Below are 72089 nucleotides of genomic sequence, written 5' to 3'. Positions count from 1 at the left end.
AAAATTTTGGTGTCCTCTTTTAATAATACTTTTAAAACTTTTAAATAATAGCATAACTTTTGGCTTACTATGTAGTCATATAACATATAATATAAAACTATTCTTCTTTTAAATTCTCACTGAGGAACCCCTAAAGATGAAATCCTAGAACCGCCCCTGCTCTTATGCCTATCGAAAATTACTGAAATTTTACTTTTTACTTTTACTTCAAATACTTAAGTACATTAAATATCAGAAAATGACTTTTGATACTTAAGTACAGTAAATATCAGATACTTTTACTTGAGTAATATTCTAAAAGGTAACTTTCAACAAAGCTGTTGAGTCAGAGTCAGGGATCTGTGTAGGACACTCGAGATCTTTCGCTATGACCTTCTCACAAACCATGTCTTCATGAAGCTGTGTGGTTTGTGCACAGGGGCATTGTCATGCTGGAACAGGATTGAGACTCTTACAGTAACTCCAATGAAGAGAAATTGTTATTGTATAGCGTAGAGAGACAATACGTGTAAATAATGTATGGCTGTGATGGTCAGTAATGCAGTTTGTTGCTGCTTTTATGTTCTTGGCTATTTATATCGCTTATTTAAGGCATTCCAACTTGTCCATCCTTTCCAAAACATCTATTTTGCACACACAACTCAGATTTCAACTCCCAACTGCTCTCTCGCTCTGAGGGTGTGTGTGCACAAATTAGCTCATGCTCCAGGATGCAAAGCTCTCTCACTCTCACTCATTTTCTACCGCTTATTCGAACTTCTCGGGTCACGGGGAGCCTGTGCCTATCTCAGGCGTCATCGGGCATCCAGGCAGGATACACCCTGGACGGAGTGCCAACCCATCACAGGGCACACACACACACACTCTCATTCACTCACACACTCACACACTACGGACAATTTTCCAGAGATGCCAATCAACCTACCATGCATGTCTTTGGACCGGGGGAGGAAACCGGAGTACCCGGAGGAAACCCCTGAGGCATGGCGAGAATATGCAAACTCCACACACACAAGGCGGAGGCGGGAATCGAAGCTATCATTAGCAAAGACATAAAAAGTGGTGATAAAACAGGTTTAAAACATTTTGGGGCATGTTGTTATAGGAACATTATCAACCTTTAAGGTATGGTGTGATGCGGCTAGCAGTGAAGCAGATTTATTGTTACTACCAGTACGCTGATTGATTTCCTGTTATGGTTTTTTTATCCATTTACAATTACTTATATTTTAGCACCTGCTGTTTAATGGTTTCGTCTGCTTCTCTTTTTATTCCTTTCTAAAATACAGAGCTTGTCATGATACCAAGACGTCCCTCGGTCTTAAGACTTAAAGAACAGCTTTACCCCTGAATCCCCCACAGTTAAAAAGCACGGATAGCAGAGACTCCAAATAAAGACTCTGAGGTCTTCTTATAGCAAACCTCGGCATATCAACAATTTTTTTCATTTTATAATCCGTTTCTTTGGAGCTTCCACAATACAATACAAACCCATGTGTTAGTCGTTGCTATAGAAACAATCATGCTTTAGTCAAATCTGCAGTCAGAGCTTCTGCTATAGCAAAACAATCAACATTTTTGACCAATAAGAGTAAAGAATTCAGCAACATTATGATTCTAAACAGTTTTGACCAGACGCCGATATCGGAGTTAGTATAATTTCATGTCATTAGCAATTTAGCCTTTATGATTGTTTTTGCTGATAGACAACATGGAGGAACTGTTTTCTATCTTGTCTCGTCTTTTCCTCATCTTCTTTGCTCCTTCTGTCCTTGCCTGCTTTTCCTCTCCCTGGCTCTGCAGCGCTGATCGTCTAGTCTGCATTTGAAGGCACTTCCGTTATCGGATTAAATGCGAAATTCGTCTTTCTACAAACAATGCTGATTCTGATCTTTTTTTCCAGTTTCATTTCAAACAGATTAATTATACTGTGTCGGTGAGAGTGGGAGGAGAGCGTGCTGCGGGCTGGAAGATGGATAGGATTGAGTGGAATATTCCAGAAGCTTCCGTCTCTGTTTCTGGACTACAGTGAGCGGGAGAACAAAAGCATTAATCAGACATGTCACTGATCCACCAATGAGGGCTTGTTGAGAAAATGACACAAGCACACACACACACACACACACACACACACACACACACACACACAATATTGCTCGAATACAGATTCCAAAACAACATAACTTGTGGTACGAAGGTGTCGAACCACCACAAGTCATCAGAACAGTTTATCACAGAGTCTACAGAGCTTCTGCAAGTGTACTGGAAAGATCATGAACAATATATTTCCTCAAATAGTATTTTGATGATGAGGATGGTGTCTGTGAAGGCCAGAGCCTTCCATAAGATGTCCGTCATTTTCATCATTCATTGAGGCACTGTATCCTGCAAATGGGGTGGGGCCATCCTAAAAAAAAGACCACTCCCATTAGCATTATAATATGTAGAAGAACTTTGCTTTGATTTGAAAAAAACTTTTCTATGCATGAAGATAAGTTGCAAAATGCTAGCAAAACATAACAAAGCCACTGTTTTTTTCCCCCTTTAATTAGTCGTATACTGTATGTTGCTGTAATGACTTAATCAGTCATCTTATTCTGATCCTTCATCCTACGATCCTGGGATAGCTTCACCGTGTGCTTTAACTTATGCTATTTAAAACACAGAATAAGGCTAATTAAGGCTGATATAAACCTACAGATCAACAACCCTGATCTACCTTCGACTCATCAACAGATTGTACAATGTAAGATAGACTGCTGCTACTCTGTGTCATGATGGATGATGTTTGCTCACTCCAAGCTCTTTGATCACCTTGGCGTGTCACAGCATGTGTCGGCACTGCATGCTAATTGCTAACAGCTCATGCAGACTTAAATCTAACACAGAGGTTCAAATGTTAACCCAAAAGGCTGATTTATATCTCAGCGTAGAATAATTTTGTGCTCTTTCGGAGAATTTTTTTTATCTGTTACCCAACACTAGAAGCGAATAAAAGCTACGGAGTTACACACCCTGTCCTGTTTCTATTTAATATTAGTACAAGTAGCTTTTCTGGTTAAAATAGTCCCTCGAGGCTAAATCAAATGTAACTCATGGATTTTGCGGTTGAAAAATTTTGTTAATCATTTAACACTCTTTCAAATCCAGAAAGCTGTATTCAGGGGCAGAAACTCTACGAGCCATGTCCCAATGATTGTTGCTGCCTTCGTCGAGGTTGCCTGAATACCGATTTTCTTAAATAGCTGCAGACAAAAGTAAATGACTTTAACTGCACTAAACGTGTAAATGAATGCATTGTGTGTTGTATGAAAGTATTTAAGGATGTACCATTTGTTGAAAGCTGTTGGAGAATTGGACCTGTGAGTTGGAGCTCACATGGACAAGCTCTGAAAACTCAAAACCAAGAGTGTACAGCTTTGTAGAAGAAACTCCTTAGATGGATAGATGAATGGATGGATGGATGGAAGCATGGAGGGATGGAAGGAGTGATGGAATAAGGGATGGATGGATGGAAGGCGGGATGGAAAGGATGGATAGATGGAAGGAAGGTGTGACGGTTGGATGGATGGAAGGATGGATGTATGGAATGTGGGACGGACAAATGGAAGGTAGGACAGGGGGATGGATGGATTATACAGCTGATTAAAAACGTTAAGAAGGAAAAGTGTTTTTTAATAACTCTAAATCTGACAGAAGTGTATTCATTCATTCATTTTCTACCGCTTTATCCGAACTACTCGGGTCACGGGGAGCTTGTGCCTATCTCAGGTGTCATCGGGCATCAAGGCAGGATACACCCTGGACGGAGTGCCAACCCATCACAGGGCACACACACACACACACTCTCATTCACTCACACACTGCGGACAATTTACAAGAGATGCCAATCAACCTACCATGCATGTCTTTGGACCGGGGGAGGAAGTACCCAGAGGAAACCCCCGAGGCACAGGGAGAACATGCAAACTCCACACACACAAGACGGAGGTGGGAATCGAACCCCCAACCCTGGAGGTGTGAGGCGAACGTGCTAACCACTAACCCACCATGCCCCCCCTGACAGAAGTGTATATTTTTGTTAATGTTTTTTTGCTTAGCTTGACTTCACATACATCTATACAATTAACCAACAACAAAGTTAAAAACTGACCGAGGTTGATTTTTAGGTCAAAAATAAGGCAACAGAAAAATATGTGAAATTGTATGTAGCTTTACAGCTCTGTCCTTTGGCTCCTTTTAAATCTACCAACAAAGCAGCCATAAATATACAGAATGTTTAGTTCATTACCTGTAGTTGGATCAGTTCCTAATTCATTTGCTTTCTCTCTGTAATCAAACTGCTCAGAAGTTCGCTCTTGGATGGGGTGTTTTGCTCCACACCTGAATGTGATCACTGTGTTTTCACCTACACAAATGAACCACACCAACGAGAGGGCAAAAAAAACATGTGTGACCTCACCCTTAAACTCTAAAAAAGAATTTCTGAATTGGTAAAAATCATAGCAATTGAGTTCGTATAAATTCACCAGTGGCCTGAGTTTCATGTTTTCTTATAAAGATGTAATATAAAGAGGCCACCAGCTAGAGAAACCTGAGTTCTCCAAAAGCCATTAGTGATTGTCTCGGGCTAGCGGAGGGTGGTGAATACTGATGAACAGATCAAATTGAGAGGAGGGAGTGAATGTATCACTGCCACATGGGACTGTAAGATGGAGATTCAGAGGGGAGGGAACTGATTCAAACTCGTTTACTAGAGATTTCGCTTCTCTATGTCCTATTCCCAATAGGAACCTCTGTGTGTCTGCCTACCTTGAGCCCAACACACACACACACACACACACACACACACACACACACACACACACACACACACACACACACACACACACACACCTTCCCGAATCTACACTTTCTGGATTGAGTCACCCTTCCCCCTCTCAAGGGAAATGTAAACACACACACACCCCATTTGTCGGTCTCTGTCTCTCTCTGTCTCTCTGTCTCTCTCTCTCTCTCTCTCTCTCTCTCTCTCTCTCTCTCTCTCTCTCTCACCCATACCACGTTTGAACATTTGAATTAGCAGAGCTAGCAGAGGGCCAGAGGCCAGGAGTTGATTGGCATGCAAGCTGCTTTCACCCCCAGTGGATCCTGAGATTAGATAATGTGCTCTCGCATATATTTCCATTCCATTTAATACGTGAAATAGCTTCATAGCATTAACCATTAGAGTTTAGACTACAGATCTGAACATGTATAAATATGCCTTTCCTAGGAAAACACACACAAACACACAGTAAAGGGCTTGTATTTCCGACAGTACAAAGAACGAGAGCGTCTGTGTGATTTGGAAAACGGGGAGAAGCAAACTCGTGTACACAAAAGTATACACTACAAAACAATGAGAGCTCTTTCAGGAGAAAGAGCTCATGTAACCAGATTACGTACTAACACTCAGCCCCGTTGTATTAGCTTGACGTTTCTGCATAACCAAATCCACTGGAAAACCTACAGTGAGGCAGGATTTCACCTCATTCGTTGCAGAGCTTCATTTACATACACATTCACACCTAGGGCCGAAGTACTACATCAAACAGACCAATGAGCATGTTTTTGTGAGGGAATCTGAAGAACTTGAGAAAAATCACAACATACAGGACAAAGAACATGCATAGAATCTCCACACACAGTAACCTGAGATCAGGATGGAACCAGAGACCTTGGAGCTGAAATAAATCCCACGAGTTTGATTATAGAGATAGTCGAAAAACGATGAAGTGTCTGTGGAGTCGACTTTATTACCACGCAGCTTTGATTATTAAGGGCCAAAGGGCTTATTGGTTAATCACCTAGAAAAAAAGGAGAGAGGTGGAGTCAGGAGTTTTTACAAGCTTCACCGCGTCACACACACTTGTTCTAGCTCACGTCGTCTGGCTAATAATAAACACTTACGCAACCGTCACAGTTCACAGAATGTTTGGCTAAAAGATAACATGAACTTTGTAAAGGGATGTTTACTTCCATGCAATATTCACGCATGTATTTTGGAAGCTGGTATGCCTTTGTCAGCAAAATGACCTTAGGTTAATTATATGGCACAAAGGGAGCTTGTGTGAATGCTGTAAACTGGCCAGGGCTTAAAAAAACAAACAACAAAAAAAAAGGCCTCCTACATAAACCACAAAATGAATACGATGGAACACAGATTTTGGAGCTCAAACTAAACTTCTAGGTATTTTTGCAACCAGTATTCATTTTATATCTTGGAAGAAAACACAACGCATCCGATTGTTCGGTTATTAGGTTAGTTCATCTGAAAGAAAATGGACTGGCCAAATACTGATATGAAACTGATAAACGATTTGAAGCAAGATTTTGGAGTAGAGAATAAGAAAGTTTTCCCATAAAATCTGCATCCTTTATTTATTATTAACGTCTATTCTCGGACACAAGGAACGAATACGTATGAATAAAGATTTAGTCGATATTAACAGTGAACTAGTTATTCATTGGCTCTCCATTCAGGTAAAGATGTTCTTTCGATACATGAAAGAAAGTGCAGATTAAAAGCTGATCATCGCATGTGAGGCCCTTGAGTCATATGCCATATCATCATGTTACCAGAATGAGTCATTTCCCAGAGGCTCCGAGGTGCCTTCGAAACGGCTCCGAGACTGGCCGAGTTTAGAGGATCGATCTTCATGAAAGTTTAATGTGCAGAGGTTCCCTCGACGTCTGTTTCTCGATCATAACAACCCCCCCCCCCCCGCCCAACCCCTCACAAAACACCCATCGCTATCAAATTAAGACGAGAAACCGCTTCTCCCCAATTATCAGCCTCTCATCAAAAAGTAATCCCCCCAAACATTAACAGATGTTTTGCTACAGTTCACGGCTACGGAAAGTCATTTCTTTGCCACTTAGAGTGACTTTGTTAATTAAGAAATTAGCTCGGCAGAGTGCCTGTAGGCAAATAATTAGTGCCTGACTAAGTTATTTATTTATTTGAGTGCTGGTGTGCAACGTGAACGTGGCCTTGTGTGACTGTGCAGGCACTTTAAATGACTTTGCACAGTCAGCTCTCTCTCTCTCTCTCTCTCTCTCTCTCTCTCTTTTACACTGCAACCCATTAGATGGACTTATGTGGAGACTGAAACATACCTTTGTTCTTTTGACAGAGTAGATATCTGTCAAGCAAGACCACAAAATTGAATCTAATGAGATGACTGCTAATGATCTCTCTCTCTCTCTCTCTCTCTCTCTCTCTCGGAGTCAGTCAGCTGATGCCAAATCCGTCGCTCCTAGAAACTGGAACCAGAACTTTTACAAGAACCTCCAGATTCGTGGGTATTTGTGAGAGAAGACAGACCGCAAGAAAAACATCATCTGTAAACTGACCTGATAGACACCCCTCTATGATCTGGACTTCCATCTGGAGTCCTAATCAAATGTGAAAGCTACAATTAGAAAACCATCTTCTATGCTTTTTCCATTGGAGTTGCATGAAATGGAATGATTTCATCATACTTATACTATTAGCACTAACGCTATTAGCACGAATGCAGTGTTAATATGTATGTCAGAAGGATGTCACTAGTGAGACTACTGAGGCTTTGCTTCTCTCATCACTTCTTTAACTCAGAAAAAATTGAAGTTGGGACCAAGATGTGGTTGGGATTATAAATAGTGAACAGGAATATATCAATGTCTGCTTGTAACAAGTCACTACTGTATCACAAAAGATGGAATCTATTCATCCTACAAAAAAAATTATCACAAGGATGAACACAAGCCCAGTGTAAGAATATGAAGTCAAACTCTTTTAGTTTTCTTGAACTTGGCATACATTAAAATTACATTGAGAATATCTCCCCAACTCCCAGGTAGAGGAAAGTTTCCCACTTGTAATTTAGAAGCAGGGTTAGGAGTTAGCACCGATTCTCTGAAACAGGGTTATGGCAAGATGCTAAGTACCAGAGACTGAATGTGTCCCTCATATTACGTGAAAACCAGCACATAGCAACACTTCCACATCGAAAGGCAAAACACTGAACATCGAGGAAGTGCGCTGGAAATACAGGACACGGAAATATTTACTAGATCATTAAGGTAAAGAAGGTTAACTCTGGGTTTAGGAATATATGAGCAATGTGAAATGTTTGTAATGTCCCAGGGTGAACTACTCCAAGTGTGGAAAGCCTTTTTAAGTACAAATGAGACTAATAATAACTGATGTGCTAAAACAACAACAACAACAACAACAACAACAACAACAGTCCCCAATAATATGCATGTACTGCTAAGGTTTCAGTTCCCAACATGTCTTCACAGCTGGTAATGCTAACACCCAACACTTAACTCCCAAGCTGAGCCATGTTGGGAAGCTGCAATGTAACAAGAATGTAGACTGGCTGGTGGCTTTCAAGGACAATGAACCCTTTTCAGAGCAGGATATAAAGTGAATATGTGGTGCTGCAAACAGCCTGGGAACCTGTGAAGGCAACTAGTGCAACATAGCTTAAAAAATATACACAATAGGGTCATATCCAGCCTTTAATAGTAGACCTGAGCAAAGATAGCTGGCTTTTTTTAAATTACTGTTTCCACCAACTGGTACGTGACGATCATTACATGTGTCCCAGGATGTAATTATGTGTTACATTGACAAAATAATGGCTGCAAGCATTAAACAGTCTTTAAGCACCATGTTAGGTTGCCCCTGTTCACCATCCCCCATCAATCTATTGACCTCAGCTTCTCCCCCCACCCCCCACCATCCCATCACAATAGCAGCCATGAGCTGGTAAATGCTTCACAAATTTTAAGCTAATTTGCTAAAAAGTAAGCAAAAGGAAACGTGAAAAGTGTTGCAGGATTTTCCCGAAAGAGAGACGAGAGTTCCTTCAAGAAAAATCTTTGCGGTATTTTCTTCAGACATAATTTAAATTTAAAGACGCACAATAAAACATGTGGATGAAATCCAACAAATATACTCCAGACAGCAAAGACATCAGATACATAGAATTTTCTCAATATATTTTAATTGAAAAATACTTCAGAATTCATCTTTTTACTGTGTAATACAATAATTTTTAGTTTTGCAATACAGTGTTGAAACTCACTACGGGTTTTGGTAAGGAAAAGTGCTAAGTGGTGGACTGAGGTTGCAAGCACGGAAATGGTAAACACCGTCCACCACACGTCATGTTCTTAACTGTCTTCATAAACCTGGATGTGTCCATGACCTCATAAAGTCCCAGACTCCTAAAAAGCAGGTTTAAACTGTTAACCTTCAGTCTCACACAGGTCAGAACCAATCCCAAATGGAGTTACTCGTAAAGGATTTAGGCAACATTATTATTGTGATACACACAGTAATGCTTCGAGCCGGTCGTCAGAGAGAGAGAGAGAGAGAGAGAGAGAGAGAGAGAGAGAGAGAGAGAGAGAGAGAGAGAGAGAGAGAGAGAGAAAAATCAAGCATCCCACGAACAAAAACGGTAACGTTCGTAATTCTTCACAGTGCTAAAGTAGAGAGCTCCTTCAGTATGACGACGAGGCTACTTGCACAGTAAGTCAACAGCAGCAGAAAAGGGAACCAGCCCTTTTTTCATTGTAACAAGTTTTTTTTTCCTGTAAGTTCTCTGTGGCTTGAAACCACCCAGCAAGCCATACAGAGTCTGCAACATAAGTCCAACTGAAAACTGCCCGAATCGATCAATAATCCAATAATCGGCGCATCGCTGCGTTGGCACGTGACGATAAGCCCCAGGCTTGCAGAAAGGCATGAATGAGGGGGAATAGTTCCTTAAAGCCAAAGTTTATCGCTTCTTTTTCTGCTTTAGGGCTTTTCTTCGCTTCACAATCATCTCGTACAGTTTATCCATACCTTCGTGAAGCCCTTCGCCGATGATGGCACAAGCAGGCTGAACGTGGTACGCGGTGGACGGGGTCAACTCGTTGAGCGCCAGCTGCTTCTCTATATCGGCCACGGGCAGAGACCTGGGCAGATCCTGCTTGTTGGCGATAACCAGCAGCGGTGTTCCTTGGTTCTCTGCAAATTTGGTAACCTTGTGCAGCTCAGTCTTGGCCTCCTCGAGTCGGTCTACATCCACCGAGTCCACCACGTAGATGATGCCATCCGTGCATCGGCTGTACGATTTCCAGAGCGGACGAAGCTTCTCTTGGCCGCCGACGTCCCAGAAATGACAGCTGATGCCCTTCGCTGCACCATTGCTCAGCTTGATCTTCTCTGTGTTGAAACCGATCGTAGGTACAGTGTTCACAAACTCGTTGAACTTCAGCCTGTAGAGGACGGTCGTCTTTCCGGCCGAATCCAGCCCCAGCATCACGATGTGGAGGGACTGGAAGGCAGAGATGTTGGAAAAGCTGTTCCCCATTTCTTTCCGCTGTCCTCTGACAGAACCTGACGGGAACGGTTCAGTAGTAGGGGTTCAATACCAGTAGTCTTAACCTGACGCTTTCGGCTGCGGATGACGACGGTCATAAGAAGATGCTCAAGGCAGACTTGGTAGAAATGTTCTTAAAAAAAAAAGTCCTTAATCCTTGTTCGCACAGCTTTCCCGTAACAGTATATGGATTATATCATGAACATTTGCATTCACCTCCATGAACAGGTTAAAACGCCATCTTTTCTGCTCCAGATTTCTCCATATTATATACAAACTGCTGCTTTTTCTTAAACATGACGTCTCTTAAAAGAAAAAAAAAACAATATACTGTACTCCTGTGGACTAAATACAATAATAATAATAATGATAATAATAAAAATAAGCCGTGGTTTCCCTGTAAACGAATAGACGAAGCATGTAAATCAGTAGTCGGAGCACAAACACCGCCTCAGCACCAAACAGCTCAACAGACGAATGCTGAGAACTGCATAGCGGCGAAAGGGCTTCCAGAGGCTCCGCCCACATGCGCCTCCAAACACAAACGCGCTTTGATTGACACACTGACTTCGTCTCGTGATTGGTCGAGAACAAAAAGAAACAAGGCTTGTTTTTCTTCCATCCCGCCTCTACGCCCCGCCCACTGCCGTCTCCTGGCTGCACCATTTCCCGTCAAGTGACCTAGCACCTAGCATATAAACAGACATTCACGGTTTATGAGTCAGGAGCTTTTCCGTTCCGTCTTAAAATCTCTAATGCTTTGTGAATGTTTATCTAACGATAGTGTGGATTATATTTAAACACCGAACTCACATTTTGTGTACTAATGACCTTGTGGCGAGTCACTCGGCTGTCAAACTAAAGTATTATTTTGAGTTAAACTGTGATAAACCACCTGATAAACCCCTATACATCAAATATAAGTATTATAAAAACAACAGGCATATAATAATAAAGTTATTGGAATAGTAGAATGTGTAAGGTAAACTCCTACAGCGCCACCTGCAGTCAGAGTTGTTGTCATACAGCAGGATTAAGACAGGAAAAGTCTGTAGAGACCAAAAATATGTTCCTTCCTCAAATTCAATTCAATTTTATTTGAAAATTCATGATTAATATTAGATAGATTTAAATGTGTTTGTATTTATCCCCAATGAGCAAGTCTGAGGTAACTGAGGTGACTGTGGGGAGGAAAAACTCCCTTAGATGGTAAAAGAAGGAACCTTGAGAGGAACCAGACTCAAAGGAAAACCTCATCCTCAAATGGGTGACAACGGAGGGTGTGATTATAAATATACAGTCTGATAAATGCTGTATTGAAGAGGAGATCTTTGTCCTCCTGAGATGCCAACTCCACATGGAGTTGGCATGGAGTTGGCATCTCCTCTTTAGTATTGCAGAGTCTAACTGGAACTGGAACATCTCTAGATGTCTCAGTATCCTTACAGAGTCAGCCTCGTCTCAGTAAAGGTCCAAAATCTTATGGCACGGAAGACGATCGGAGCTAGTACAATTTCTGTATGCCTGGGGATGGGTAGAAAGATAGAAGCAATGGAGAGGAATTAACGTAGCTGCTGTTCATGATATTAGCAAGCACTAAATGATAATGTGTATTTGGTCAGACGTATTAGAGCACAGGATTATGGGAAGTATTATGTATATGTGTACGCCTGACTAAAGAGATAAGTTTTTAATCTACATTTAAACTGGGAAAGTGTGTCTGAGCCCCGAACACTATCAGGAAGACTATTCCAAAGTTTGGGAGCTAAATATGAAAACGTTCTCCCACCTTTAGTAGACAGATATTCTGGGAACTACCAGAAGTCCTGAGTTTTGTGATCTCAGAGAGCACAAAGGATTGTAACATGTTAGAAGACTAGTTAGATACATGGGTGCTAAACCATTAAGAGCCTTGTACGTCAGTAGCAGCAGTAGCAGTAAAACAGTTTCCACAACAGACAAACACATTTGTATGTAATGTCTTTATATGCTGTAGCATTAAAATGTTCCTACACAAACTACAACCATGTTCCAACCAAGCATGACACAATGCTTGTGTCTACAAAGACGACATAATGACCTGGTGTTGTGATAGCTAATATCCAGAAGATATAAGTGCGTTGTTATAGATATGATGCGGACATGTGCTTCATTTCTTTTATACTGCAGATTTTTCAATTATTAAATGTTTTAATTAACAAACATGCTTTTTATTATTTATAGTTACATAAATATATAGTCTATCTATCTATCTATCTATCTATCTATCTATCTATCTATCTATCTATCTATCTATCTATCTATCTATCTATCTATCTATCTAAACAATAGGCGCTATTTTTTCTCTCTCTCAACTATAAACTATAAGGTATTATAATGCCTTTCCTTGCATGCGAACCTGCCATCAGCGCCACTGTTAGAGAGAATTAATCAAGTACTTCTGACCTGAGATTCTTGTCTTGAACAGTGCTGTGAAATAAATCATTTTAATCTTATGCAAGTTAGTCAGATATACATATAATGTGATAGAAATCAACACAGTAAAGGTATCTATGTTTGCACTGTGGTTCTGTTATGGAAGGGCTGAGAGTTTCGGGGAAGGGGTTTCAATTGGCCACTGGGTTTCTTTAGTTAAGCAGCTATCTCTAACCAAAACCTACACCTACAGTCATTGTTACTGATTACCTTGATACTTCAGCACCACCCACCACATTAGGAAGGATGAGGGTCCATTAGGAGACAGACTCAACTAACAGCAGGAGAAAAAATTAGGCTTTTAACAACACTTTAAAAACTAAACAGGTCATGATCCAAAACCAGTTTTCATCGAGCAAGCATGTTTCTGCTATTCATGCCTATAAACCTATGTAGTATGGACACTTAATACGAGTGCAACATAGTCTACCACTTCTCATAACCATCATCATTATCAGATGATGAAAGTAATTGCATATATTTTTATATATTAAAAACATCATTAAATTAGTTTAAATAAATGTAAAGTGTAAGCTTCATGTCACAGTACATCTTAGCATATTCGTGTAATGTCATGTAATGTCAAGACAAAAAAGTGGGTTGAGTTCTCTTCTTTTATTATTATTATTATTATTATTATTATTATTATTATTATTATTATTATTATTATTATTATTATTATTATTATTATTATTATTATTATTATTATCCAATATGTTATTCTTCTTTTTGTCCACTAGGGGTCAGACGTTCGCTAGACCTAAGGGAACGTCTCGGCAGAAAAACGTGTTTTCTTAAAATAAGTAATTAAATAAAGTAAAAGAAGTAGTAGCTAAATCTAATAAATAAAAAATATGTAAATAAATAAATGGGATATTATTTTAATTCTGTTAAGCTCTTAAATTCTCCCTGTGCCTCAGTGCAACAGTTTGTGCTACATATTTATAGAATTATTGTAAAACTAAAGAATATGGTTTACATATTATTAATTACATATTAAAATCTTTAAATAATCCTCTCAACCGTATTGTGTGCGAGATCATGAACAAGTTCAATTCAAAACTTTATCCCGGTGTTTTTGGGTGTGTTTAGATCAAAATAATGCACTTTTTTTCTCCATAAAATATTTACAGTCATTCTTTGTGCAACTTTAAATCACAGCATGATGTGGAGTAACTAATGATCTGTAAAGGAGCGTTCATGCTGTCACTCTGTACAGGAATGTGCATTACATTACAGCCAGGCTGTACCAGTCTCACACACACACACACACACACACACACACACACACACACACACACACACACACACACACACACACACACACACACACACACACACCAGAATATTTGCACCAGAGTACCTGTCATCCTCACTTAAAATGCCTCACCTTCAATGCAGACTGCATTCAGACTGATTTCACTAGATAATACGAGTTAAACTGCAGACACAGCATCTACAATGAGTTCACAGTCTTTTCAAAAAGTATAAAACAGCTGATGCTTAAGTAGTTCACTGATACATACGGGCAGGAATATAACGCCAATCCTGTATTATAGTCAGCAGACCTACATCGGCTTCCTCTCGTTATTTCCCCTGGTTGCCTCCTGGTGCTTTATTAGCTCGAGTGTTTTACATGATGGCTTGTCAGAGTGTGACATATAAATCATGAACATTGCTTGCACTTGAAACAAAACGTACCCAGAAAGCACTGAGCAATAAATAAATAAAGAAATATATATATTTTTAATTTTAATCATGATAACATGACAGATGTTGCACAACATCTGCATGACAGACAGTTTACTGCTAGCTGCTTAGGTACAGTAAGTGTGCACCGTAAGTGTTACTTAGACAAATGAATGACTCGAAACACTGATATTATTTTTCATTTATATTGTGCTATTAGACCCAAACCTTGTGGTCAACATCCTGAGTGAACTAAAACATTTGCTTTCTCTTATTAAACTATAACACGCTCACGGGTTTTCACTTCCCTAATCTAACATACGTTTGAATTAGAGGGCAGAGTGGGTCAAATTCTTACACTGTGTGTGTGTGTGTGTGTGGGTGTGTGTGTGTTTAGACTGGCAACCATCAGAAACCATGAAGCACAGATAAAGTAGGAATGTACCATTAGCAACTGGATTAAAAGGGGAACCTGCCCCAGGATAAAACCTCTCCTGTAGATTAAATGCTTAAATGAAAAAAATTCAATTGCTTACGCAGTAACAATTATTGTTTTTTTTTGTTTGTTTGTTTTTTTTGCAAAAATAATTTTATAACCTTATACAGTACTGTGCAAAAGTTTTAGGCAGGTGTGAAAAAATGCTGTAAACAAAGAATGTTTTCAAAAATGGAAGTGTCAAACATTTATTTTCATAAATGAATATGTACAATAAATAAAAGTGCCCCTGAAGGTTGGGGTTCATAGTGAAATACTGTATTTATATGACACCCAAGCAAAAGCTTTACCTTCCTGCAAAGTATGATGGGTGACTGTTTTAGGCAAATTGAATGAATGAATGAATGAATGAATAAATAAATAAATATATTAATATTAAACTTGCCATCTAAAGGCAACTCGATCAATGAATAATCATTTTAAAAGAAAAAAGGAGCGCATCCACCCACTTAAAAACTTCTCAGAACCTCGACTACTACTGATGTAGCAACATACGGTATAACAGCAACACAGACTAACTCGATGGAGCTGAGAAAATCTACACATGTGCAAAGATTTGGAAAACAAAGGAAAAATCCCCCATAAAGATTCATGCTAACAACAGCAGAATCCAAATGATTTACAGAAGCTTTCACATCGTTGCTATTCATTTTCTACCGCTTATCCGAACATCTTGGGTCACGGGGAGCCTGGGCCTATGACAGGCGTCATCGGGCATCGAGGCGGGATACACCCTGGACGGAGTGCCAACCCATCGCAGGGCACACACACTCTCATTCACTCACACACACTCACACACTACGGACAATTTTCCAGAGATGCCAATCAACCTACCATGCATGTCTTTGGACCGGGGCAGGAAACCGGAGTACCCGGAGGAAACCCCCGAGGCACGGGGAGAACATGCAAACTCCACACACAAAAGGCGGAGGTGGGAATCGAACCCCAACCCTGGAGGTGTGAGGCAAACGTGCTAACCACTAAGCCACCGTGCCACCGTGCTATTCATCACTAATAAATATGTGTTTATTATTAAGGAAGATCTAGAAGGTTTTCTTAAACATGTCATGTACATTATGTGATTTCTTGAGAATGCCCCCCCCCCCCCCAATGCAGAACACTGGGCACAGGGAAAAAGCAGGACAAGACCCCGAATTATCTACGATGTCCAAGATCAAGCGCTAGTTCATTCTGTTTTTTGCTTCTTCACTAAGCACACTGAACATTTCAACTACAAAGTCGTTCTGCACTTGGATTAGCACTTAAACTTAAAAACTGCAAAGGTTCTGCCAGATGTCTTCAATAATTTATTTGGATGCTGGATGCAGAGGAAGGGAGTGAAAATACTTCAGTCATGCTAAATGATTTCGAAAGCTGTGCACTGGGCCGACTTTAGGTCCGTATTTTTTAAGGAATAATCTTGCATCTAAAAATCCTCACGGGGTTTTAAGAGGAAACTCTATTTATTAGTGAACGTGTTGGTTTTTCTCTGGGTATAGAGCGACGTTAGATTTTGTGTCATCTATATGAAACTGTCGATGGTGATGAGTAGTTTTATGGGAAAAGGGAAGCGCTGTTGAATGTCAACATATCAGTTCACTTCTGCATGGTTTACTTACAATCGGTTTGTTTCTCAGCTTCCTAAAACCTCTGCTCCGTTGTAGCTTGTATTATATAAGCTACCGAAGAAGGAACGGCATAAAGTTTTGTTAAAAGGGGAAGAAAAATAACTGTTTTAAACTGTTGACGCGAACGATAATGTGTGGTGCACTGATCTGAGGATGAGGTGTGTTACAGAACCTGATACCTCACAAGGTTCTACACGCCACACAAGTTCTCCAGGCTTCATCCGGGCTTTGTTACTGTGAGGTTATCAACAGAAACTAGATTTAATATTATCTTGCCAAAAAAATGAAAAACAAAGGAAAAATAAACACTTCACCCAGGCGTGGGTCGGGTTGCCAAGTTTGGAGCTGAACCCTTACTCTGCCTTGCTTTTCTCCCCCCACACACTTACACACACTTCCGCACAAGGAGAACAATCTGCCCTTTGTATTGTGCTTATTGCTTCAGACCTGCTTGTGTGTGTGCGGGCACATATGTGTGTGTGTGTGTGTGTGTGTGTGTGTGTGTGTGTGTGTGTGTGTCAGATGTTGAAAGGTACCTTCGAAGAATTCAAGAATTCAATAAAGGGAGACTCTACAATTCAGTGTGTGTGTGTGTGTGTGTGTGTGTGTGTGTGTGTGTGTGTGTGTGTCAGATGTTGATAGGTACCTTAGAAGAATTCTATAAGTTGAAACTCTGCAATTCGGTGTGTGTGTGTGTGTGTGTGTGTGTGTGTGTGTGTGTGTGTGTGTGTGTGTGTGTGTGTGTGTGTGTGTGTGTTAGATGCTGCAAGGTGCATTCTAAGAATTCTACGAATTCAGACTACAATTCAGAAAGACTACAATTCAGTGTGTGTGTGTGTGTGTGTGTGTGTGTGTGTGTGTGTGTGTGTGTGTGTGTGTGTGTGTGTGTGTACATGGGTCTGAGATGGCCTACCTTACATTCTCTCCTGTGAGTTTTAGCAGTTAATAAAAAATAAATTGACTAAAAAACCCATAAAGACCTAAACTGAAAATCATCTTTGTATAAAAGCGATTAGTTCTTTTAAACATACAGTAAAACCATCCAAACATCTAACCTTTTTATTTTCTACTTCTATAGTTGATTCTCTGGTGAAAAAATTCTTCTTTATTTTGCGGTTGCCTGGTCTTGCTCTTTCAATTCTGACTTATCAAAAAAAATAAAAAATTAATAAAAGATTGCTTCATGCTTCATTTCCAGAAATTTCCTAATGTTGGTTTCCAAAGAATTTGTGAGCTAACATGGAGGGAAAATGAGAAAAAATAATAAATTAATTAATAGTTAAGATTAAGGTGAGGGTTGGCGGGAAGCACTCGGAATTTATTGCACAACTACTCAGTTCTTGCAAAATGATGGTTGGTGGGGATCGGTACAGGGATTCAGCGTAAATGAATGCGTAGAGATGGCATAGTTGTTGAGAAAACATATCATGGTGGGATGTAAACACCACCACTGATACGGATCCAAACACTCCAGCAGATGCCACAGCGGGTGCCGTGCCGGGTTGTTACCATGTTGTAAACCTAACCTTAGTCATTAGTGGATTCTTTTGTTTGGTAGTGTTTGAGAAAACTACATCTAGGTCTACGTGTGTGTGTGTGTGTGTGTGTGTGTGTGTGTGTGTGTGTGTGTGTGTGTGTGTGTGTGTGTGTGTGTGTGTGTGTGTGTGTGTGTGTGTGTGTGGATGTATTTATATTGTATATCTATTATTACCGAAACAACAGATCGTTAGACTCCAGTGGAAATGTGTTTGGATGCACTTGCTGCATTGCTTTGAGCCATTTGATAAGAGGATAAAAAGTCATGAATTGTTTACAGCGGCTATGAAACACAAAGCTCGATAATACAGCTGATAGATTACACAGACACACAATCCAAACAGCCCGTATACTTTTCAAATCTTTCCATTCACTTGGCAGCTCAACCCACTTTAAACCTTTTCCTATGTTAACATTTACAGCATTTAGCAGACACCCTTATACAGAGCGACTTACATTTTATCTCATTTTTATACAACTGAGCAATTGAGGATTAGGGGCCTTGCTCAGGGGCGCAGCTTAGTGGACCTAGGAATCGAACTCACAACCTTCTGATTGGTAGCCCAACACCTTAACCACTAGGCTACCACATCCTCTATGTTCCTACATGTGTATTCATCATCACAAAAGATTTGGCTCCGCCCACAAACAATTCGACAGACTTCACGAGGAAGGTTAAAGGCTACGTGGTCACCTATCTCTTTGTCAGCTATTTCTATTCTATATTCTAGCTATTTCTTTTCTGTTTATGATCCATTTATCTGCTTTACATATTGGGAACTTAAACAACAGCACTTTTATTTTCACAGCTGCGATTTCCATTCAACTTTACATCAAATCGAAAGCGAGACGTTAAGCATGATACAAAACAATGGTGTCTTTTTTATCAAAATAATCTTACGTACAGTGAAGACAGTGTTCAGTCGATTCAGGCACAATGTTTACACACATTTACGTTAATAAAATGCTTCGGGAAAACATACACTTAAACGTATACACTCAAAAAGCGGGCAGTGACGACGTCTTATTGCTAATTGGTTGTTTAAGAACAGATACTAATAATAATAATAATAATAATAATAATAATAATAATAATAATAATAATAATAATAATAAAATCGATTCACATATACAAATTAATTCCATTGGGTGGACTTACTTTTATATAAAATACAGTATTTGGCACATATTTCAAGCAGTATTTTAGTTTTCGTGCTTTCAGTCATTTGAACGTGTAACACAAACGCTTTATACACTCTAATTCTACAGCAAGTATTAATACAAATATGTAGATAATGGTAATAAGTAACGTTTTTTGTGTGTGTGTGTGTGTGTGTGTGTGTGTGTCTGTGTGTCTGTGTGTGTGTGGTTTGGTTTTTGGTAGTTTATAAGCTTCAAGAGTCTTGAGAGAAACATCTTACTTGAGATAAAAAAAAAGGTGGTATAAAATATCTGATCGGAACTCTGGATTAATACCCATAGCACTCATGGTGTGAATACCATGATGGCCTTTTATTCTCGAACAGTTTCATATTCTTTGTTCACACATCTGAACGTCTGGTGATTGTTCAGTCAGTAGTTTTTTCGTCTGGATTACATACCATGTTTTTTTTTGTTTGTTTGTTTTTTTGGGAGACAGAAGAAATCTGGAGATCCCCTCTGTATAAAATCAAGTTTTGTGAGAAACGCACAAAACTTTTAAAAAAGCATCTGATGGCACCTCGACTCTCTGCACCTTTGTGCTGCTTTCAATACACATATACAATATATATATACATACAATAACTTTATGTACTGTATAAAATGACCTATTTTACCTCATATCATGACATTTAGAAGACGCTCTTAGCATCCAGAGCGACTTACATTTTATACAACTGAGCAAGTGAGGGTTAAGGGCCTTGCTCAGGAGCCCAGCAGTGGCAGCTTGGTGGACCTGGGATTCATTCATTCATTCATTCATTCATTTTCTACCGCTTATCCGAACTACTCGGGTCACAGGGAGCCTGTGCCTATCTCAGGCGTCATCGGGTCTATCTCAGACAGTTGCCTATCAACTGTCGCCTATCACCCTGGACGGAGTGCCAACCCATCACAGGGCACACACACACTCTCATTCACTCACACACACACTACGAACAATTTTCCAGAGATGCCAATCAACCTACCATGCATGTCTTTGGACCAGGGGAGGAAACCGGAGTACCCGGAGGAAACCCCCCACACACAAGGCAGGAAGCAGGAATCAAACCCCCAACCCTGGAGGTGTGAGGCGAACGTGCTAACCACTAAGCCACCGTGCCCCACTGGACCTGAGATTCAAATTCAAATTCCCAATCTTCCTATTGGTAAACCAACACCTTAACCACTAGGCTACCACATCCCCCATTACCTATGTGTTATGTGAGTAAAAGAGGAGTTGGTCAGTACATATTGTACTCAGTGTTTATTGTGATGCCACGACAGCGTACAGCGCTGTACCTGATCGCAGTTTGGATATTAAGAGATCTTCATATTATCCAGCTGTGAGGTTCTGCTAGGTCATGGGTTCATTAGCATCTAATGAATCTTAATTTATAGACACCACTGTATTATTATACAGCATATTGAGAGGGATATCTATAGTCATGCAGACTTGAGCCCTCTGTTCTCTCAGTAGTTGATAAAGTACGCTTCTACTAACAGCACTGAGGATTATGGGTAATGCTATGTCATGGAATTTGCCACTATGAACATGAGATATATCACATATTGCACTGTAATAATTTGTCATTTCCGTATGAAGTCTATACGGCACAGTCCTCCTGGGGGGCGGTGCTAAAGGCGCTGCTACGTAACAGGTCCAGGCAGTTGATGAGGACGAGCGTTCCTGTTAAGTGCCTCCAGCGCTTGGTGATGGGGTTCTTCATTTTGTCGAGGCCGGTGTGAAGATCCTGGAGTACGTCTCTGTAACTGTCGCCTATCTGGGCTGCCCACGTTACCAGGAAATCATACGCCGGCTTCCACATGGCCTGAAATGACGAAGGATTTAAAAGAAAAGAAGAGAAATGGTTCTTATTTTTCCAGCTCTCCGATCCATCAAGAAGAAAATCTACGGTATGATCCGCTATGATCTATGCCATTTTGCTCCTGGGATACGCCCCAGATCCATTGCATCCTGGACCGGGATAAAGCATTTACTGAAGACGAATGAACAAAACACTAACTTTTACTTTTGAGTGGTATTTAATGTGTGTGTTTTTTTTTCACCATACCTCTTTCTCTATCACACCATCTGTGCCTCGGTAAGGAGCCTCGTACGATTCCATCTGTTTGCGTGACACTTTGGCCAGTTTTTCTGCAAGCTCTCTCCATCGCTCTGCCACTTCCACTGCTGCAGTCAGGAGCGCAAAGTCCTTCAGCAGCCGAGCCACCAGCCCCTGACAGTCCAGTTTCAACAGGGCCTGAAATCACACACACAACAAAAACTATTTACAATGCATACATATACAAAGTGATCCTATGAACTGCTTTGTACAAATAGCTCAGAAACCAGTGAGTCATTTGATATAAAACGAATCAACAGGTTTTACACTTAATGGTTCCTCACAAGAACAGACACCATATTCTTATTAAAATCTATATATACAGTAGTACCTCAGTCTGTAAGCCACCAGTTTCCAAACACTGCTCAGAACACAATGGTGCACGGTAAGATTTTCACACATATAGCATCGTTACATATACTGTAGAATCTCTTATGTATGCATGCATGTATGTGTGCGTATGCATGAGTCATGGGTACGAATGTGTATATGTGAATGTATGCAGCTGTGTGTGTATGTACATGTTTATTTGTGTGTATATGTATGTGTGTATGTATGCGGGTGTGTGGGTATGTACTGTATGTACATGTTTGTTTATGTGTGTGTACGCATGTGTGAATGTTTTTGTACATATGCATGTGTGTACAGTATGTATGCGGGTGTGTGGGTATGTTTGCATGTGTGTATGCGTGCGTATATTTATATGGGTTGTTGTAATTATATTGCTGCAGGCTGAGACACCTACTGCAGCAGAGGTTGCAGTACATGTTCACGAACTGTTTTCAGTTACAGCACGTGCTGCGGCATGCGCCCTTGCCACAAAGCCGACAGACATGAAAAAAAGGGTGAAACTCAAACGTTCTTTTAATGCGCAAGTGAAAGTATCATCGTATCAGTCTGCAAATTCAGTAGCATTTATACTTGAATTAAAGGAAGTATTTAACGTATTAGGGAAGATTGTATTGTGTCACATTACAATAAAGTGCACAGGTTAGCTGGTTAAAAAGAGATCCTCTGAGCTGAAGCATGTATGTGCATATATATATATATATGTGCGTGTGTGTGTATGTGTATACACAGCACTTTGGCACACAGGATGAGATCTTTCAATTAAGCAACTGAGTATAATGACTGTGTGCTTTGATGAACTTGCAGATAAGGCTCTTAGAGAGGGATTTACGTGCTAGTAAGAGCATAACGCGCCATCCAGTCCCATCCAACTCGGAAACACTGGAGGAAGTAGGAACATCCGGCTAGGGTGGGTGGAAAAAAGACCAGCGTTTGTTTGGTTTTATTCGGCTTGCTACTTCCTCTGCCTTGCACTCCCTTTTGTGTGCTTCAGTGGGATTCACTAAAGTTCAGAGAGAATTTTCAGGCATTTTTTTTGCTAAAGCTTCTCCTGTCAGAGCCGCATGCCTTCAAAGAAAAATACTTTCGGGCTCGGTTTAGAGCATGTAAACACGACAGCACGGTACCTTGACACGTATATACACTTTAAGTGGGGTATTTGCATTGACTTCTGTGCTACTGTAGCTAAATAATGCCTTATCTTCCAACTCGGTTTCAATCTTAACCTCAAATTTGACTGAAAAGTAATATTTTGGTAATACTTTTGAAATAATAATTTCTACCATAATATGGACATCTGGGGCTCATAAAAAATATGAACTATGAAGTTGTACCAAGTTATACCTAAATCCAGTCCAACCCTTAATAACCGAACAAAACTTTTAAATAATAGCTGTAGTTATAAATGAAACAACATACAAGACAATCCTCAAGCAGTCCAGACAAATATTCAACATCCTTCAGACACACACACACACACACACACACACACACACACACAGACACACACACACACACACACACACACACACGGTCCATGAGGTCTAGGATGTTCAATTTCAATTCCAGTTGGACGCATGGAATGCTCGGTATGAGAGGAAATTGGGGGAAGGTATACATCTGATAACCTTGGGGATCTTCTCTGAGCCAGACCAAGAGGTTTGGAATTCGGATATCTTTTACCAAGCGATGGGTCAAATGAAGGAATTATTTATATTTATTAACCATTTTAAACACAGCATCAAAACCTCGGCTGCTTGGCAAACAAATCCAGCAGTGATAAGATGCATCGCTGCACAGTTTACACAGCTGGACCTTCCAATCTCTTTGCAAGATTAGCTTCATATCAGAATTATTAGCTTCAACAATCTGTTTTCATGGTAGAGGTACAGAGGAAGTGCAAAAAAAAAAAAAAAAAAACCTTGCCTGACCTTGACCCAAGTTTAATTTAAAATGTGGTTATTCCAGTAGTGTGTACAGTATGTTGTGGGTTGCATTGAACAAACAGTTATGAGCATCCTGTATGAATATGGAATAAAGTTCATCATGATTTCCACCACTTCCAGCACTTTGTACTGTGCTAAAAATATTGTCCCTCATTTGGTGTTGGCTTTTCTTAGATGGGCATTACCCTACAGAAGTTTTAGGCCATTCATAAGACTACATCAGAGAGCTATTCTACCTGCACCATTGAATAACTAAATTAAGGCTGGATCCGAATATATTTAAAAATCGATGACAAAGACGGATTCCTGTTGTCAAATTTCCTATTTTTAAATAATTGCATTTCCAGTCAGTATACTGTACACTGTTGATCGACGCCTTGCTCTTACTAGTGGATAACTAAGCCAGGATTTGGGCTTGAACCACAATCTAATGTGTAGACACATTACGGTGCTCAGCCTAACAGTGAACTCAAAAACGTGCTAAAAACTGAAACAGAACACAAAGTTCAACAGCATAAAGTTCATAGCAGCTGTATTCATAGATAGCTTGTAATTGTGTTATTACTTGCTGAAGTTAAGGATGCCGAATCTAGTCAAAGCAGTCATAAGAGCAGGGCTTTATGGAAGGGCCTAGAAGCTTTTCTGAAGCGTTCAGGGGATGAGGACAGAATACATGGAAGCTAACTGGCTTGAGCTCAGTGCAGTGCAACAGGCTCGACAGTGTGTGTGTGTGTGTGTGTGTGTGTGTGTGTGTGTGAGACCCCTCGGGAAATCGGAACACATCAACCAGCTGGGTCTGCACTCAGAGGTTGTGTTCCAGCTCTGGGAAAAGTTTGACAAGGCACAGGTGGACCTCTTTGCCGACGCCAAGTCAATAGTAGTCGGATTTAACAGGGTGCACCGCCACACAACTAGCTTCACAATGTACTATACAGTGGGTAGTAAAAATCTACACCCCCTTACAAAATTGCAGGTTTTTAGTCTTTAATGTGATATTCAACCAAACAAAAAAAGAAGTATGTAAAAATTGGGTACACTTTAAAAAAAAATAAATTACCACACCCTGATTGCATAAATAAGTCTGCACACCCTTTCATATGGGCTGTACTGTAACTGTCCTTAGAGTTAACCAGTCCCATTCAAAATTAGGCCTGAAGGTAAATGGCATACAGTTGCCATTAATTAAAGTGAATCTGATTTAAAAAAAAAAACAGATAAAGTTAGCTGTTGCTGTAGTATGTTTTGCTGTATGCATTCTACTGAGAGCCATGGGCCGCAAGGATTTGCCAAAGAAACCGTGAGACTTAACCATTGAAATGAGGAGAGGGATATACCGTAAAAGAATATCAAAGACACTGAATGGACCATGGTGCATTGTCAAAACCATCAATAAGTGGACAAAATGTGACACCACAGATACATTGCAAAGATCAGGACGTGACCCTTTAATGGTGATAAGAGTATAAAAGGTGGTGGGAAGGCACTGAAAGAACTACAGAAATTTCTGGCAGGTACTGGTCACTCCTTGCATGTGACGACCATCTCCTCTATTCTGCACGAATCTGGGTGGCATGACGGAAGTCGTTATACACAGGAGATCTCCTCACGACTTAAAGAAACTTTGATACAGAAGTTTTTAGTCTAGATGTATGAAATGAATAGACCCGATGCTTTATGTTTATGTTCTGTAAAGCTGCTTTGAGACAATGTCTATTGTAAAAAGCGCTATACAAATAAACTTGAATTGAATTGAATTGAACTGTATTAAAGGTAAAAAGGGCCTCCACAAAGTATTCAATGGGAATGTGTTATGCAATCAAGGTGTGGTAGATTTTTTATTTATTTTTTATTAAAGATGTAACAAGTCTGTTATTTTTTCATGTTGTTATTTTTTTATTGTCTTTCTATTTTGAAACCCTACAATTTCTGAAGGGTGTGTAGACTTTTCATATCCACTGTATAATCTTTCCTTTCCGTAATTTATCAGTGTTCATTTCGCTGTGGGTTGAAACTCACATACAGCTGAAAAAAAGAAGAAAAAAAAAATTAACCCAAAAAGGGCTGTCCTGGATCACAGAGACCATTTATTTAAAAAAAAAAAAAAAGTGAAGAGAAGATGGTAATGGAAATGATATTAAATCGTGGCTCTGTGTGTCATGACCTGGTCCAAATACAAGAGGGTGTACTTGAACAAGGAGTGTCTCCTGCTGTGCTCACAGCCCTCCTGTTTAGATGCAAACAATAAAAAAGGAAACATCTGTTGAGCCAGTCTGACACACCCTGGCCTATTTCCATCTTCCACCTATATGGGACAGAATGCTAATCAGCAGATGACCTGCGTTGGTCATACAGTCAAAGATTCTCCCTTGGTTTTGGTGCAGGTATTCAGGACATGTTATGAAATCTCCATTTGGGTGTCAGATGATGCCTGATCTCAGCGACTACAGAATTTTTCAAAGCAGGACAATTGCATGTGCTCATATAGCTATATAACTGTTATATATGTTATATATAACGTATGAAAAATGTATTGATGCTGCTCATTTAGAATGCCCTGTCATGTTACATTTATTAAGGTACCATTATTTTATACTATATTTTGTTACAATTTCTTAAGACGTTACGGTGGCCGAGAAGTGCAAAACACATTAACAAATCCGAAAACAAATGAACAAATCTGAAAACACAACGACAAGTCAGACAACCCGGAATAGGTAGGTATATAGGTATAGTTTGTGAATGGAAACTTACCGATCGTCGAACGAGACACCTGTCATTCACCTGTATATCTTGAATTACAGGTGTCTTGTACAACGATCGGTAAGTTTCCATTCACAAACGAAACCTATCGTTTCCCGGTTGTCTGACTTGTCGTTGTGTTTTCAGATTTGTTCATTTGTTCTCGGATTTGTTATTTTTTTCAGATTTGTTATTTTGTTTTTCGGATTTGTTATTTTGTTTTTCGGATTTGTTAATTTGTTTTCGGATTTGTTAATGTGTTTTCGGATTTGTTGTTTTGTTTTTGCATTTGTTGTTTTGCTTTCGGATTTGTTAATGTGTTTTGCACTTCTCGGCCACCGTAAGATATAGACAAATATTTAGAATTATCACAACATAATCTCAAGGTTTTAACTTGATTTAACCTGTCTCATTATCACAACATTAATCTAGCAGTTAACACTTTGTTAATACGTACCATGAAGAGCTCTTTTTGGAAAGATTTCCTTTGCTTTTCTTCAGATGTGTCGCAGTCTTCTTTCAATTTCTCAAGAACACAGGCAACTTTTTCTGGCTCACTGCTCGGCTCTGTACGACAAAAGTGAGCCAGAGGAAGGTTGACGTAGCCCAGGGCATCAGCAAATGCTCTCCAGCTATTTAAGTTTTCCATCAGTATAGTCCTCAATGAAGAATACATGTAAGTGAGACATTTGCAGGGGATTAGAATTTGGTCTAAAAGAACAGTAGAGGTAAGCTCAGGCCCCTTGAAATTAACTGGTTTGACTTTTCCCATTATAAGAATGTTCTTGGTATGCACCAATCCAATTCTGCCATGATAGTATCCAATGTACCACTCCTTGGTCCAAAGATGCCCTTTAAGTTTGATTTTTTCTTCACTCAAAAGTGCCATCACATCCCCTTTGACATACTCTAGCAAATATTGGCTCTTGGTCTGTCTAAGGACAGTCTTTAGCAACTTTCCAAACTTTATATTTGTGACTGGTCTGTCCTGAAACATAGGATATTTTGTGACTCCTAGAAGAGGTGAAAGTACGGTTTTGTGCATTTCCTTTTTCTTTATAAAGCGCCTCTGCACGGAGGTCGTCGCAACCTTCGGCGGAGGGGTCGGTGTCTGAACGCAGAACTGGGCAAGGATGCAGTCCTTGTCATCTTTAACCTGAATGCGCAAAGTGAAGTCTGTGATGTTGTCTGGATCTCGAGCAGATATGGAGTAGATGAGGCGCGATACTTTGCCAAGTTTCAGCTGAAAACTCCTCACCACTCTTGTCTGATCGCTAATTTTCGCTTCAAAATTTGAAATGTTAGAATACACACCAACCTTAAGATCTTGAGGCTTTGCAAGTACAAACTGGTGTTTCCCCCAGAGTTGTAGGGATAATGGTGGAATACAGTGGGACTGCATTTTAGCTTCACTTACTAATAATGTTTTTGGGGCACAATCATGGCCAAACATGGCAACAACTGTCTTAAAGGATGGATGGATATGCTTAGGACCGTATACGCCAAGTGTAACTTTCTTTACAACATGCTCCCAGACTGTGTTGTATGGGGCAACATCCTGGGCCTGAGCAACCACTGATACATACATGCAAGGCTCTAGATTGTCCAAGGTTATCTGGACTGTATCTCCATACATATAAACACGAGGGACTGGAACGTAGGGTCCATCCTTGCAGTCGCTGCGGACACAGATCACTTCTGCTTTTTGTCGACTCTCCATCTTGACCACAACAGACACTTTCATCTCTAATGTTAAAGTGGTTTTTGTTTCCATATTGCTAAGCTTGATTTCCACCACTGGGCTCACAGTAGTACAATTGTCACTGTTAAGCTCCAAGGGTGGGTCCAGCATGGCCTTTAATGATATCTGCTGAGTATCATCTGGTGCAACATGGCCCTCGGGTACGATAATGCTGATGCTAGTGTCTGGTAACTGAATAGCACCACCCGAGCTGTCCAGTTTGCACACAATGTTGGTCTCGATTGGTTGTGTTTGACCCCATCCAGGATTTTGCCCGATAGAATCTAGGTCATGGCAGGACCTTGTAAACTTGCGGTGGTTTAACCAGGCATTTTTGAAGTCTTCTCTACTCTGAAACTGCTCAGGTGAAGGTGCTTTCAAGCTTCCGAAAAAACCCAGGAATTCTGGAGGTGCATCTGCCTGCGACTGTAAGATGGACAGTTCGGACAAACTGTAACAACGCTTGCTTCTATAAAACGGATTGTTCCTTCTAAGGACTGAACCGTTCTCTGTGCCAGGGCTCAAGCAATACAAATCCATAATATTACTTCCAAATTTGTTGATGTTAATACTGCTGCTGTTTTTTGAGTCTGGAGACGAACTCTGGATACTGTTTTGATCAGTAAGCAAGGAGCCATCAAGGAATGGGTTGAGAGACATCCGCTTCTTTACGAAAGGGTTTCCGTTTTGAGGAACTGTAGGTTTGATGTGTTCTGGCCACTCTCCACGTTGCTCTAGCACTTTGGACCCATCGTTAGAAATGTCTGCTAGGCTGTCAATCATCCCACTGTCGCAGGATATAGATTCTCGCTGCGTGACGGGCTTGACGTAGGCTGCCGGGATGTAGCCCATCTCTGTGTTATTATGAGCATACCACCACTCTCCTGCAGATGTGTCAAGAACATAAAGACGATCCCCTTTAGAAAACTTTAGGGTGGTGAGGTTTGACGGACAGTAATCTTTAATGGCAATGACTTCTCTAGCAGATTCAATTGAGGCGGTAGCTTCCAGTCGTAAAGTGCTAGGACTGGGCACTGAAAAAAGAAGAAAAAAAAGAAAAGCCTTAGAAAATAGTACTAATAGTCTACTGAATTTATAAAAGTTAGAAAAAAAAGAACAGAAACATAAGAGAAACCTTTAACTTCAGAGAGGGTGGCTTCTGACACTCCAGAACTCAGTTCGATAAGTGTTCCCTCAGACTTGCAGCGAGGGATTGCATTGTTATTATTTGTTGCTCGAATTCGATGGGCAGCCATGCCTAGTTTTCCTGCAGCATATTTCCTTTTTCTGTCAAGACGCTTGTCCCATTTTCGAATCCCAACTGTGATCAGTAGCGTTTTATTCAATCTGCTTGGGAAACAAAATAAAGGGCAGACATTTATTGACCACACTGTTTGAACCCACTGAGTTTATTTAATTCGAATCTGTTCCACTTGACTGAATTAATTCACTCACTCACTCATTTTCTACCGCTTATCCGAACTACCTCGGGTCACGGGGAGCCTGTGCCTATCTCAGGCATCATCGGGCATCGAGGCAGGATACACCATGAATGGAGTGCCAACCCATCGCAGGGCACACACACTCTCATTCACTCACACAATCACACACTACGGACAATTTTCCAGAGATGCCAATCAACCTACCATGTATGTCTTTGGACCAAGCAAGGAAACCCCCGAGGCACGGGAAGAACATGCAAACACACACACAAGGCGGAGGCGGGAATCGAACCCCCAACCCTGGAGGTGTGAGGCAAACGTGCTAACCACTAAGCCACCGTGCCCCCCCTTGACTGAATTGAGATACTTTAACACAGTTTGTTTTTGGACATAGAACATGATCTGATCATGTATTTTGAACTGAAAATAGAAGCAAAAAAATTTAAGAACCTCTCTTCATCTGCATCTGAACAGACATGCTACAGGTTCAGCAATATCCACATTACTATTGCGCACTTCCAACAAACACGTTCAATCGATGTTTAAGTAATACTACAGTATAGAACCAGAACTTCAAATACATCATTTATGTACCTACAGATTTATCTACAAAATTGGTTAAACACAAAATAGTAAATTTATCTCCATAAAAAAAAATCTAGTGAAAATATACAGTTTTTATAAAATGTTTTAGAACCATAACTCTGTACAGTAGATGAATGCCGGACTAATGTCGATCACTGCTCATGCAAATGTGCACGGTTTAGTGAATTATTATTTAGTGAATATCACCTGCACATGACCTATGATACAGATCCCTTTCAACAAATGAAGCTTCGCGTTAGTTCTGGCAGGCCACGTCGTCAAGCTGCATCAGCTGTTAATCAGCAGTCCACAACGCGCACCAATCCGGTTACGTCATCCATATTACCCGACCATTTAAATTCCCATTCATTGAGCTGCTTTCTAGCGCGTCGCCGCTGCTGCGACTTAAACTCCCTCCTCCAACCCCGACTCCACCATGCCGGAACCCGTGTTCGTTGTACCAGTTACCTCTTAAATCTCCACATTTTTATTTATTTGTTTGTTTGTTTGTTTTTTTGTTTGTTTGTTTATTTATCTAACCATATTTCATTTATATTAGCAAAATTAAAAATAAAAAAAAACTCTATGCATCACCAATGGTTCTGTTTGGGGGGGTCTATTCTATTTTCTAGTTGCTGCTCTCCCCGCTCGGTCCATGCATCTAGGGTTAGGGTTAGAAGGAAGGGCACGTAGATTCCTGCCCCGAACGGAACCATCCCGCCAACACTAACTGTATGCTATCATCTAATAAACTCTCATTTAACAAAGTGGCCCTGACAGAACTAAAGATATTAAAGGTTCAGAACGTCATCCTGTGATTTATTTATTATTATTTTGCTGATTTCATTGATACTGAATGTCATTACAAAAAAAAAAAAATTCGAGACAAAAAGTCAGTGAGTTGAAGTGCTATTGCATAATTCAATGTTGTTTACGTCATAACCACAAATGAGCTGATGCTCTGTCGTGACATGTCATGGGCTAAAACAGTGATGAAAAAAAAAATTCATGCCCTAGTCTAGGCAAGTTTCTTCAGCTCATTCCTGGAGTTCACAATTACACTTGACGGGAACAAATGCCTTCTGAATCATCTCTAGCTTTAAAATAAAGTTTCCGCCTGGTTCCTGTTTTGTCGTAGGATCACGCAATGCTTTAGCATAGATTATGAGAGATTTGATTTTTAATCATAATTAAACTTTCCCTAATATCTAAATTCTCAATTACAGCTATAACAACAGTATGATTTTCCCCAAAGCCCACAGCCATGATATTCCCATTAGATTTTACGAGTGTAGAGCTGATCGTTTGTGGTCTTTTAGAAAAAAAGAGCATTCGAGTTCTTCCTGACCAAATAGAAATATCACGACATAAGAAGAAAATTGTTTTCAGAATCGACAGATTTATTTATTTTTTTAATTAATTTAAAACAGTATGGATTATTCTTACTTTTTCTCTAATATGAAAGGAAGCCAGTCTGTATCATGAACAGTTCGGCTAGAGAGCTCTTGATACTGTAGATAGGAGTGCGGTGTTTCCCTGTATGTCTCTGTATGTTATTTTGTTCATTTTCTTATTGTTATGTCTCTGTTATTTTGTTCATCTCTGTTATTGTTATGTCTCTGTTATTTTGTTCATCTCTGTTATTTTGTTCATCTCTGTTATTTTGTTCATCTCTGTTATTTTGGTTCGTCTTTATCCTCATTTTATCGTGGTTTGTGGCAGGTTTGTGCCAAACTTTTTTGAAAGGTGAGAAAATAAAGAGAAATATACCGATCAGAAAACAGGGGAAGCTAATAGAAAGGAACACACGCTATGGTGTCGTTCTTTACACTATACTGAGGTTAGAAATGGATGCAGACGGTGAAGGAAGAACGCAGCACAAAAATTGTGCTTTGAAAACTAACTGAGAAAAACAAACAATAGCCATCACTGATATCATCACTGCATTCTAAAGTACCAACATGTATAAATCTCAGCCGAACGAGTGAGATGCAAGGTAGTGTCCTCTTAAGCCCGATCTCGGCGTCGGCATGCTGTTCAGAGGCACGTCAACGGTTTCCATGGGTACCGCCTTGCCGAGGAAAAGCATTTCCATAAGAGGATCTTCAGACAAATACCAGAGTGTGGCAGCGTGAAGGACTCGCACAAACATGCTTTTAAGTATCCTAGACACAGATAAAGCCTCTTGAACTTGGGGCATGAATCGCACAAATGTGTTGTAGAAATGAAGAATTCTCTAAGTGCTTCGAAACCACTTGTTGCAAGCACGGTGTGTTACTGTACACAAATAACCCAGGACAGTATTTCAGGAAGCAAAATATGAGTGATATCCTGCATCCAAATGTTTGCATTGGGTTTCTGTGTGTGTGTGTGTGGGGTGTGTGTGTGTGTGTGTGGGTGCTTAAAAAAAAAACTGAAAACATGATCACTATAAGACTGTGTAAAGGACAATGTGTATACAATGACATTTCTCTTCACTGGATCTTAACCGGTGTTAACATGACTAAATGAGGAGGAAAAGAAAAATGCACCAACGTTGTTCGATGCTGTTTATGATCAAAACACTGGAGGTGCTAATCTTAATCTCTTCAAAGCCATCTTAAATCGCATCAATCGCTTATGCTGAGAGTGAGAGGATTTCCTTACAGGTGAAGGAGTAGAAATAGATTTAAATACTGTACACAGTAATTAAAGGAAGTCTAAAGCTTATAGAAAATGTGGAGGCTTTCTACTATAATGCATACAAAGGAACCCTAGCATGGTCAAGAGATAGACAGCTGACTCAACTAACCCTAACCCTAACTTAAGACATTAAACTTCTAACATGCTTTGCATGAGTGGATTCATTTGTTGTTGTATTTTGTTTGTATGTTTAGTTGTTAGTTAATTCTCACTCTCACTCACTCATCTTCTACCGCTTATCCGAACTTCCTCGGGTCACGGGGAGCCTGTGCCTATCTCAGGCGTCATCGGGCATCGAGGCAGGATACACCCTGGATGGAGTGCCAACCCATCGCAGGGCACACACACACTCATTCACTCACACACACACACACACTATGGACAATTTTCCAGAGATGCCAAACAACCTACCATGCATGGAGTACCGGAGTACCCGGAGGAAACCCCCGAGGCACGGGGAGAACATGCAAACTCCACACACACAAGGCGGAGGTGGGAATCGAACCCCCAACCCTGGAGGTGAGAGGCGAATGTGCCCCCTACAATCTGAAATTGTTCTTCTGTTTTGTTTTAATAAACAGCAGACGTGAAGCGATTTGATTCAGATTTGATCATTTTTCAGTGGTGACTAATCACGTCGGTGCTTTATGACACAAAGTCATGAAGCAGTGAGCCTTAATATCGGGTTGTTCAGGTGTTGTATCACCGATATATCTTTCCGTTCCTAATTTTAACCCAACTGTTGAGTGTTGAGGAAACTACATTACTACTCACTCAGTCAACACTGTGGTTTGCAAACGAATCGCACGATGTGATGCTGAAAAGAAATGAAATGGTTTCTTCTAATTAGAAATTTCATCCCAAACTGATTTCAGGGTTTTATGAAGTTGAAATGAAATTTCACTTTAACATGACGTGATTTATTTTAATTAATTAATTAATTTATTTATTTTTTGCGATGTTTGGTATTGGATCTGAGATGTGAACATTAGACCGAACATTTGCACATTATTTATTCCTTTAAATCATAAAACGTGTATAAAACAGAGTTTTGCCGTCTGAACGTATGGCTTAGGGACAGGAAAACCCAGAGGAAATGCCAGTGTGATGAGTTCCTGAAAACTCTCTCCTCCTGCCATCGAACAGTTGCAAAGAGTGAATCACTTTGACCTGCTAAAAGATTTCCATCTCTCCAGAGAATATACACATGTACGATGCAAAATACTAACAATCGGCTGTATTTTACCTTCATTAGCACACAAAATACAAAGTCGTGAAAGATGATTTGTCAGAATATTTCTCAAATCAGTCAACTGTGTCATTGAAGTTCGAAATAATAATAATAATAATAATATTAATAATAATAATAATAATAATAATAATAATAATAATAATAATAATAATAATAATATCATTTCACTCATTAATCTAGTTTCTTTAGTTTAAATTTTGTTTTATTTGCTATGATTTTTAAAATTAAACTTGTGATTAAAATCATTTTTTGTATTTTTATTACGTCTGTTTATTATCTTATTATTACCGTTAAATAAAAAATGATCAATAATACATTTTAGAATAATTATAACAATGATCATTTATTATTAACTGCAATTGCCAGAATTATTTTAGGTCACATTGGCACTGTACGGTGAAACAAACAAACAAACAAACCAACAAACAAACTCTTTTTAAATTGTCATGTTTGTTTTTTGCTGTGGATTAACATTCATTAATATTCCATCTAATTTCGATGAACCTTTATAAAACCCTTCTAGGTAAAAATGTCATGTAGTGCTGCTCTCATCATTCTAATAAACAAACTCATAACATGAGGAACAGTGACGTCATGGTGTAAAGTTTAGACTTGTTTAAAACTCACAAGCACTTTTGCATTGTATGTTGTTGAAACTGGAGGAGAGAGAGAGAGAGAGAGAGAGAGAGAGAGAGAGAGAGAGAGAGAGAGAGAGAGAGAGAAAGAGAGAGAGAGGGAGAGAGAGAGGGAGAGAGACAGACAGAGACAGAGAGTTTACTCACATTCCACTCTTCTGCAAATTCCACTTTTCAGGTCAATTTCACCAGGAGACACAGAGAAACTCAGAGAGACACCGAAACACACAGAGAGACTCAGAAAGAGACTCAGAGACACACAGAGACACAGAGAGACACGCAGAGAGACTCAGAGAGACACGGAGAGACACACAGAAAGACTCAGAGACACACAGACAGACACAGAGACGCACCACTGAGCTGAGACGAGTAGAAACATCTCACTGCTACTACTCCACACTATGAGACCTGAAGCTACGTGATTGGCTAGAGACTAAAGTGATTGACAGGTAACCTGAATTTTCCCCGCCCACTTCTGGCTCCCTGTTAATAATTACCTTAAAACATGGCTCATGAACATGTTAAGAATGCTCTAATGAAATAGCGACACCTCTGTATTTCTGTGTAAAATTTAGAATCTTCTCACACCTTTTCTGTGGTACTTCTTTTATCATTTCACATTTATTTGTAATATATATATATTTTTTGTATATGAAATTTTAATTGAAATCTGAAATTTATTTGATCTATGGTGCCCTCTAGTGGACATCAAGCAAATAAACAGAAATAAAGGAAATGCTTTTATTGTGTGGGGAGGTTTGGAGATACATGGGTGTCTCTTGTGGTCAAAGATTGCCCACAGCACCTTTAGTACATAAACAAATGAAGTAATCTCATATTATATCATGATTAGGCCAAGATTTTTATGAGACTCCAGTAATAATCACAGCATAAACACAATATAAACCTCCCAACTGGATCTAATGGGGTAATCATGTGGCAGAGGCACACTTAAATAAACAAACAAACAAGCAAGCAAGCAAATAAATAAATAAATAAATAAATAAATAAAATAAGCTCCTGTTAATGTTCACATCGTATATGTTTTTATGTGTGTGAAAGTCCGAGGAGTTTCAGAAATAATCAAACCAACCTAACTGGCACTAACAACCATGTGACTGTCATAAAGATCACACCTTTTTCCTTCATTCTGATGTTTTATCCTCAACATCTAACCCTAATGATCAAGCCTGAGATGAAGTTTGGTAAGGAAAAACTCCCTGAGATGCTATGAGGAAGAAACCTTGAGAGGAACTGGACTCAGAAGTGAACCTCATCCTCATTTGGGTGACGGTGGACAGGAAATAATGTGAATGGTCTATAATCGAGTGGAATTGTGCAACCAAGAGATCCTGAATAACTATCAAGTCACTTCTGAGTTAATTACAGACTTAATACTAATTTCCTACCTGCCAAATGTTCACTGATGAAGATCCGACCAACACAATGGCAGTTCAAAGATAGTGTGATGGTCTTCAAGTGGTTCTACCTACAGCAATCTCATGGGTCACAGTCTGTCCATGCAGATCTACTCCCGGCAGAATGCACCACCAAGCGACAAGATTCCAACCAGGGGTAGGGCGTCAGGACGGATCAGGTAGGTCCGGAAAGAAGAAAATTCCAGTATTGAATTTCTTAACAGTAAGAACAGAGATCTTCCCGTTTCTGAATTACATTACACAATATTGAATTGTCCAACATAACACAATCCACAGCCTGAGGCTAGCTCTCTCATCCTGATCACTGAGTCACATGGAGCTTCCGAGTAACCAGGGTTTTATCATAGAGTTTACAGGCATTAAGTTGCCCCAACATGCCCACTAGATATTATTCATCGTCATAGTAATAAACATTAATCACCGTCAGACACTAATCTGGGTCAGACGCTAATGGGGAAAACAGCAAAAACTGGGACTTTTGAGACTTATGTATATATAAAAAGGATATAAAAAGTTTACTCACCTCTTTTAAAAGTGCTGTTTGTAATATTAAAAGAAATAAAATAAACTGATATAATTTCAGTTTGCATGTTCTCCCCGTGCCTCGGGGGTTTCCTCCAGGTACTCCGGTTTCCTCCCCCGGTCCAAAGACATGCATGGTAGGTTGATTGGCATCTCTGGAAAATTGTCCGTAGTGTGTGAGTGAATGAGTGTGTGTGTGTGCCCTGTGATGGGTTGGCACTCCGTCCAGGGTGTATCCTGCCTCGATGCCCGATGACGCCTGAGATAGGCACGGGCTCCCGTGACCCGAGAAGTTCGAATAAGCGGTAGAAAATGAATGAATGAATTTCTGTTACAGAGATGGCACAGCCAATAACATTTTATGGAACCCTGTTTATATAACACTTGGTTAAAGCAACTTTTACTCCTAACAAAGCACTCAGACCTTTTTGAATAAGAGTCAGGATTTAGATCCGGACTCTGATTGGGCCATTCCAAATTTTTGGGTAGTAATCATCATAAGTACATTCTTCAAGAATCCATCCATTATTCTATCTGTTCTGAGAAAAGCACCAGTCTCACCACTCTGATGAGAAGCGTTCCCATAGCATGATGCCGCCGCCACCATGCTTTACCACCGGTATGGTGGTATTTTATTTGAGAAATAAGCTCTGAAGAACATTTGCACTTTGGTCTCATTAACACATTTATTTTCACACATGGGTTGAAGTGACAATTTTTTTAGGCCACATAAAATGAAAAAAATGAGAGCTTGTTGTCACATGCAGGGGGTCATCACAAGGTTCCAGATGTTCCTGCAGCTCCATTCATGGTGCTGTCGGTGTCTCGGCAGCTTTTGTACCCATCACTTGATCAGTACATTTCAACTACTCTGATGCTCTGTAAGCTCTTTTTGAACCATGGCTTCAAGTAGACGGATAAAACCAAGAAGGTCCAGAGAAAAAAAACCCTGCAGAAACAGCTGATCTTTATTTTGAGTTAAATCAGAATCACTTCTGTCTTACACGAAGTTTTAAAATAAAAACTGTTATCTTAAAACACAAAACAGACAATGTGCTTTAAGATAAAGTTTTCCTACGCTTGCATGTGAGCGCGTTTCCTGTGTGAAATCGTACAGCCACAATGCTGACCTTAGTTATACAACAGGAAGGTGTCTTGAGCTTTCTGTTTCTTTATTTATTTATTTTTTTGTCGCTCTCTATACTGTACCTGATGCATCATTTGTCAGCATCTGAAATGTGCAAGTGCGAACAAAAATGATGTTAGTCCTATTGCTTTTCCTAGAAAAAGGTAAGTCATGCCATACATATTAGTCATTGATTCATCATTACATTATAAGCATGTTATGGTTCTCTAACGGTTCTTTTCGATTTAGTTGCAGGTGTTAATGCGCTCACCGGACCTAGCGAAGTGAAGCAATGTGCAGGCGGATCCGTTCACATCGTCTGCCAATATCATCCCTTTTACCGGGACAATGTCAAATACTGGTGCAAAGGCTACTATTTTAACTACTGCACGATTCTCGTACAGACGAGTCAGTCTCAGGACGTCTACGGATCCCTGCAGATAACCGACAATAAGAGAGAGAGGTTTTTTACCATCCATATGAAGAACGCTCAAACGGAGGATAGCGGATGGTACTGGTGCGCGATCAAAAGAGTCAGTCGTCACGTAAGCAAAGCCATGCAGTTGATCATATCTGATGGTAAGCTGAGTTTCCTCTGAACAACATTGATGAGAACTGGTTTTCTTTTATCAGTTATTAGAAAGTATGACCATTGTGGCAAATTATTTGGTTACAAAAGGATTTTAGAAATGTGTTTGAGAAATATGTTAAAGGTTTGTTCTTGTTTTCTAAATACACTGAATACACCAACAATTTCAGGGTTAAATCTCAAGCCATTTTTCAGTTATCATCATCATCATCATAATCATGTGAACATCCAATAATTTCTCTTTATTAATAAGTTGTAGGACCATCATTAGCAGTTATTATACAGCTTCCAACCTTCTCAGAATAGATCAGCAGATTCCAAAATGGGGGTCGGGGTGTGTGTGTGTGTGTGTGTGTGTTTTATTTTAAAATAAACCGGAAATAAAACTTTGTTTGCTCCGATTAATTACGACAGTTAAGTGACAGCGTCGATCACAATTTACAGCACAACAACAAGCGCTAGCTAGATGCACATTCCGTGTTTTGCTAAACAGCGTTCGGTCTAATTTGAGATCTAAACTTGATCTAAACTTTAAAAATTGAAACGGTGGTTATGAAGTTATAATTGTTCCAAGGCGCCAGCCAACGCTGTACGTGTTATAGGCAGCTTGTTCGTATTCTGTCTGTTAGCATTTCACAGTTATGGGATGTATTTGTTTTTGTCCGTATTTTGTTAATAAAATAACCTGGCTTAGAGATTGTGTTCCTTTTTGTTTTAGCTCTGTCAGTCTGTAACCAAATCGCAAATCCTCACAAGCTGTTGGAGGAAAACACCGAGAGGAGGGGGTGGGGGGTGTCGTCAGCAGTGTAATATTGGGGGTCGCGGCCTGAAACTACTCCTAAATAACTCCTAAATATCTTCTAACGGAATTTTTGTACCATTCGTCAAGCAGAATATCTTGTAGTAGCTTCAGAGAGGTTTGAGCAAGAATCCTGCGTCCCGCCGGTCTATCCAAAATGTTCCACATTGTTTCGATGATATTCAAGTCAAGTGATTGCGCTGGCCAGGGCAGTTTATTCTAGTACTCCTGTTCATTCTGGTGCTCTGTTTTCGTCGTGTGTATGGGGATCATCTTGAAAACCGGCATCATGGTTTGGAAACAACATTTGAGCCATCGGATGCACCTGTGAACCTTAGAATTTCCAAATACTTATGGCAGTAACACGACCATGTAGGTTAATGAAGGGTTACAGAACACCAAGATATGGCTGCATAAATCTTCACAGATCCAACCCCATATAGATAGGAAAAATCTTGCTAAAAAGTTTTAATTTCACCAACGTATGGAGGAGACTCTTGAAACACTGTATAAATATAAAAAAATCCAACTTTTTCTTTTTTCTATAATGTTACACACAATAAAGATGGATAAAAATATAAAAATAAGTATAAAAGTAAAAAGTCAAATTTTATTGAAGATGAAAATGTAATCATAAACTTGGCCACAGGTTGGAAATATCGGGGTGCTTTGTACTTTTTGGTACGTATATAAAATGTAAGATAAGAATTAAAATTTAATTTTTTTAAAACAATAATAGTAAAAGTTTCATGACACGAAATACTGACGTATACTGAATTCATGACATGTACTGGATTCGGATAAAACATCAGACAGCTTAGCTTCTGCCTGAAACATGCTAGCAACCATCTGAGATTCCTTATTAGGTTCTTTTTAAGCAACTACCAAGAAACCACCTGTAATTGCAGATTAACCAGCCGAGGAAACCCAAAGCAACCACTTAGACATGAAATATCAATCACCTAACACACAAGCAACTACTTAGAATGACCAACAACTGCCTAGCAGTCACCCGGCAATCTCTAGAAATACCGTAGACACCACAAATTATGATTACTTCTAACATTTTATTACTTCGATGTAATTTTATATTAACATTGACAGTGGTGTGACATAAAACTATTCACATTATAGTTGTTGTTTCTTTTTTTTTTTCAGAATCTGTCAAGCCAACATCATGTGGTCAGGTTGTTTGGCTTGAGAGCTTAAAGTTTCCTTTCTTAAATGGAACTGTTTTTTTTTTTTTTCCACAGAAGAAGCACAGCATTGTGCAGCGTCCCGTGATACACCGCATAACATACAAGAGGTGACAATTAGACCACAGACGAGCGCTTTGACAACTTTCAGATCCACCACGATAACATCGACTTCATATGTAACGAGGCTGAAAACCACAGATCTGACAGAAACGAAGCACGAAAGCGTCCCCGTGTAGGTGAACCTACCATGCTGTCGTCCGTACATTTATAACCAGTGTAAATTTAAACTCTCAGCATTCTCATTATGTTTCATTTTTTTCCAGAGAGATTTACGTCACCGAGCGTTCCGTCCACAAAATATGGAGCATCGCACGGTGGATACTCTTTACAGGAATGTGTCTCTACCTTTCCTGTTTTATAACATGCTTTGAAATATGGTTTAGAAGATAGTCAATGAGAGACGCTAACTTTTGTTATACTGTAGGTGTCTTTTATTTCATGACAGAGATTTGGGTGCTTCCTTGGGTTACATTTTGGGTAGCATTGTGTAGTGACATTTCTTATTTTAAGCAATATTTCTCAGATTAAAAGAAGCCTATGCTAGTAATAATATCTATAAGAGCTTCAAGTAAAAAAGACAAGAGCCAAGATTTCTATGAGAATACTGCTGGCTCACATCGATAACCATTTTAAGTCATTTTAAAATATTATATGCCATATATATATATATATATATATATATATATATATATATATATATATATATATATATATATATATATATATATAAAAACAGGAACCAATTTTTAACTTCAGTGTTAGTTTGCTAATTATTTACATTCCTGATTTTATCCTAAAACTGGTAATTAACTGAGGAGTTACATTTTCTATGAGCAGTGAAATGAACAAACTGCGTTGGACTCTGGACATGGGGACACGGGGACAGCAAAGTACTGACACGTACGTGCATTTCAATTCTACACTCTAACATTTTTTTCCCCTAACATTAAAGAATTAGTTCCAAGTCACAAATGCAAAATAAAAGTTTTATTTATCATCATTTGACTAGTCGTCTAGACACAGTTTACTATCTCTTAACATTTAATATGGTGCAAATGTGTGGTAGATAAGGTAGATTTCTTTTACTAGTGCGCTAGTGATCCTCGTCTCTCAAAACAGAGTGGTTCTCTTCACTGTGGTTTACACGCCAGCACACAGTAGTAGTCCGTTATGAACTCTAACTTGGTGTCCGGTGAAGAGACGCCCATTTCCTCTAGAAGGCTGAAACATATGAATGGGTTAAAACAAACATACTCTACCTCTACATACAATGCAATCAAGTACGTCATTAGTAAGAATTGGATTTCATGTAGAGTTGATGACGTACACATGAGATGATAATACGGAAAGAATAAAACACACCATGGCATGCTGTTATAAGGAAATAATCAACACTAGGGTGTTGTCTTGGTGATACGACCCTAAAGATTATTATCGTGACAAAATGTTTTATTCCCATCATCCCATCAACAGTATAACAATTAGCCAACGATTGCTTCTTAATTAACAAAAAATGTATTTTTGCATTTAATGTCATTAAAAGAAATGAGTTCCTGTCATCATTGTACAGCATTTATATAATTCTGTATAAATGTATTGGATTATTAGTAAACAGATTACCGTGTCATCATTGACGCTAAAAGAGCAGCTGCAGCTTGGGGATCTGTCTTAAAGTAGGTCTGACAATAAGAGAAAGACTCCACGAAGCCGACTACGCCTGCAACCGTCATCTCCATCTTCAGTGGGATTCTTTCGATCCTTTTCAAGAAGACACGGGTTAAAGGTGAAGTCAAAGAGTTATGATGTACTGTGATGTAGAGGTCTTCACAGGTCCACTTAGATCCGAAAACCCGAGGTCCGTCCCGAGCGGGTTCGGGTCTAAAAGTTTCACGGGTGCCTCGGACACGGGTCGGGTATAATAATAGCAGCATCGAATCTCTGGTAATTTAAAATGAATGTGTTTTTACCGAACTGAGCCAAGAAGACCCATACTACAGTATCTTGTGTGTGTTCATCGACTCGAGTCCTTTTCCAACCTCTCCTCTGTTTGCCAAGACCGCTTGCGACATGTGGCTGGTGATGTGTGGCTGGTGGTAAGCTCATTGTCGTTACAACAGACCTGTCAATCAATTTTGAATCCACACTGTAGCGGTTACTTTAGTGTAGAGTTATGCAAAATTCGGGTTAAAAAAAAAATTGCCAAGGGGTCGGGTCGGGCCTTTCTTTAAAAAAAAAATTATGCACGTTGGGTTCGGGTAAAAAGTGATTCGGGTCACTTTGGCTCGGGTACATTTCTTTAGACCCGAGAAGACGTCTAGTGTAATGTAGTGTAATTTCTTGTCTAGCCCACAGTATTGTTGGTGAAATGCAATGTAAAATATGAATGAGTAAAAAAAAAATTCCCTTTCATGATGTATAACATAATTAGAAAACTCCATCTGGGTTACTGCTGTGTACTTGGTTTTTGAGTCAGACTCGGAATGACATCTATAATGTTGAACAGGCAAATAAGAGCTAAAATGAGACTAAATTACATCAAACTACAGTTATATATTTAGCAATATACACTGAAATTCTGCTGCTGAAACTGAATGAAAAGTGGAAGAAATTTTGACTCCGTTCTGTGGTAATAACATTTTGAACAATATATATTTTATGTGAATAATACGTCATATTTTACGGACTGATATTTAACAATAAATATTCGTTCAAGTTCATATCCGTTTTTTATGCGAACGACTTTTCATCACTCGACATATTTCTGTAAATCTTTGCATGTACCTCTCTTTGTCAGTGAAGGGTATCGCGTCAAATAAAGCTTGCAGTCGGCTATTGGCTATAACCACCCGAGGACTAGCATAAGGTTTGATAACTTTCCGTACCTGAAGAAACACAAAGAGAAGACGCAGTTTTTTCAGATTATTATAGTAATACATGTACAAAGTAAAAATCAGCTAAGCTTTTAATGAGCTGCAAATATATCTATGTAATGTTTGAGTCAACTTGGTATGGAAAAAAAAAAAATCAATCCCAGATTAAATAAGATTGGTTTAGTGACCAGTCAGATGTGGACCATCACTCCCATATGTGCTTGTTGGACCTTATGTGCTCTTTGCCTTTTTCTGGGAAGGTTTTTTTCATTAGATTTTAAAGCATGGCTGCGTGGATTTGTGCTCATTCAGGTCGTACACTGATGTTGGTTGAGGAGGTCTGGGGTTTTCCAGTTCAAGGGCTCAGTGCAGAACACTTGAACTCCTCCAATCCAGCCTTGGCAAACCATATCTTCATGGACCGTGCTTTGTGCACAGGAGCATTGCTGGAACATACCTGGACCTCTTCTAGTTCTAATGAAGGACAATTTAAAATCTACAAAACTCTGTGTCAACAGTTTGAGGAAGACCCCACGGTCAGTGTCGACATGCTTTTGGCCATGTATTGTACACTTCAGTCACAAAACTTGTGAGCAGAAGCTTTTCATCTATGAGTGAAGCTTTTCTTTGTGCCCATCCAATCCTGTGGACATCTCAAGTGACATTCCTGTCTAAAAAGTGTTTGACTTCTCACCTCTGCACAGATGTTGTTCAGTTTGTCACCGCAGGTGCCATAATGCAGACTGAATTCATCAGTGTAGCCCAGAAGAGCGATGCAGCCATGAGGCTTCAATACACGTGCTGCCTCCTTCAGGAAAGGCTCGGTATCAAACCAGTGAGCCGCAGACGCTGCAGTCAGTAAATCCACAGAGCCATCAGGAAATGGCAGCTCCTCGGCTGGACCGGACCTGAAATAAACACCGGGGCAGTACACAGTATCCTCCATATAACTCAAACTTTAGATATCATCTACACATCTGTATGAGATGAATAATCTCACATTAAAACTGTCACATAAACCCAAGAAGAGACAGCAAAAAAAAAAAAAGAGACAGAGAAAAGGCTTTAAGGCAGACCTGTAGGTTACGTTGGCAAACCCTGGCACTGCTCTGGCTTCCTCCACTTGGCATTCGCTCACATCAATACCCACCACTTTTTGAAAATGAGAGGCCAGCAGACGAGTGTTCTGTCCCGTCCCACAGCCCAGGTCCACAGCCAGCTCGTGAGGAGGTCCCTTCTTTCAAACAAAGCACATTTATTTAAAAATTTATTACAGTGGGACTCACCATTGAGCTGAATAGTGCCAGGATTTAAACTCACAACCTTAAGCCAAAGGTGGAAATGTGTGAGTACACATTACACATGGTGTTATAACAAATACTAATATCTAATGAATGAACGCAATTAAAGATTTCCTGAATGTTGTTAATGTATGAATTTTAGATCTTCTATGTTATGTGTTAACGAGGTAACAATTTTCTCAACACAGTTGCAACTCATTTATAAAATGAAGACAAATAAAACTGGTCATTAAATTCGAACCACAGAAATGGCATTGAATTAACAGAGGATGGGTTTGTTTGTCTGTGAACAAATGGCTCAACATTCAACAGTTTAATCTCACAATTCTCATTAAGAGATAAAATTGAAGTTTCCCTATGCTTGGTGTCCATGATCTCAGGTGTAGATTTTTTTTCTACGTTTCATTTCACACATCATTTCTAGTCAGAAAAATTGTCTCTGTGAGGAAAAGTCTCTACGGATTTGTATCGACAATCAAGTCTCCGCTCATTGTTTATTTCATGTTCCCAGGCGTCTGACCTTTTACAGAGACTTATGGGTCTCATTAGCTTCAAATGAGTTGTGTTGGGAAACAGTTTTGCAAAGAAGCGTAAAGAAACTCTTTGCATAACAACAATGTAACATTAAATCAATATATGTCCTACCTTCTTGTTCAGGAACTCCAGAATAAGCTCCAAAACCCTATCGGGTGGAACTATGCGATACTTTTGGTAAATCGACGCATGGTGTTTCTCCTCAAACAGCCTGTGAGCCATGGTACTCGAGTTTCTTCTCAGGAGTAACTCAGCAAACGATTAAGCTCTTGTACTTTTTACACTCTGGCTAATCATTACTTCAAAAAAAGAGAGACGGAGAAGTTGAGTAAACATTATGTGTAGAAAGCGATCACGAGTCCTTACGGACAGCACCGACTGGTGTATCAGTCTCTATCGGTTTATTTACCAAACGATACCTCAGAGTTAATTCATTTCAGTCCTGACGGTTTATCAGAAGATTTCCTTCACCGTCCACTTTATTAGAAACACCTGTAGGAGGTTTGTTGTGATAAAGCCACTCGTTTCTCAGCTCTTACCTTGAATCTTGGGAACACTTTGTTTCTGTATTTACAGTACAATAACTTGAATTAATATGAACTGGTATTGCAAAATAAAGCTGAAATAAAAGTAAAAATAAATAAATAAAAAATAAATGATATATATATAATAAATAATATAAAAAATATTTATATACTTGTATACACAGCAGGAGACTATTGGAATGAGAAACTACATTTATAATTAACTTTTGGACATTTGTTTTTTTGACTTTTATATCATTTCTTGTGCATCATTTCTAACCGTAACTGAACAAATGTTAATTAAACTGAAATGTTAATTAAACACAACCTACTGTAGATTTGGCTTCTAGTTCTTTCTGAACAGATTAATAACGAAGAGTTGGACTGAATTACACTGCAGTACTTTGTATAACAATAAAACTATACTCTAACTTTTTGGCAAATTATTTACTTTTATTTATTTAATCTCAGCTGTTACACAGACACTGTACCTTAACGACAACCAAATTACGTCATAAATAAGCGACAGGAAAAAAAAAAGGGTTCAGGGGGCGGGGATAATCTAGATCACTTCTTTATTCATATCCCAATTAAGAGCAATGACATAAATCTTTACACGCGGTGAAATGTCGGATCGAATGATTTTAAACCCAGCATTAATCTAAATTTATCTATCTATCTATCTATTTATTTATTTATTTATTTTAAATAAACTCACCATCTGCGCGTGTCTAATTGTGACAGAGGGGCGCGAGCCTTTTATTTATATTCACAGCCTTTGTGTATCGAATTGTTACCTCAGTTTAAGGTTTTAATCTTTTTATACATAGCTAATAAAACGAATAAACACAAAACAATAGTAAAAAAAAAAAAGTAAACGTTTTACGAAAAAAAGCAGGTAGCAACAAAACGCTCTCGTTCACTCTCGGACCAATTCTCGCGAGATTTCCCCGAAGCTCTTAAAGAGACCGGACCTATTATTTCTCCTTCTTTGCTAGGTGCTAAAGTTTTTAGCATTATGTGAATAAAGGTTTTACTGTATTACAAACTCAACAAAAACTCCACTATAAATGGAAATTGATCTAAAAACACAACTGTTTTTTGCTTCATGTGTTAATTGGAACAGACTATTTTCAAGATAAACTGGTTTATTAGTATGCAGTAATTTTTACAACTAGAGATGAGCCTTGTGTCTTAAACTGGAAAAGAAACAGAAATTAAATGATTCTCAGTCCAGAAGTGTTCAATTAATCAATGAATAAATTTGTACCAAAATTATAGTTAATAAACTTTTGTCCAACCTGAAGCTCAGAGCCTGGGAGAAGCTGCAGGACACTGTCTAATATAATAAGAGTCTGTGGTTCTTTTATTCCTCGTGGAAAAGTGTGTTTTTGTTAATTAAAACAAAATTGTTCTTTAAAATGACACTTATATAACACACAATAAGTGATTAATAATAATAATAAATTATTATTATTATTATTATTATTATTATTATTATTATTATTATGTAAAATAAAACTTAATTTGAAAGCCTTTTATTGCCTAGGCACAAAGTGCATCTGTGCAATCTAGTGTACACAGTGTGAGACAGGACAAAAAGACAGTGGAGGACGAAATACAAAAAAAGACAGCGCAGGACAAAAAGACTAAAAAAGACAGTGCAGGACAAAAGGCAGTGCAGGGTAAAATAAAAAAAAAATACAGTGCAGGGCAAAAAGACAAAAAAAAAAAGGCAGTGCAGGACAAAATACAAAAAAGGATGGTGTAAAAAGGGAAGTTAATGAAATGGAAAAGCCTGTACACAGTCGCAATTGGTTGTCTTTTGTAGCCTTATATGTATTATTCTTATGTGTAAACTGGGGGGGGGGGGGGGTCGGGGGTCATTGCCTAATGGTTAGAGAGTCTGATTCCTAACCCTAAGGTTGTGGGTTCGAGTCTCAGGCCGGCAATACCACGACTGAGGTACCCTTGCGCAAGGCACCGAACCCCCCCAACTGCTCCCCGGGCGCCGCAGCATAAATAGCTGCCCACTGCTCTGGGTGTGTGTTTACGGTGTGTGTGTGTGTGTGTGTGTTCACTGCTTTGTGTGCACTTTGGATGGGTTAAACACAGAGAACAAATTCTGAGTATGGGTCACCATGCTTAGCTGTACGTCACTTTCACTCATGATTTGACCAGTGTGAGATGAAGTGATGAGAAACAGAAACTTCCTGATCATTTAGAGCGATCTGATGGCTTTTACTCTGAGAAAACTGCTGGGATGTAGAAGTTTGAGCCTGTACACACTGCTGCTCACTCACACTGTTCACACACACACTTGTGCTACCTGGAAGAAGCCCCCGAAGCATTCGGGCCCTCAAAATCAAGAAAGATTTCAGCAGATTCTTTAGACTACTCTTTACCCAGAACTAGACTGATCTGAACTGATATAAATACTGGTCTGTTACACACACGCATACACATACAGATATGCACACATATACAGACACACGCATACACAGACACACACATAGACGCATATGCATACAAAGACACAGACACACACACAGCCATTTAATCTCCTCTAAAGATTCATTACCACTCCCATTTCACTGCTCTGTAAGAGTGAATTAGATAATCAGATCAGTTAGAGCTAATATTGTTTTATTCCAGTTCATTAATGAAAAATTGCAGGTTGAAAGATTCATATTCTTTGGAAAGGTTTGTTCATACAGAAGCACCAAACAGTCCATTGTGAAGTTTGTTAAAGTGCTATGATGATATAGTCCCACTGACCTTGACCGTTAAATCAAAATAATACAATAATAACAAATTATTATAATAATAAAAAATTACTCAAAATAAAATATTATTATAACTGCCAATATGGATAGAAGATCTCAGAGTACTGCATATCATGAAATTTCAAGTTATTAAGGACTGCCCTCTGGTGTTCAGGCAGGGAATTGTCCAAGCCATCCATGCATTTCTGTTCAGAATCAGTTCAGTTCCACAAACAAATAAAAATAAAAAGAGGATTTTTTTCTTTGTTTTTACTGTAATACACTAAAAACATAAAAAATCTCTTTAATTTTTGATTTTTATTTGAACAGCATAGTGCTAACGAGCACTATGCTGTTAATCTTGGGTAAAAGGTTTAGCTGGCTGTGTGCGTTATATAAAGCTCTACGATCTCCTCCAAGTGCAGTTTTGGATACATGAAGATTAATTTGTATGTTAATCACAAATGTTCAAACTATAGGAATGCCAGAGGAGACTCATAAATATTCATGATCTTATCTCTCTTAGCTACCGAACTATAGCTATAAACTGGTGTGATCATTGAGAGAAACTGGGTGATGTTTAAACTAACCGTAGATGTTTCTGTTTCTTTTGTTGTTGTTTTTAAATAAAATTCACTGAGATTATGTGTGGTCTCCTTCTGAGTTTGGTTTTAAGCTCTTATTTCAATTATTATGTCCATCAGTACAATTTCTGATCGTCTCGTCTGATCTCATGTGACTGCGTGCCACACCGAATAAACAATAACGCTCATCAGCAAGGAAGAATGTAATTATTTATTGGCCGGCGCTTAATTATCATACGGCGTGATTCTAATTAGTCTAACAGGATTAACGAATATAGCATAAGACAGAATGTTAAACAGTTATGGCCCTTGGGTTTACATCGCTAAATTAACTAGTTAACTTTACACTTTATTTCATTAGATGCTTTTGAAGGCCATGGTTTGTTACAGAGAGAAAGAGAGAGAGAGTGAGAGAGAGAGAGAGTGAGAGAGAGAGAGAGAGACATACACAGATGCAGAGAGAGAGAGAGACAGAGACACAGACAGAGAGAGAGAGAGAGAGAGAGAGAGAGAGAGAGAGCCTCCAGCTCACTACACTTCTCATTATCAGTAAGAACACATTGTGTGTTTTCTGGCGTCTGGCTAACATTTCAGTAAAAACGCCTAGTGTCTAGACCTGATGTCTGCCATCCAAGTCTCATTCAGCTTTTTCCTCAAAGAAACCCCGATGGCTTCATGTATAATTAAGCAGCCCCTCAGAAAACAAGGAGACACACGGCGTCATTAAGGCAAAGCACCACTATTGCACAGCAAGAGCCTTTTTACCGTGTGCACTCATCTCCACAATAAACTCGGTGAAGCAGACTTCACACTGTGTTCACACCGCGTCCCATCAGCACACGGTCATAAACATCATGCCCTCTAGAGGTCTCTATAAACTCAATGTCTCCTGGTTAGTGCCACTTCTTACTAATCACTTCCTGGTCTTTTAAATCTCATTGAAGGGGTCTAAGCTGCAGGGATTCAAGGTAAATGGCTAATAAAACAAGCCCAAATGGGTGAACAGTACAATAATCACACCTTTATTGTTAATTGTTCTCCAAGGGCTTAAAATGATCATATATTATTACATAGATTGTTCTCTATGTAATATATACTGTATATGCGTCCACTAGCTTCCAGGAGGTCAATGCTCCTGTCACTTATTGCACTGCACTACACTTTCTTTGACCTAGCACTGCTCGACTGGTCCCACCATCTCTCAGGGTAAGGTAGATATACATTTTTTGTTCTGGAGGTGGTGGAATGAATCATGTCGGATCTGAGTCACTGGCTAACTTCAAACAACGGGTAAAGACCTCCTTCTTCCTGAAACACTTATTTTTCCTGTTTGATTTATATGGATATTAAAAAAAAACCTGAATCCTGAGTCTGTAACCTATTGAACCGGTGTTGGGACTTCATAACGTATTTGTACGTCGCTCTGGATAAGGGCACGTGCCAAATGCTGTAAACGTAAATACTGTATATATACACAGGAGTCTGTACAAGGATGTGGTAGTCCAGTGGTAAAGGTTTGGGCTACTTGAACAACTGCAGACCCGAATACAGGTTACGTTCACGGGAATTGTCCCATAGTTCCAATGCAACAAAAAGTCAGCTTCTTTATCCACATATCAGCTTTCACATTAACAAATATTCATGCAAACAAGTCATGCAAAGACTCCAGATCAAGGAGCTAGGTTTACAAGGTGAGGCGAACTCAGTGCAGAAAAAAAGCTAAAGTATAGCACTGGGTTCCAAAATAACGATATCACCTCAATCGTGCCCTCACAGGGTGAACTCAGGACTAACTTTTAAATAGGTCGGTCACAGGTACCAGCAGTTGCCTCAATTACCAGGAGGCAGCTCCTTGTCTCCCTCTAGTGGTAGGCTAATTTTTTTATTCTGAACTGGACGTCCAGTGAGAACAGGCTGTGGTTTGGGTGATGAGAGTCCATGAGTGTTCTCCTAACCTTCTCTCTCAAATGTTCTCCAAGTCTGATAGATTTATACCATTTACTCAGGTGATCACACCGTTATCACACCATGATTAGCCTGGTCTTAATTGCAAGGCCGAAATCGTTAAAAAGCATCCATGCATAGATTCCCAATCTCTTGTCTAGACGTAGCAAAGCAGTACGCACGACATGGGCTATAGCATCGCCAGGGGATATATTATGAAATTTGAAGGATCTGGGTTTTTAGGTAGGGTGGACCAAACTATGTTCTTGACAAGCCCTTTGGAGCAATCGAGCAGTAGTCGATGTTTTTGGGTATAGGGACAATCCAGGATTGTGGAAACACAAGGGTAATAATGCCTTGGATTCAGTCTGGACTTTCTGTATAAATTCACCTTCCTGAAGACTCACGATTTGTCTCAACTATAGTTTCTTCCATGGACAAACTCCTTTTCACTGCTTTAGCATGGTGGCTAGTGCTAGTGCAATCATTAATTCTAGCACGCTCAGCCTCAAAGAACGCAGATTAAATATTCTGCCAGAAAGATATCAGCCCGTAACACGTGTGGAGCCTTTTCCGTACAGTCCTTGATTGTTCTCAGTCCTCACCATATGCTCCTGGTGTCATGTTCCTGGAATTGAAACTCTTATCCCTGTAGTCTCCTTCACAGCGCTCCTCAGCACATAGGATGCCTTCTTGTACCCATCCGTGTTCCCGGAAATGAGTGCAGGATTGTAGACAGCTGTGCGTGCCTTGAGTGCATCGTGAACTGCCCAGAGACTCTTGGCTTTTCATAAAAAATGCTGCTTTCACAAATTGGATTTTTTGCCTCGCACTCGCAATAAAAGCCGCTTCTTATAAATCCGCACAAATATGTTAAGTCTGTTCCAAAAAGTGTCCCAAAGACGAGGCTCGAACAGTCTTGAAACGTTCTCGGTATGATAAATATATAGTAGTATAGTATATAGTATAGTATATATAGCATATATACTATACAGCGCTTCGCATAAGTGCATAAGTATTCCCACCCTTCAACTTTTCCACACATAGGTGCATATGTACAGTAGTAAAACATATCAAAGGACGGAGTCTGTGTTGTTCTGTTCGCTGATCCTGTGTCAGAAGGGTGAACATTTCACGTACTGCAGAAACACTCTCCCCTTAAAAAGATCAATTAATGCATCTATAATTAAACAATATCGATCTGGGGGTGAAAAAGGGCCTGGAGTAGCCTTGTGTTTTAGTGGCTAAGCCTGTCGTGAACGTTAATAAAGGGAAACTGGAGGAACTTCATACTCACCTTTAAAGTGGTTCCGCCTCAAGGTGCAATATGATGCCAGTCTTATCCATCTTGAAGAAGAAAAAGAAGCAGCAGCCTTTATTCTTCTCAGATACATTAGAGCACAGTAAAATTCTTTTCTTCCCAGCTTAGGAAGTTGGTTTCAGGGTGCAGGGTATTGTATCATCCAGGATACAGTGGCCTTGGAGCAGAAAAGGTTAAGAGCCTTGCTCAAGGGCCCAACAGTGGCGTGATGTATGGCTTGCTCTATTAATTCTGAAGAAGCATAGATGTACAATAGCGACCTGGTTTTTCTTCTCTGACCTTATTGCACCGCTATTGAGATTTTTTTATTTTTAAATCTCACCGTCGGTGTAAACTCTAAGATCAGCAGTTTATTAAATTACACAAACCAGCCCTAAGTGCATGAATTTGTGCATTGATTCTTTTTCTCTTTCTTTCGTTCTTTCTTTTAAGTCAAACATTATAGCTGCTAGAGCTTTTATAAACATGACTATTCTGATGTACAACTTAGATACAGGTATAATTTAAATACAGCTCTTTTTATGCTTCCTCCAGATTCCCATGTCCTCATATCTGTCCTTTAAGTGGAAAAAGGAATTTATGGAATTGTAGTAATGTCAGCAAGGGTGATGAACTGCTCCTGATTGATCCAAGCTCTTTTTCAAGCCCCCCCATGTGCAATCGTATCGATCTCGGAGAGCAATCGCCGAAGCAGAGATCAAGCGCTGTTTCGCCTTTCATGCCCCCTGATGAGTATTTGAGGAGTGCTCTTCGAGAGACTGTCCTTTGCTGAACGACAAACATTTCTTGATTATTTTAAGTCGTCTGGCAGCCTTTCGGCTCGAGGAACATAAAAAGGAATTGTTTTCAATTCCGAGATGCGAACGCGCTTGTAAGCGTTTAATAACTCTCACACTTGGAAAAAGTAATTAGCTCTATGTGCTATCCTAATAAATTATATTGTGGGTGATTATTACACCAGATCTCATACAAGTCTAATCTCATAGTAAGGACCTTGCTTACTCATCTTATTTAACTCCCAAATTAAAGACGCACACAGATCCATTCTGTGAGAGAGCATGAATTTAATTTGCTTTCTAAAAATCACCGACCTCATCACCATGGAAATCAGGTACTAATGGATTTCCCTGTGATATCGTTTTAACTCCTCGATAAAGGCGACGCGTCTGAAGCTGGAGAATGAGACAAATGATTCATCCTGTTCTGCTGGTGTGTTTGATATCTTCATCTGAAAGTGCTCACATGCAACGGCGATCTCGAGAAATCACGGCGCGTGTAATAAGATAACAAGTCTGTCGTACGTGCCGGGCTGCTCGGGGAAGTCTGCGAGAGAGAAAATCTAGTCCGCATCGATCGGAGCAACTTTTGTACTCTTCAAGGTCAAATGCATTATCCATATCAACAGGTTTTTAGAGGTGTCCCGATGACGTATTGTCGATATATATCTATATACGGATCATATTCGTGGCTCTGTTATCGTTATATATGATAAGTTAGGTAAGATCAGTAACGGATCACAACTACGTAGAGTATCATACTAGAATGAATAGTAGTGAATAAATGATATGGTTTAAAATGTCTAACAGAATAATAGAGTTAAAAAAAAAAAAGACAAAATGCTTCTGTACCAGAAATACCATGGCTGAGTAATAAGAGCTATTTATTGCTTTGGATGATTTCAATTTCATGGAAGCACAAAGAGATGAGGAACAAAGAGAAGATGACGATCTCCCTTAACATCTGCTAGAGGGAGAAAAAAAAAAAAAAGGAACTAATCCCGTGGCCTCCAGCGATTTCGGGCCCGGGATCTCCAGGGCCACCGCATGCACAGGCAGATGCTCCAACCATAAACGGTACCATCTGATTCAATTTGTGAGTATGAGCTAATTAGATACAGTGAATCAAAGAGTCACACTTTGTTGAAACGAATAGAGCTTGAAAAGCTAAAAATATCAGCCTAGATGGATACAAATTGCACAGGGTCTTTGAGGATACAGTGTCCCACACCCAGATGGATGCAGTGAGATGATGCCAGTAAAGAAATCTCGGTAGTTATAGCAGGCTAGCAAAGCTCAAACCCGCTGGTGATTCATTCGCCGTCTCCATCCAAAAGGAAATGTTTGAAGATGGATACTGGAACATTCATTCATTCATTTTCTACCGCTTATCCGAACTACCTCGGGTCACGGGGGAACCTGTGCCTATCTCAGGCGTCATCGGGCATCAAGGCAGGATACACCCTGGACGGAGTGCCAACCCATCGCAGGGCACACACACACACACTATGGACAATTTTCCAGAGATGCCAATCAACCTACCATGCATGTCTTTGGACCAGGGGAGGAAACCGAGGCACGGGGAGAACATGCAAATTCCACACATAAGGCGGAGGCGGGAATCGAACCCACAACCCTGGAGGTGTCAGGCAAACGTGCTAACCACTGTCACCGTGCCCCCCTGGTACTGGAACAGAGATACTGATATAAAGATCTGCACATCCACCTTTGTGCACTTGGTGTCAGCATTGCTTTGCATCGATGTTTGTAATTTCCAGCATTTTGCATAAAATCTGATGGACAGAGGTTACAGATTCAAGCTAGATCACTGGCTTGAAAAAAAACAAACAAAAAACAAAAAAAAACCCTCCTACATGTTCGAGGCATTACAGTACACTAGTCCATGTAGAGGATTTGGGTCTAATAGATTCTACATGAAGATACTTGACCTTGATGTAAGTTCATGTGCTCAATTTATTGACTGACACTATGGCTTGATGGCTCGCATTCCACCTACAAACTAACACACACACACACCCACACACCCTCTTTCTCTCCGACACTCACACACACACACACACACACGACCCTCTCATTTCCTCCATACATTATCTCCTAGAACACCCACTCAGACTTCAGACTTCACTCTTCAGTTCAGGCTGATAAACATGTGGCTAGTAAACAGCGTCTTGTTTTATAAAAAGCTTTAGAAATATCCGGCGCTCCTGAAGCTGTATGAGGTGAAGACCCTTTGTTTGTGCTTATAAGACTGACGACAAACACACTTCGGATGGCTCGTTGCTCATCTCCATTCCTGCAGGGGGCGATATCATATATATATATATAGAAGAAGGCATATAAACATGTAAAGCACATATATAAACGTGTATAAATGCCTATATAAACATGTGGCATGTTCGCTGAGCATGGATATGAGCATGAAGTGAGAAGTGTGTGTGCGCATCACATATGATTCTTCATTTTTCAGCACAATTACATCATATTGTTCATCAAAGCACAGTAAACACTGTCTAGGCAGAAATCTCTGCCAAAGGACATGACCTTCGTCAGCCAAGTCTGTAGGAAAAGAACAGACCGCTTCCCCTCTGGGTGAGAAGACAGGAGCCAGAGGGTGCTGGGTAAACCTTATCTTTTTTTATTTTTTTTTTTCTCACACTAGCTTGATATTCAGCTCTCATCTCCTCCTGCGGTGTTGAGTGTGTGAGTAATGAACCTTTGCCGGTTCCAGACCTGTTTCTACAGCTGGAGGAGCGCCGGGGGGCCGTCGATGTGTCATTATGGATTTTTTGACACAATGCGTGTTAGCTTTGCCTCTTCCGAATGAAAAATTCCCAGCTTCCTAGAAAATCAAGCTTAGCCAATGTAATAATACCCGGATATGTGTTCTTGTAATAAGCGCAAGTTTTATGACAAAGGGGATTTAAATGATATATGACAGTTGCAAACGGCCCACTTAAGAAGAGAAATAAATCCAACCCTACACAAGCGGTGTCTGGACGTCTCCGTGCATGTGGCAAACTGACTAATGCGACGCGAGCCGCAGTCGGTCTTCGTTTTCGAATGGCTGCATTTTTCTGCAGAGTTTTCCATGAGGCTTTCTTCAAGGAAGATTCAAATTTTACCGAATTGTTCATGGGATGGTTCATGAGCAGTGTTATATTGGGCTATTTGCTGAATGTTGGCTTTTTTTCCCCTACATTCTATCACAATGTAAAATGCGGCAGCATTTGTTCACTAGAGGCTTTTTATAAAAATGATGCGCCGCATTTTGCCTCCTTAAAAGTATACAGAAGAGACATCGATGTCTGTACTCATAAATCATGCAAGACTTATGATACACTTACTGCCAGGTATTATTCCTTTTTTTAGAATTGTGTAATTCAGGGGGAAAAAAAAGAAAAAGAAAGAAAGTTTGCTCAGAACATTGAATGTAAGAGTTGAATTGCAAATTTACATTTAAACAATGGACTCCTGTACAAATGGAGGTACATACAAGAAGAGCTTGAAATGACTCTTTAAGGTTCATAACATTTAACAATTATTATTATTATTATTATTATTATTATTATTATTATTATTATTATTATTATTATTATTACGTATCAAATATTTAGAATAGATTTTTTTTAGGGGGGGATTAATTGATACCATTATTGTCAAATGAATTCTGTTTCCTGTACTTAACATGCTAGTTCATTAGGTCAGGGTCACTGGCAACTCAAAAGAAGTAATTAGCATTCAATAAACTACTCGATATAGTGGAGCCCAAAAGATTCAGCAAGACATTTGAGCTGCATGACTTTCTTTCCCACTAAAGAAATAAAATTCACCACTCTTTTCCAATTCTGAGCTTTTTCCATCTAGTTTCAAATGGGTAGGGGTTTTGGGTAGACATGGCAACCTCAGACAGAAGTTACAATCCATCCATCCATCCATCCAATTGCATTTGAATCATTTATTTGTGTTTTGAAGGCTGTTCTTGCATCGCCATAAGGATCGTCTCAGTTCTTCCTTAACAGCCTGCGTTTATTTTCAGACTCACATGTGAAGAAAACTGGGAAAGGTGATAGATGTCCACTGGAAAGTTCACGCTGATAACAAGCAGACAGAAAAATATGGAACAACTGCGACTCACTCTAGATTAGAGACCTTTGTGACCTTTAATGCCTTCTGAATAATTCTAATCTCAGCACTGTTTCCTTCAACTATTTCTTTTTCTACTACTGAGCCACTCAAGCTGTACTCATGAATTTTTTGTTATTAAGGGCGCTCCTTGAGAAACCTCATTTACACTCCATTTCTGCTAAAAGTGTCCTTGATTATAGCGCCGTTCTGTTCGGGAAGCGGACGACGCCAAAGCGGATCAGAGAGCGAGAGAGAGGAAACAGCATTAGCTCTCTGTGGTTCACCACTTGGACCACTTTAATTCATTCTCCTGAAAAGACACACCATTAGTGCAGAGGAACATTCTGCTGCGAATAACCTACTGTATGTTTTACCTCTTGTGGCAAAAGCAAAGGATGAAATTGCTATTTTTCTGACCACGATCCAGCTTATTTATGGTAAACGAACGCATTTGATATATAAGGCGTTTTCAGTATTAGCTAACTCTGAAGACTTGAACACCTTTTCCTGGCCTGAATTCAGTTCTGACTAGCAGGGCTCATGGGTGCTGTGTTTACTGCCAAGTCATCATCTACATTAACTGGAGCAGTTTTTTTTTAACTAGGATGTCATCTCTGTAAGCAGTTGCTTTAGCATTGCATCACGATGATTAAAGATGCGGTAAAGAGAACAATCAGAGACGGTATAGATAGAAAAAAAGCAGACTTGGCATGGAGCACTTATAATCATTGCTTAGAGGAGATCTGGTTTTAGTACGATGACCAGGAATGGTCAGGAAAGATCAGCAATGATTGTGTCAGTGGGATTTCTAGGTACATGTGGTCAAAACGATCAGGACTTGCTGACCCATTGTTTTGTGTTGTTGCAAGATTTTGAAGATAATGACCATTTTAGAGGTGAAAATTTCAGCTACAACTGAGATGCACTCAGGAACTCTTGTTTTTTTTTTTTTTTTGGTCAAGAAAGTAAACAGGAAGAAAATTCAAGACCTAAATAAAGAGATAGCAAACAGGTAGGCATTTGAAAGAAAATAAATAAATATATAAACAAACAAACACTGGAAAACACTATGGATAAAATAAGCAGGTAAAAATAAAACAAGAAAAAAAAACCCAGAAAATAACACACCCAATGACAAAGGACAAAACGCAATGGGTGTGTAGAGGTGGGAAGGGACTAAGGATCTGGTGTCACAAAAATGTGAGTACAATATTCTGTAAAAGCAAAGACCCATTGCACAGGATAAAATAAACCGAAGCTCCCCCTAGTGTTCCAGCAGGGAACTGTCCAAGCCGTCCACGACAAAATCACAGTACGACATTGTTACTGTGCGACAAACCTGTTTAATAAGCAGAAATGCACAGCATCCAGGATTTCTATTTGTGTCCATCCACCATTTTAGAAATCTGAGACATTAAGTTTTCTTAAATCAGATTTTGTTTTGATCTTTTGTATAATATTGTACAGTATAGCTGTCTGTCAACCAGTCAAAATGAAGTCAAATTTCCAACTGATTCATTTTCTGTAGTGATTTGCCGATTTTTCTTCCCCCTGCAAACGCTGTAATTAAACGGCTAGTATTCGTTCTATTCATTTATGGTCTTGTTCTGGATTTCAAACGGTGTGCAAACTTATTTTGTAGAAAATACAAGTGTAATGCAAGTGTGCTGTTGAAATAGTCCAGTTATCCAATCTCTCTGTAATAAAGGATAGAATCAGTTCTGCTGGAACTTCATTATGTGAAAAGTATCTTCTGGTTAAGAAGCTCAAATGTTCACGCTTACTGAGCACCCATGGATCCAAATGAGTCCATTTCTGGACACCATAAACAAACACACACTGTTTTGACATTTCAGCATGGCCAATCTACTTACTGGCATGTTTTGGAGAAGTAACAGGAAAACACTGAACAGAGACCATTATAAGCTTTAAATAAAACCTGTACTTATCTGCCTGTTCTAATCCGTCTGAGATCTAATTTATCTTCGCATCATTATTTCTGTATATGAAATAAATATATAACAATGAGCAAGAATATTTTATGTACCTATAACATAGCCATTTATAAACTGTTAGATATATATTTGGTATTTTTTGCTTCATAACGCACCACTATAAACGCTGAAATTATAGACTGCTCCAGGAGATACAAGCAAATTGCTTTTTTTAAGTCTTACACCGTATTGCACTGCAAAGAATAAATCTATCCAGTGTAATGGCTCCGGTTTTTGACCAATTAGTGATGCTTGCTAAGATCGTCTTCCTGCGTTTTCTGACAGGTTCATTACTTTGCCATTGGCTCGGCTTGCTACTGTGGATTACAACTCTTTAATGAGGAGTCTTATACTTAATGAATGCTGAACTATTGCTGCTTTTCTACCAGTAAATACATAGGAGAAGAATTGAAGGAAAATTAGCATAGCTCAAACAACACCGGATTTGATAAAATGCTTGGTCTGGGACTTAATATTTAGCTGTCAAACGTCAGATAAAGCTAAGCAAAATGTATAGAATGCCAACAGGATGTGCAGAAAATCTAGCAAGATCATCATTCTTGGGATTGTCTTAATATTTAATTGCTATCTGTTACATTCATTTGGCTTTGAACTTCCTGTTCTAGGTTTTACATTTCAAGAGTGACTAGTATATTAGCATGCTAGTAGTAAATACCCTTAGCCTCAGACAAAGGAAACAAAAGCCATTCATCATCTAGAAATCATGTGTGTCCAATTGAACATTCTATAAATACAGTCCACATTCTTTTAAAACTGATTGAATTAGCTGGGCATCAAAGAGTGTTTAATTATTGAAACGACAAATTTGTGTCAATGACTCAGTTAGCAAAAGCAAACTGATTAAACCAACCTGAGGGAAGCGGCTCTTTAGACACAGTAGTAGCCGTCGTTTTGCTATTAGCGCTAAAATCTCTCGCTGTTTAATTTAATATTTGTATAGAAATAATCAATATTAAGTACTAATGCTGTTATTTTTGTCCAGTAGTGTCTAGGTGATTTTAGTGTGCTGCTTGAACATCCTGTTCCATTCTCATTCTTGCGCCTTTATCATTTAGCCTTCTTACATACAAGTGTGACGAACGAGTTTATAAGGAACTCTTCTGAGAAGGTGTTGTGAGGATTTGTGATCATTCAGCTACAAGCGCATTAGTGAGATCAGACTGATGTGAGGAGATTGTGGAGGTATGGGGTTCAGTCGGTGTTCCAAGTTCATCCCAAAGGTGTTCAGTGGGGTTGAGTCGGAGTCAGGGCTTCCACTCCAACCTTCACACACCATGTCTTCATGAAGCTAGTTTTGCTTTGTGCACAGGAGCATTGTCATGCTGGAACAGGTTTCCATACCAAAGCCATTTCTATACAATTGTGCGCTTTGAAATTTGAGGCATCGATTTGGGGAAGACGACGACATACAGGTGTGATGGTCAGGTTTCCACATCCTTTTGCTCATATTGTGTATTTCTTTTAGCGTAGCGTGGACACAGTTACACAATTGTCCTCGCTAATGCAGATCGACTGCAGGTGAACTTGACGTGAACCGAGTCCTTAGGGATTCTGCTTAGATAAAGTTATCAGGCCAAAGCAAAGAATTAGAAGTGTAATGAGATGCAGCCCTCTCAAGTACCTCAATATGCTAATGCAGCAACTCTAAGAGTCAGACTGTGAGATATAAAATTCATAAAGGCGGTGAGTTCAGGGGTGTGCTGCTGAGAAGTGTAGTGTGTTCCTCTAAATAAATATCCAGTCAATCACTTTTATGTTGTCTTTATAGGCCCGGTGAGATCCAGCAAACGCACGTTCAACATCGCAGCAAGTGTGAATCTAAAAACACACACACATACATTGTGTTGCGAAGCATCATTACCCTCACCTGGATTTCAGCTGGAAATTCCCTGCTTGATCGTTCAGGGATCCCGAGTCTACAGGGAAACATGGTTAAAACTCAAGCTGGGTGTGATTGATGCATTATAAAGGGGCAATGCAGAGATATGAAAATCCTGTATTCGTATTCATAGGCGACTGTGGCTTATTTTTATAGGAGGCAGCTGCCTGCACAGAGCTACTGCAGCTAAAGTGTCAGCCACAGCAGACATAAAGAGGCTTCTCCCCCAAGTGCGTATTAAGTCATCAGTGTGACAAGTGAAATTACATGCAGGTCACTGAAGCTGCTGGCAAATCTTTTGTGCGATGAAAACACTACACACTGCTGATAACTGTCGGTAAATGGTTTAAACTCAATCAAGCATCAAAAGTCGGGAGTATACCTTGAATCGGGCGCGTGACGTCTTCATGATAAACATGACGTCTGGTTGTTTAGACTCAGATGTTTCTCAACATAGACATCGCACATATGCAGCCTGAACACGTGGAAGATACAAGAGATGTCACCCGTTTTTAATAGGTGTCAGGTTTGACCAGGGGCGCCGCTAAGGGGGGGACGATTCTAAAGGCCCACACACATTTGGGGCCCCCAGAGGCTTGTATGTTTGGTGAGAAATGGGTGTAGTAGGGGGCCTAGTCTCATTTTCTTTCATAGGGCCCAAAATTGCTAGTGGCGCCCCTGGGTTTGACTCCCTACCGTAGGTTATTGGATGGAAACGATTCCCTCCTATCTGCATCCTAGATCAAGAAACGTCCTAGAAAGCTGGGGTTTGTTCACACCTCCTTTGTCACATTATAATAATATTTGAAATATATTATTTTTTTCCACATAAAACACTAATGTTGTGTTCAATTGTAAAGAAAATGTAAAAAAAAAGGGGGGGGGGGGGTCGTGGCCTAATGCTTAGAGAGTTTGACTCCTAACCTAAGGTTGTGGGTTCGAGTCACAGCAATACCACAACTGAGGTGCACCGAACCCCCCAACCATTCCCCCCATAAGTTCTACTGCTCCGGGGGTATGTTCACGGTGTGTGTGTTCACTGCTGTGTGTGTGTGTGTGTGTGTGTGTGTGTGTGTGTGTGTGTGTGTGCACTTTGGATGGGTTAAATGCAGAATGGGTCACTATACTTAGCTGTATGTCACGTCACTTAAAGTCTTTTACAATACAGATAATTAGACAAAGGGTAGTTTTAAAAGATTTGCCCATCCATGGGGCAAATACCTGTATGCGACATACGGATTGTAGACATTTTATTGGTTAAAACATGGCACCACACACACACACACGCACACACACACACACACACCCACACGCACATGCACAATGCTTATAGCAAAGGAATGACCGAATCCTGAGTCATAACGTATTTTGAAATACGGTAAGATGCTTTTATTATATATTAAAAAATCTCAAGCATTAAATATGGGAAAAGGAGGGAGAAAGAACGAGCCCAGTTAATTAACACGAGTCAACTGTGTTTCCTTTGGATAGTAATGTTTGTGTAATGCGTGCTGATGCGGATCACATCATTAACTCACGGATTTATTTAGCGCTATTACTGCATCATAGGTGAATATAAAGTGAGGCCATTTAATCATCCTCTGAAATTACACTTCTAGTTTTTTTATTTTTAAGACCTCCATGGCAACTATATTTGCAAAGTCTCTCTCTCTCACTCTCTCTCTCTCTCTCTCTCTCTCTCTCTCTCTCCTTTTATACATAAAAAGAAAGGTGCATCACAAGCTTCCCAAATGTCAGTGGAATACTTTTGTGAAATACAACATAGACGTTAACATATAAACTGCAGGTTTACACATTTTCACATCAGATTCACATTTTTACATGAAGCAAATAAGTAAATAAAAAAAGAACCTTCAAACTCTCGATGATCTCGATGATTCCCAGTGTTGATTCTGCAGCATCTGCTTTCTGTGGCTGTTGCATTTATATCTCTCTTACTCGCTGTGAACAAGAACTACAGAAAAAAAAAAGAAAAAACAGCAGAAATCTGTGAGGGAAATAAATGAGAAGAAATTAAACACCTGTTTAATATTACGTTCTGAATGTTAAACTCGCAGTCGCTGAACAGATGATGACTAAACTTAGGAAATGAATGAACGGTGCAATTGAGTCATGGCGATGATGCAGAGAACGTGTTACACATTGAGAATTTTTTGCTCCCGAGTGGCTTATGAGTTGCAGTCGGCAGAAGAACAGAAACATCAGCCACAATATCACCAACTGTTGATATTATTCCTGTGTTCTGTTCAACACACATGACGTGACGTGACATGACATTACATCCGGCTAAGTATGGTGACCCATTCGTTCATTGCATTTAACCCATGCAAAGTGCACACACACACCGTGAACACACACCCGGAGCAGTGGGCAGCCATTTATGCTGTGGCCAGCCCGAGACTCGAACCCACAACCTTAGGGTTAGGAGTCAATCTCTCTAACCATTAGGCCACGACTTCCCCCATGATATTCTTAAAGTATTACACTAGATAGCAGTCACTTGGGTTCAGAATTTAGGATGTGATCATGTGAATCATTCGAACAAAATGCAGATAAGACTTTAATATATATATATATATACACACACACACACACACACACACACACACACACTGTACACATACATACAGTATATATCATTGTATCTCCTTTATGTGAGTGACGTCATACGTTATTGAATCGGAAGCATTAAGCTTTTATTTCTTTAAGCAATGAATCAGTAGTAATGATGTTAATGACTTCTCAAATGACAGATACGCAGACCACAGCAACTCTAGGCCCTGTATAACTAAAAAAAAAGGAAATGCGTACATAACTTACGTGACAAATTGCATAGAGTTGCATATTCTTATGATCAGATTTGTCTCGTTAATAAAACACGAAACATGGTTATCGTTTCAAACAAATACCGATACTTAAAATGTTAAGACATTCAGGAAACGGACATAATAAACTGTTATTATTTGTTTACATGTGTCTTCGTGTCCGAAGAGAAGAACGTGGAAGAAATCCACATACGCTATATTGTCAAAAGTTTTGCAACGTCTTCATTTACATGCACATGAACTTTAACTGCACCGTATTCTTTAAACATAGGGTTTAATATTCTGTAGAGTTAAACCATTTGCAGCTTTAACAGCTTCAAGTCCTCTGGAAAGACTTTCCTTAAGGTTAAGAAGTGTGTTCAGGGGAATTTTTGACCATTCTTCAAGAAGCTCATTTTTGAGGTCAGGCACTAATGTTGGCCAAAAAAGGTCTAAATCTGAATAGCTAATGAATAGTTCATAGCTATTATTTCTGTATTAATCGGTGGCCTTTGCTCTTGCTGCAAAACATCTTCCTTTTCAAACCTTGGCATGAACTTGGCATGAAATAGTCTGAATTATTTTTACAAGTGTAAAATAAATAATTACTAATAGATATTTTTGTGTTGCGATGCTGCAGCATCCTGAAAACTGGTAGAAGAACAGCAGTAGAATAACAATGTGCTAATTATCATACGCATTGTCCTTTTCCTACGTCGCTCTATCCGCAACCCGAAGAAGGCTGCAATGCTCAGATAAAGAACTGAAGTGTGAAATCATCATTAAAGAGGAAGTGTGTAGAGAAAGCCATGAGATTCGCACTCCATGAGGAACCTTCCATCTCTTCTAATGAATGCTATCAGCGCTTGGAGAAGCTCGCAGCATTGTTCAGAATGAGCGAAACGAAGATTAGATAAAGCCTCGGGAAACTGTTACATCTTTTATATTTTCTTATAAGTTTTTTTTTTGTTGTTTTGAAAAGATGAATGGAATTAGACTTTTTAATTTGGAACACAGATTCTTTTGGTGAGATTAGACACGTTATCTTTAAAGTGTGTGTGTGTGTGTGTGTGTGTGTGTGTGTGTGTGTGTGTGTGTGTGTGTGTGTGTGTGTGTGTGTGTGTAGCAGTTTGACACAACTTGCCTGTGTGATGTCAGAACTAATGCTCCGCCGTCTCGGATGACGCTCATGATGGCGTTCCACGCACAGAGGAGTGAATGAGGATCCATCCCACTGCTGCCTTCATCCTGTAAACATGTCACATTAAAGTGCAAAAATAAATAAATAAATAAAATGCAAAAAATTAATAAACAAATGTATATTTTTATATAAAAAATACACAGACTTTGCCAGAAAACTACCGTCTACTACTACTAATACTACTATTAATTATTTATTTATTTACAGCTGGGCTACTGACAGATACAAAGCACACTGACAAAGCAAGGACTTGCCCTGAGTAGTAGCAATAATAATAATAATAATAATAATAATAATAATAATAATAATAATAATAGTCGTAAAAATAATAATAACATTTACGCCCTTGTCCAGAGTAACATACAACAGTGCTTTGAAGTCTCAATCGATGAATACACAAACACTTGGGATAACATCAACCTAAAACTCTGTCGTATGTGTATATTAAAAATAAATAAAATAAAATAAAATAAACTCAACAAACAGGGAAAGTAAACGCTAGTTTAAGGGTTTCAGGAAGATGTAAGTCTTAACCCATCGTTTGAAGACAGTCGGTGACTCAGCTGTTCAGACATCTAGGAGAAGTTCGTTCCTCTACCTCGGTGCCGAAAGGAGTCTTGGTGTGTACCTCCGTCTTACCCTGGGAGATGGTGGGAGCGGTGAAGCAGTGCTGGTAGATCTGAGGAAGCGAGGTGCAGCATGAGGAGTCATAAGAGCTATGAGGTAAGAGGGAGCTGGTACATTTTTAGCTACAATAACAATAACAACACTAATAACTTGAAGAAAATGTGAATGGTGCTTGCACGTGGCAAATCTCGGCACTCGGTTGCTAGGGTGTCATTTTAGGAATTTCCCATTCAAGTCTATGGGACTTTTTGGCCACTTTTTTGTCCGCTGTGCGAACATCGTTGGTCGGATCGCTTATAAAAGTCATAGCACACCTCTCCTCAATGAGCCGGTCGATTTGACACCTCATTCATGGGTCTAGGACAAAAGCTGTGGGACAAGTTATGCACCGAAATCTTGTCCGGAAAAAGAATATAGCAGTATGCAAGATAAGAATGTTGCTTTGTAAGCACCAGTAATAATAATAAAAAAACAAAAACAAATAAGTAGTAGTAGTAGTAGTAGTAGTAATAACAATAACAATAATAATATATTATAGTAATAACAATAATAATATATTTTTTCATTTTACTTTATAAATTAACAAATATCTCTTCTGATATTTAAAAGTCCTTTTCTCACTCTCACTTTATACTATTTAAAGCTCAATATACAGATCAAACCTCTAAAAATATTCACTATACCTGGCCTGAATCTCACGCATGCACACACACAGAGTCTTCCTCATCTACTGTATATCTAACACCCATATCTGCCTAAACGCAATAATCCTTAAAGCCACAATACTCCTGATATTACACTGAAACAAGCCGCTGCAACTTATATTGTGCATTTCCTCTCATTAGGAGGACAGGATTAGCGCACCACGGTTATTCAGCCATTTTTATTTACAATAAATCAAGTTAACTGGCTGCACAACATACGATAGCATTGTATAATTATGATGTAATAGGTCTACATAAACAAAAAGTTTACAGTGGCTTCAGAAGTACATTCAATCACAGAAGAGGCAAAACACACCTAAGGTGCATATTTTGTTGAACATTTTCTAGAAGTAGAAACCTTTAGAAACCTTGCTGTATTTATTTGTAGGTAATTAACAGAAGGTTCGACGATCAACGTGACTCAAACGCACCAGACGTCGTAATTATGACTTCCCAACTTGTAACGGAAACTTCCCAGTTGGACTTGAGTATACCGTAATAATAGAGGTTCACTCATCATGAGAAATGTGATCCGTTTGCACTTCTGGTTATTCTTCTATTATAAAGCTAATCATTATATCATCTATATGCTTGGTGCTTAGAGCTTTAATAAAACAAACCTTGGTTCCTCAACTCAAAATGATAATATATTAAACGTTACATGTAATATAACCGAATATACGTCAGTACTATTGCTAAGGAACTACGTTAGCTATCTATGTCACGTTAGTCAGGCTATCTGTGGGCTTATCCGAACTTCTCGGGTCACGGGGAGCATGTGCATATCTCAGGCATCATCGGGCATCGAGGCAGGATACACCCTGGACGGAGTGCCAACCCATCGCAAGGCACACACACACACTCTCATTCACTCAGGCAATCACACAATACGGACAATTTTCCAGAGATGCCAATCAACCTACCATGCATGTCTTTGGACCTGGGGAGGAAACCAGAGTACCCGGAGGAAACCCCGAGGCACGGGGAGAACATGGAAACTCCACACACACAAGGCGGAGGTGGTAATCGAACCCCCAACCCTGGAGGTGTGAGGCGGACATGCTAACCACTAAGCCACCGTTCCCCCGACAGCAAAGATATCTTATAGAAATATTTTAAATATGTGTGGTTCATATACATATTTTTTTCTCTAATTAATGTCTATAATCTTGCTGAAAAAATATAAATATATAAAGATCTCGAAGGTCTGCTTTAACGTGATCTCAATTTAATAAACACACACACACTTATTTTTCACCTAATGACTGTATCCAAGCCAACAAAACGCTCCTCTCAGCATCTCAAGGTTTCCAGATTATTTCTGTAGATTTTAATTAAATAAAGAAGCCCCGAGACGTGTCGCACTTCACTGTAATCAGCGCCTCAACAGCCTGTTCTGAGGTTCATGTCTTCTATAGAGGCTGTTGATTATTTCCAGTGGTAACATCAGTGAATAATTGTCAGCTTGTGCCTAAAATCTTTTGAAGGCAGAAACTGGAGTTCTAATACCTCTACGTAGTAGTTCTATCTGATTATTAGGCATCGGTATTTGACGCTGTATATAATTACAAGATAAAGCAAACACTGTGGGTCTTAAACTGAGGCTGCTTACTTTTTCTTTTCTTCATGGTAGATCTTTCTTTCCTCTTAGATGCAAATTACTCTCAAGAGTGTTTATTCAGTAGGTAAATACTTTAAATGTAAAAAAAAAAAAAAAAAAAAAAAACATTAACTGGAAATATCATTAACTCTTTCCACCAGAGACCAAATAATAGAGTTCTGTCCATGTTGAACATTGAAGGTCTTTTTCATGTCCCACAGTGGTGGTTAAGCTCATGTGAAAGCAGAAAATCAGGGCTTTAGTATAAAAATATGTATTTTCCTTTTTTCTTCTAGCCTTTTATAATAATTTCATAGAAAATTTGGCAAGGAAAAACTCCCTGAGAAACCTTGAGGAGAACCAAACTCAAAAGGGAACCAGTCCTTATTTGGGTTATAATGGACAGTAAATAATATAAATGTAATGTCCTTTCTACAGTACATAAGTTTATAGTCGAGTGGAATTGTGCACTTCACACAAATGTTTGTATCTTTAAAGTTAAAGGTGGGGTCTCCGATTTTTGAAAGCCAATGTTGACATTTGAAATCACCAAAACAAACACACCCCTAACCGAAATGGGTCCCACTCCTGTATTAATAGCTCCGCCCACACATACATACGTAACCCAGGCAACTAATGGAAAGAAATGTGTCTTTATCATAGCTGAAGGGAAGAACAATACGATTGTAGATAAACAAACAAGCAAAAATGACACACAAGCATAATCATGTAAAGGACAAAGGCATATATTAGTTCTGTGTAACAAAGCAAAACCAACGTTACTCACCTATCGAGAAGGAAAAAAGCGCCTCGGCGTCTTAAGTAAAGTCGGCCACATATTCACAGGTCAGAGTTTCCCGAGTCAATAACTCCTGAGCTAAACGCTGTTACTACACAAAACGCGGTTGTAGCTGCCTCTCTACATTACTACGATAGAAAAGAGGTGTTATTTGTGTAGTAACAGCGTTTAGCTCAGGAGTTATTGACTCGGGAAACTCCAACCTGTGAATATGTGGCCAACTTCCTGCTCCTTCAGTTCTCTCCAGCGCTGGAAAGCTGATCCTATATTAACACGTCCTACTTCTTGCCTTATCGTAAGTCTTTCTTCTCTTTCTTTCTTTGTTTTTATCCTCCATGTCAATGTTAAAACCGCTTTCTGCTAAATGTCACACATGCGCACTGAACATTCTGCCGCATATTGACAAGACACGCCCCTTTCTGCTCATTGGCTACACGTTGTTCATTTTTGTTTATTATTCGGCCCGACTCAGTTTTCTGAAGCATTTCTCAAAAATCGGAGACCCTGCCTTTAATGTTGATATCAAACCCATTTCTATTCTGAGACACCCAAAAGTGCTTGATCACGATAATCTAAAATGCGAAAGTGTTTATCATCAACCACTTAAATTCTGTGTAAGGTTATCAACAGTGTCCTGACACTTCTATTGCTAAAGAAGACTTTAAAATGTATTAAATCTGAAAAAAGATTCTTGCAGGAAGATACAGTAAGAGTATTGCAGGTTCAATACTCACTATTTGATCACTTCTCTGACTTTAAATTAAAAGTTAGCTATTTCTACGAGGCTAAATTCAGACCTACTCAGAGTTCTGCTCAGATTCAGCTCAGCCAGGTCACGGCTCTGAGTACAAACAGAAATATTTAAAAATAATTCACTTTGAACAGAACTTTAAAAAAAAAACAAAAAAAACAAGGCTGTTTCGACTTGTGAGAAAAATATTTTCATATCTCGACTCGTCTGTACTCACGTTTTGTTGCCAAAAGCAATCCAATTCCAAACCAGCTCTTGTAAACTAGCTTAATATCAACAGTTAAATAAAGTGAAAACTTTACTCGCGCTGTCTGTGGAAGACCGTGTGGTATTTAGCATGTGCTTTGTACAATAATCAAATGATAAGTAGTTTTTATTGGGTTTTACTTAGGTCAGGGTTAAGAGGACAGGGTCAGACATGATACAGCGCCCCTGTAGCAGACAGGGTTATGGGCCTTGCTTAAGGGCCCAACAGAGGTAGCTTAGCAGTGCTGGGGCTTGGACCCTGATCTCCAGAGTGTCTACCCTGTGCATAGTTTTAGGCGGTTATTAATGTAAACACAGATATCAGATACCAGTCACGTCTAAACATCAATGTAAACAGATGGGCCAAAAAAATCAGATATGGACAAATCTGTGCATCAAGACTTGCATCAAGAGTAAACACGTTGCACTTAAAACTAGGAGGTCACAGTGAGGTGACATTTCATATCGGTCAGACGGCCACAACTACGGCAGTTTGTGTGGAGAATGTTGAAAATATATAAATAAATAATCTCAAAACTTCACCAACGTTTTTATTTTCCCAGCATGAAAATGCTAACTTCAAGCACCTCGTACGAACCCTGGAACTGTGTACAAATCAAAAGAATTAGACTTGTGACATATTCCCAATTCATTTCATTTCAGTTCCAGCTTGTATCATGATAACATATGGAAATAAGTAAATAAGTAAGTAAGTAAGTAAGTAAGTAAGTAAGTAAGTAAGTAAATAAATAAATAAATAAAGGGGGGATGGTGGTGGTGGTGAATTTTTACACAAACAGCTGATGGCACCATTCAGTTGAGCTCCACGTTGGTCCTGATCCACCATGAATTAATTGAAATAATAACGTTAGCAATGTTATCCTGATAGCATAAGCTACATTTTCTTGCTAACGTAGATTAAGAAATGAATATGGCAAACATCAATCAAATTATCCCAATAAATCAACCCCACACACAGTCACAGTAATCAAAAATAATCAAACACAGACTGAAATCGAATTGCTGGACCATGTGCTAATATGCAGTTTAGCTGAATACTTTCGACTGTCATCATTTACGAAGCTCCGCTATTTAAGGCGATTTATGCAAAAGTTATTTGCGTCTTTAAAATATTCAAATTTAATGGCAGTCGTGAATCACGTTGTATAATGAAGCGGTATAATGAAGCAAATTATCTTGAACACAGTCAACATTTCCTATTATAAGAATATACAATAAATTAAAAAAAGTTTAAAAGCTTAAAATTTGCAATAGTCTTGAAATAGTTAATATAGGATAATTTTTAATATTAAATGATAACAGGAAATATTAGACAAGTTATATGCTAGATGATTTTTCTTCTTTATGCAGAGTGAAGCTCCATTAAATCCATTATAACTGTCATGTGAATTCATCCCCTGTTCACTGTACAGTGCACTATTTGTGATGCATCGTATATGAATTCTTAATGGACTTAATTAAGTTATATTCCCTGAATAGTTCAATATATTACCCGTAGTGAGCTGTAAATCCAGTCTGCAACCGATACACAGCATTTACAAGCGGTCTAACAAATTCTTTAAGCTTGAAACGTACACGTAAGGATGGATGCGGGAACCAATTTTATAGATAAAATGTTCATTAAAAATGATTAGCAAGCAATAAAGGCAGCTTCTTGCTAATTACAGAAAAAAGTTTTCTTTTATTTTAAGATTAAAAGTGTAGTTTTAGATTGATGTGTCATTTTTTTATGCACTTAGACACACATTTTTTATGCACTTAGACACAAGTAGTGTATTTCTGGACTGTTCACAAATAAGGCTTATGTTTGCCAACATGTTTGTTTATTGTTTTGTTGCCTATTTACTGAACAACACAATACAGTGGAACCTCGGCATACGGACGCCCTCGGTTACAAATTTCCACCTTAAGAACTGAAATTTTGCAAAAAATTTGCATTAGCATACAAAACATTTTTGGCATAGGAACGAACCTATCGCCAGCTAAGTTGCTCGTTTTTTTTGACAGATTGGTGGTG

General features: G+C 39.3%; 4 protein-coding genes and 1 long non-coding RNA gene across 11 annotated transcripts; 1 reads left to right on the top strand and 4 right to left on the bottom strand.

Annotated features, from left to right (window-relative positions):
* Positions 1-9019: 9019 nt before the first annotated feature.
* On the bottom strand, positions 9020-10897 carry arl4cb (ADP-ribosylation factor-like 4Cb). The gene has a single exon (XM_027152545.2). It carries the CDS (start codon positions 10395-10397, stop codon positions 9819-9821), a length of 579 nt encoding a protein of 192 aa, XP_027008346.1. The 5' UTR covers positions 10398-10897; the 3' UTR covers positions 9020-9818.
* A 9597-nt stretch (positions 10898-20494) lies between these two features.
* sh3bp4 (SH3-domain binding protein 4) lies at positions 20495-36468 on the bottom strand. 5 transcript variants are annotated; one of them, XM_027152490.2, is made up of 5 exons: positions 36315-36468; positions 29445-29659; positions 27026-29343; positions 21485-21673; positions 20495-21241 (listed from the first exon to the last, which is right to left on the bottom strand). In XM_027152490.2, the coding sequence occupies exons 2-5, from the start codon at positions 29563-29565 to the stop codon at positions 21017-21019; spliced, it is 2853 nt and encodes a 950-aa protein (XP_027008291.1). In that variant the 5' UTR covers positions 29566-29659; positions 36315-36468; the 3' UTR covers positions 20495-21016. The 5 variants fall into 5 exon arrangements, with proteins under 5 accessions (XP_027008291.1, XP_027008290.1, XP_027008288.1 ...); XM_027152489.2 differs by having other exon boundaries at positions 29445-29656; positions 36315-36464; XM_027152487.2 differs by lacking the exon at positions 36315-36468 and adding an exon at positions 35053-35310.
* A 697-nt stretch (positions 36469-37165) lies between these two features.
* Positions 37166-38405, bottom strand: LOC125141413. Its single transcript, XR_007140785.1, has 3 exons — positions 38269-38405; positions 38076-38097; positions 37166-37815 (listed from the first exon to the last, which is right to left on the bottom strand). It is a non-coding gene; the product is annotated as an uncharacterized LOC125141413 (long non-coding RNA).
* Positions 37985-41207, top strand: LOC113646290 (CMRF35-like molecule 7). The gene is made up of 4 exons (XM_047814866.1): positions 37985-38156; positions 38242-38571; positions 40634-40811; positions 40903-41207. Exons 1-4 carry the CDS (start codon positions 38123-38125, stop codon positions 41027-41029), a joined length of 669 nt encoding a protein of 222 aa, XP_047670822.1. The 5' UTR covers positions 37985-38122; the 3' UTR covers positions 41030-41207.
* A 404-nt stretch (positions 41208-41611) lies between these two features.
* On the bottom strand, positions 41612-47242 carry LOC113646289 (putative methyltransferase DDB_G0268948). Of its 3 annotated transcripts, none has more exons than XM_027152481.2 (7): positions 47170-47242; positions 45456-45643; positions 44586-44746; positions 44204-44417; positions 43421-43521; positions 42260-42397; positions 41612-41860 (listed from the first exon to the last, which is right to left on the bottom strand). In XM_027152481.2, the coding sequence occupies exons 2-7, from the start codon at positions 45564-45566 to the stop codon at positions 41770-41772; spliced, it is 816 nt and encodes a 271-aa protein (XP_027008282.2). In that variant the 5' UTR covers positions 45567-45643; positions 47170-47242; the 3' UTR covers positions 41612-41769. The 3 variants fall into 3 exon arrangements, with proteins under 3 accessions (XP_027008282.2, XP_027008283.2, XP_027008281.2); XM_027152482.2 differs by lacking the exon at positions 47170-47242 and adding an exon at positions 46587-46807; XM_027152480.2 differs by lacking the exon at positions 47170-47242 and adding an exon at positions 46201-46482.
* Between the last annotated feature and the right edge of the window lie 24847 nt (positions 47243-72089).

Source organism: Tachysurus fulvidraco, chromosome 6, assembly GCF_022655615.1.
Source record: "Tachysurus fulvidraco isolate hzauxx_2018 chromosome 6, HZAU_PFXX_2.0, whole genome shotgun sequence".
Taxonomy (NCBI): Eukaryota; Metazoa; Chordata; class Actinopteri; order Siluriformes; family Bagridae; genus Tachysurus; species Tachysurus fulvidraco.
This window is presented reverse-complemented; position numbering and strand designations above follow the sequence as displayed.

Excerpts from the sequence above, each read along its gene's own strand:
- arl4cb (XM_027152545.2), bottom strand. The coding sequence starts at position 10,397 with ATGGGGAACAGCTTTTCCAACATCTCTGCCTTCCAGTCCCTCCACATC.
- sh3bp4 (XM_027152490.2), bottom strand. The coding sequence starts at position 29,565 with ATGGCTGCCCATCGAATTCGAGCAACAAATAATAACAATGCAATCCCT. Across the intron at positions 29,344-29,444 it reads CACCCTCTCTGAAGTTAAAG|TGCCCAGTCCTAGCACTTTA; the intron begins GTTTCTCTTATG and ends TTCTTTTTTCAG. Across the intron at positions 21,242-21,484 it reads ATGGTGTGATAGAGAAAGAG|GCCATGTGGAAGCCGGCGTA; the intron begins GTATGGTGAAAA and ends TCGTCATTTCAG.
- LOC113646290 (XM_047814866.1), top strand. The coding sequence starts at position 38,123 with ATGATGTTAGTCCTATTGCTTTTCCTAGAAAAAG. Across the intron at positions 38,157-38,241 it reads ATTGCTTTTCCTAGAAAAAG|TTGCAGGTGTTAATGCGCTC; the intron begins GTAAGTCATGCC and ends TTTTCGATTTAG. Across the intron at positions 38,572-40,633 it reads GCAGTTGATCATATCTGATG|AAGAAGCACAGCATTGTGCA; the intron begins GTAAGCTGAGTT and ends TTTTTTCCACAG.
- LOC113646289 (XM_027152481.2), bottom strand. The coding sequence starts at position 45,566 with ATGGCTCACAGGCTGTTTGAGGAGAAACACCATGCGTCGATTTACCAA. Across the intron at positions 43,522-44,203 it reads TGAACAACATCTGTGCAGAG|GTACGGAAAGTTATCAAACC; the intron begins GTGAGAAGTCAA and ends GTGTTTCTTCAG. Across the intron at positions 41,861-42,259 it reads TTAGCGTCAATGATGACACG|CCTTCTAGAGGAAATGGGCG; the intron begins GTAATCTGTTTA and ends CATATGTTTCAG.